The sequence below is a fragment of the Benincasa hispida genome, chromosome 1 (genome assembly GCF_027475165.1).
Source record: "Benincasa hispida cultivar pf3 chromosome 1, pf3_genome.v1.1, whole genome shotgun sequence".
Taxonomy (NCBI): domain Eukaryota; kingdom Viridiplantae; phylum Streptophyta; class Magnoliopsida; order Cucurbitales; family Cucurbitaceae; genus Benincasa; species Benincasa hispida.
In genome coordinates, this window is record NC_143478.1 from 16,953,153 (window position 1) to 17,025,241 (window position 72,089).

The following is a 72,089-nucleotide window of genomic DNA, read 5'->3' on the forward strand; positions in this document are numbered from 1 at the left end:
TAGAAAACATACTTATTACCTTCATACTATAGGAAGCAGAGATAAATCCATCAACAAACTTTAGATAGGAAATAAAGATAGTAGATTTCAGTGATATCCTTCAACATTGATAACGATGTATAAGACTCTCACTTATGTTGTTATCAAATTTTTCTAGTTTGCATGCAATATACTAAATACCAGAAAGCCTAAAATAGCATACTATCAACAAACTACCAACATACTATTATTACAAGGCAGGAACAACATGCATAAAAAATAGTCGTGATTACTTGCAAACTAAATTAGCAAATCAAACACCGTACAAAGAACTTCACATAATCATTTTTTGTTCAGAAAGAAAATCTATCACAATGATCAAAATGTAGAATCAAAACTTGTGAAACACTTGAAACATGAAAAGAATCACCAAATACGATGTAAACTGAAATTGAAGCAGTAAAATCATGGATTGTGATTAAAATTGAAGGTTCGGTAGAAGAAGAATCAGTATTTACTGCATCTCACTAACTAATCGACTTAATACAAAATGAATCTCTAAAAAACCCAAAAAAAGATGGAGAATGCACAATATATAGACAAACATCATTTGAAATCGAAATCAAAACTATTCACACTGATTTTAGGATTTTGGAAGAGATATTGGTAGGAATAGACGACGATCGAAGAATCAAAATCACTACTATCAACGGAAGAGGAACCATGCCCTAAATTAGTGAGACAGTTTCAAATGATGGCTATCAGTGAAGAAGAGACGCAGAATCGAAGAAGAAGAGACAAAGGAAAAGAGTTTAAGAAGAGAAGAGGTGTACCTTTTGAATTTTGGAGCGAAATTGAAGGGAAGAAAATAGTCGCACAGTTTTGATGGCTATGAGTGATTTGGGCATTTATTGATTGCACGAAATGGCTTCTTTTGGAAAATGGGCCAGATCGGTGGATGTCCCTTTTTGGTCTTTTTAGACATTTGGGCCTAAATTTGTACTATATTTGCAATTACTTTTCCCTTGTTTTATAAACTCTAATATTTATAGGTTGATATCTATGCAAGTAACCCTTTAAAATAAGTAGAATTATTAATAAAATACTTTAAATCTATTATCTGATGCTTTGGATGACGGACCACGTACTCTAAACCGAGGATTTCTATTTCAGTTTTTATTTTGGACTTTATTTTGAGCCTATTTTGTTTTAGTTTAAAATAGGTGATATATTGGCATATTTTTTTTCCTTTAGATGTTTTGTTTTTACACATTATTTCATTTTTCAGATTACTTTAAACCATCAATTGCATACATTGAATTTTCTTCTTTCTTTCTTTCTTTCTTTTTTTTTATTTTGCATATTGTTAAAAATCAACATCTATTATAATGCAGACATGAAAGTTATTTTTTGGAATTTTTTTCTTTTTCAGTACTTTTATCACTATTTTTAGAAATAATAAAGATTGCAATATTGGAAGGTTACTAGAGTAATTGATGTATTATATAATAAATTCAAATTATTTCGTGCAGACAAATTAGTAAATATGGAAAGTTTTGAGCATTTGTATAATATTGGGTCTGGTCTATTTATGAAAAAACTTCTATATATGAATCCAATAAATCCTTACCTTAAAATCACTATTTAATGATAATGAAATAATTTTCTAACACATTATTAGAAAACCACGTAAATCTGAGTGTTGATTTCTTATTTCTTTGTTGATCTATTTTGTTTATGTCATAATAATCACTTACTAAACATAAGCTCGACTTCTTTCTTAATGTTGAGTTACATGAGCCTAACCCAAAGCGAATAACATACATATATTTCCTATACGATGCTTTTGTAGGAGGGAGATAGGTTAATTAGGGACGGAATACACACAAGCAAAGATATAAGACATGACTAAAGAAGATATTGGTTGAAGCTTTTTTAAAGTAGGAATTTATAAAGATTGTTGTTGATTGATCTAGTTGTAAATGTCGGTACATATTTAATCATCTATTGCTTTAAGCTTGTTTTTGGTAGAGAAGACATAGAGAAGACATAACCAGAAAGGATGGTAGGAACACCGACTTTATATGTGAGCTGGAAATTAAAAAGGGATTTGCCTTATTCACATAATGCCTTTGGCCTTCCCTCTTTCTTTGTATTGTTATGTAAATGTATACACACTTTAATTTGGCCTTCCCACAAACTCTCCATTCCATTAAACAACATACCTAGCTGTTCTTGTAACATTCAAGTCCCACACATCAATATTCAATTTTTCTTAAAATAAAAAAAAAAAAAAAAAAAATTATAATGGGGTGAAGGACACTGTTGATTGTTGTTCTTGTTCTTGTTCTTGTTTTACTATTTGCATATTCCAACAACACATGCTTTTCTCATCTTTCCATGTGTGTTTTGTCTCTTAAATCTACCTATCCTTATCCCTTTTTACATTTCTTTCCTCCCTTTTTCTTGGGTTTCTTCCTCAATTTTGTACCCTCTTTTCTCTTTTCTTGTAGTGGGTTAATTCTTGATTTTGATGAACTAGGTAATTTGAGCTACTATATTATAATTAAACAGTAATTAATTAAAACACTAGTGTTTGACACATGGAGTTGATAAAAGTCTTAACTTTTTGTTGCTTGGTTCGGAGTTCCATAAAAACTTGAGTTTGTGTGTAAAATAATATATATACAAAGTTAAAAGATGAACTAAGTTGAACCATATTGTACTATATATTTGTTTGTTTGGGTTAAAGAAATAATATATTTTGTATCTAAGTTCATGTAATGTTGACATTTGTGAAAATTATTGTGTGTATATATTGATAGTGTTGGTTGTTAAATTACTTCCTAATCGAAAGTTTAAAGGTTTCTGTTTAATTTAACTTTTCTTGTGTTTAATTTTGAAAAAAAAATGAAGCATTTAACAACTATTCAAAATAGTTTTTGAAACATTTTTAAAGTGTATTTAAATATTTTATTTTATAAAATAAATAAATAAAACTGACTTTAAAAAAATATATTTTTTCTTTCATCAATCCAAACAGGCTCTAAATTACGTTGTGTTACTAAAAATTTAATTTAATTTATACTTTCACAAAATGATCATTAACATACCAAATATGACCTCCTACTCTGATATTATGTACAATCATTGTTGAACTCAAAAATTTAAGATGATGACACAACTCCTCACGACTATGCTAGTTTTTAATTAATTCATACAAGAAAATCTTATACCAATAAAGATATTATTAACCATTACTTATATATCTATAATTACGTTATTATCTAACTTAAGACTTTCCTTGCATATTGATTTCAATAATATTTGCACCAATCCAAAGGTAGATTCTAATCCATTACACACATTTGTTGACTTGAATAATAATTTAACCAGTTAAAATATATATTATCAACTAAAAGATTTATAATTTAAATCTTCACTAGACATTTGAACTAAATAAACCGATTAAAACCCTTGATTTCTCCTTCAAAATTATTCCAAAATTCTTATATTGTACACAAGAAACATAAAATATCTCTAAAAAATATAGATTATAGACAAAATATTATTTGCAGTTACACCATTGAAAGCTTCCTCAAACATTTCAAACCATTCAATTCAAGATTCATAAACCTAGGAAGATATTATATTTATGAAATAATCTCAACCTATTATAAGATGTGAAATATCAAAATTATGGATCACTAGGTACATAAATTTGAGTACATCCAAAGTGATGGATCAAGGAAAGTCTGCCCAAACCTAACTAGCAAACCCTAAATAATGACAAGTCAAATCAATTCCAACCTTCAAAAATTGACCAAAATCTAATTCATAATTAGGATCTTCTGTTTTGAGGAAGTGCCAAGCTTTTGGCTCAGCTTCCACACAGGTGTAAAGGTATAAAATTAAATTTGATGGTTGCTCTTCATTCTTGCTTTGCCACAAAATTTTTCTTTCTTTTTCTTTTCTCCTTTTCTCAAGTCTCTCAAAGAAACTAATGACAGATCTGCCCTTACCCAACAATGGTGAAACAGCTTAGAGATTTGTAAATAAGTTTGTTTGATTTATTAATGGCAAAAACCTGCCCCAATTCCATTTGTAATAAAGCTGTGTCTTTTCATTCCCTTTGTTTCCCCTTTTTTAAAGCAAAGAGAAAAAGAAGGAAATTAAAGGGTTAAAAAAAAAGGTTCATCTAAAAGAAAAAGGAACAAATAATATTATAAAAAAAATTAACCTTTTTTTTTCCTCCTTTAATGTATAACAGTATTTGAAAAGTAATTAAACTGTGTATTTTTTTTTTTTAATTATATAAGCTTAAAATTATATTGATCATGAACAATGATGAGGCCAACAGTAGGTGTAAACTCCAATCTAACTTCAATATCATAATAATCAAATTCCATTTTGTACCCAATCTCTTTCAATTAGATTCTTTATGTCTATTTGGATTGCACAGCATTTTTAAAAAAATAATTGAAAAACAATAATGGCCTTCTAGGATTAGTAGTTGGATTAGCATCTATATCACCTTTAATTTATAATACTTCATTTTAATTTGTTGAGGACTTATTTAATCATCTTTTTTTTTTTTGTTTCTTCAATAAATACTCTTATTCAAACCCTAATTTTTTTTAGTAATCAATATTTTAAGGACCCAGCAAAATTTTAGTTATTTATAGTCAAATTATTGATCAAAACAAAAAACTAATTTGTTTTTCTTAATGAATATATATATAATATATATATAGTTCATCAAGTTTTAGTATAAACTAAAAAGGAATTAGGAAATAGTAAGAAGTGAAAAAGGGGCAATAGGAGGTCGCGGCATGTCGGCCCATTAGGGAAAATGAGATTAAGACAGCCTTTTTCCTTTCCCCTACCACATGCAAAACATTTAATGTAATTACCAGACAACTCGTCAAACCTCAACCTCTATTTTTATTTTTGTTTTTTTTTTAAAAAAAATTATTTTCTTCCTATGAATTCCATAAATAATATCCAAAAAATTTATTGAGATTTTTGTTCATTCAGAATGAGAAGTTTCGCTCTAATTATCCTCTCTTTCTCTGTTCGTGATGCTTCATGGATCATTCCTCATACTCATGTGTTTTCTTTCACGTCCTTTTGTCTAATCAAATATTACTTTATTTCATATGATCCACTATTCAATTTTAATTTTACACACTACTACACTATATTAGTGGCCTCCATCTATATCAACATTCTTTTAAAAATTATCATTTAAAAAATGCAGTTTTTAAATAAAAGAAAATGAACCAATATATAGATGGATAAATAAATGAACCAATGATAAATCGTGAACCAATATAAAGGAAAATGAACCAATATAGTAAAATATCAATGATAAATCGTGATAAATTGCTATCGTATACTAATATTTGTAACACTCAAGTTTAAGATGGATAAATAAATGAACTAAAATCACATTCAAATAAGAAAGATAATCTAAGTATGGGTAAAAGACTTGACATCTACTACTTATACCAATAAGTTGTACTATCATTTTTCATGGTAAAATCATAAAATTTCTAAAATTAAGCATGTTTAGTTTGGATAATTCTAGATTGGATGATCTTATGGGAGCTTTCTTAGGAAGCATGTGAATGAAGATAAAATATGTTTAAATTATTCGTAAGCCACCAAATACCGAATTCAAATTGAATTTCTCCTATCATGTCATGACTCAATTAGATACGTGATTTAGTGAGAGATTTTCCATGTCCACCCCCTTATCAATAGTGCTATATTATTCACTAAAATTCTCCCTTCCCACCTAAAAACTTTCCTCCAAGATTTCTCAAAATTCGAAATAATAATATTTCTCTAGATCAATTTATAAGGATAAAGTGATCATATTGAGAATTATATCTTAAACTAACCCTTTTGGTAAAAAGAAATATTAATAAATAAAAATTAGTAATGAAGTAAAGAAGAAGGAAGGAACCAAATTCCAAAGACCAAAAGTAACTTTAGATACATAAATAATATTGTTTGAATTAAGAAAAAGAATGATAAATGTAAAGAATAGTGTAGTTTTCCAATAAAAGCGACACCTTAAACGTGAATTAAATTAGGAAAAAAGAGAGAGAGTAATTGGTTTAATGGTAGGCAGTAGGAAAGGGGTTGGTGTCCCACATGGAAGTGCATGTGGACCCCATTCACGTGGGGATGCCCTACAATCCAACGCTCCAGATCTCTCCTCACTCATCCAGCTAAACAAATCTGAACCCTCCATTTTCACTTCCCCAATTTCCTTGTGTCCCACTCTTGTCCCCTCTCTTCACAGACACTTTGCCTCAAAGTTGCTGCCGTTGCTACCGACAGCTTCCTTTACCTTTGTCCTCAATTCAAACCCAAAAACTTCTATTTTATTAATTATTTTTTCTATAAATAAAATACCCTTTTGCTTTTATGCCTTGTCTATAAAAATACAACCACTCCCCACCTCCCCTTCCACCAAATCTCATTCCATTCCTTTGAAAGAAAGAAAGGAAGAAAAAAACTCTAACTTTAACTCAAAATTTGGAACCAATGGCGTTTGAAACTGGGTTAAACCTCGATGCGACGGAGCTCCGCCTTGGACCACCCGGCGTCGACGACAGTAAATCACAAGAACAACCTCAATCTCTCAGAAGCATCACCAACAACAACAAAAGATCATTATTATTACCAGAATCCAACCAGAGCTCATCTGGATCAAATATTACCGTTTCCTCTGATTCCACTCTTGAAACCCCACCTCCCTCCAAGTATGTTTTAATAAATATTACATTCTTTTTATTTACTTTTAATTATTAATAATAATTAATTAGATTATTGGTTATTAATTTTATCCTTTTGGGCATGTAATTCTAGGGCTCAAATTGTGGGATGGCCACCGGTTCAGTCATTCAGAAGGAACATTCTTCAAGGGAAGAAGACGGCGGCGGTAACGGCGGCGCCGGAGAGTAGTGGAAATTATGTGAAAGTAAGCATGGATGGAGCTCCTTACTTGAGAAAAATTGATGTCAGTTTATACAAAGGATACCCTGAACTCCTCCAAACTTTAGAAGACATGTTCAAATTCACCGTAGGTATGAATCATATTTTAAATTAATTTTCCAACATAAACCTTTAATCTTTTTTTTTTTTTTTTATCAAATTTTCATTGAGATAATTAAGTAATAACATATATATATATATATATTTTTTTTATTTCTTTAGGTGAATACTCGGAGAGAGAAGGGTATAAAGGATCTGAATATGTTCCAACTTATGAAGATAAAGATGGTGATTGGATGCTGGTCGGAGACGTTCCATGGGAGTAAGTTCTTATTTATTATTATTACTTTTCAAAATTATTGGAAAATTGCTTAAAAATTTTAATTTTGTTTGAAATTGATCTGACATTTTATATGGGTTTTTTATTTACAGAATGTTTATGTCGTCGTGCAAACGTTTGAGAATCATGAAAGGGTCCGAAGCAAAGGGATTAGGATGTGTTGCATGAAGAAGAAATTAAAAAAAGAAAAAAAAAATCAAAAGAATGGAAGGATTCAAAGAAGGAAAATTGGGGCTTGGGTTCTCGATGGAAGAAGAACAAGCTAAGAAGAAAAGAATTGTAGGATTGTTTATTATTAAGATTTTAATATCTTTTTTTTTTTGTGGGGAAGGATATTTCTTCTTCAAAGATGGAATTTTTCTTTTTTCTATGCAACCAAACAAACAGAAAAAGATCAGAAAAGGCAGTTGGGATTTGCAGAGAAAATTGGGTGTTTTTTTGAGGGAATCATTTGATGATATGATTCTTCATGAAGTTTGATCATCTTTGAAGAAGTTAATCGGGAGTGTCTCATGGTGGGAATTTTAATCCCAATTATATATCATTATCTGCAGGGAGCAGATAAATGATTTGTTTTGATTAGTATTATTATTGTTATTCATATTTATGTAATTGGATGCAAAAATTATATTAATTATATATGTTCATTAAATTTTGTTGATTATATATGATATGATTTTTTTGGTATCTAAATCAACCAATGCAATCTCTCTCTTTTATTCCATCCTTCAATAGTTAAAATCTTGATCTTACCACTTGAGTCAATTTTGAAAATTCAAATTCATAGTCCATTAATCCGCTTTTAGATATGTGCTAATATTCAAATAGAAATATCCACGGATAGGGATGGGATGAGATGACTTCCCAGAACTATCTTTATGAAATTTTCATTTAATTTTGTAGGGATAAGAGCAAGATTTCTTAAGGAAATTGATAATTGATTCCGTTCAATTTTCTTTTTAGAAGAAAAAAATCCCAATGAAATGATTTTTTGAAAAAATAATTAATTTTTTCTTACCTCTTACTAAACCTTCATTTAAAGGGTTAATTCTTTGTTAAAAATATTTTAAATTTTTTAATGAAACAAAATAAAACTTCATCTCAAGTTATTTAACTATCCATAAATAAAAGTTTAAACTGTTCATCATAGGTAAACATGTTTGAATCATTACAAACTCTATAATCTCTTACCTATGATCAACCAATTTTAACTTCTATTTATGAATAGGTAAATTTGCATATACATATCTTTGTTTATATATAATGATTTAATAATGACAAAAATAAATAAAACGAAGAACACTAAACAAAGATAAAGAATATACCTCATTTTCAATCTATATAATGATTTATTCATAATGACAAAAATAAATAAAACGAAGAACACTAAACAAAGATAAAGAATATACCTCATTTTCAATCTCATTTAATTCAAAGTGACTTTTTTTTCCATTCACTCTCCCATTTTTCGTCTAAACAAAGATTCTCCACTAATTAAGTTTGAGCCATGAAATTTGGGAAAGAATGAAGATCTCTTTGCCTAAGCAAAGCGCATAAGATTCAAGGTTTTTTTTTTTTTTTTTGACAAAAACTTTTTCACTTTTTCACTTTTTTTTTTCATTTTTAGTGCAACTTTTTCGTCTTTTATGTGGTTAGTTGTCTTGTAGTTTCTTTCCGTCATTAATTAATTTCTATTTTCTTATCACAAATTTTTTTGTTCTTAATTGAAGACTATGTTTGAGCTGAAAATTTTGAATAGAAGTCAATTGTTTTTAATATGTAAATTTATAAGCTTAATTGAGAATTATTAAATAGAAAAGGAAAAGAATAAAAGAATCTTCACATGTGTTTGCTTGAAAATAATTTATGCACCACACTATAAACTACTAAGTGGACTTAATTTATTAAATTGGATTAATAATTGACACGTCGGCTAATTTCTTTTGTGTGGTGCACTTGAAATTTTCACTTACCTTTGTCTCATTACCATTCTTATTTCTTTTTCGTTAAGAAAAAACTTTAATACAATAAATTTATATATATTATAAATATTATAAAAATAAATATATACTCATTGTTTAGTGTCGTAAAAGTTATGTGTCAATCTTCATGTTGTTCATGTGCCTTGTAGTTATGCATGTTTAGTGTCCATATAAGACCACATCCTACTTTGCCTATAAATAATGGCATTTGATGATCTTAACATCACACACATTAGTGAGAAATCCACTTCAAATTTTCACTAAATTTTCATATTCTTGACTTTTTCATAATTTTGGTTATTTTATTTATTATTATATTTATATACTATTATATTATATTTTCTTCGTATTCGTCGTACTACGTTGTGCTCCTCAATTTCACAACAATATATTTGTTTTTATCTTTTAAAAAACTAAAATGGTAATATAATGATTTTATTTTTATTTTTTATTTTTTTATTTTTTTTATTTTTTGAAAAAAGATCTAGTTAAATTTAGATAAAACAAACAAGTCTTCTAGACTATCGTTTAATAAACAATTTATCTTTTAAAATTTTGTTTATGATTTTTTTTAAAACAAGAGACTAAAGGAGAGTTGGATGATAGAGTGCACTTAAGTTGACACCTCGGTAGTATTCTCCTTGATAGCAATCCCATTTTTTTAATTTGTGTTTATGATTTTAAAATTGTTTACAAACATTATTAAAATTTGTCAATAAGCATGCTCACCATTTTTTTAGAGAAAGGTGCTTACCATCACAAGCAACAACAAAAGACTAGATTACAAGTCTAATCTTGATAGCTTTTAAGGAATTTGTATTTAAAATACTTTTAAACTTTTAATTTTGTGTCTAATAAGCTTCTATACTTTACCCCATCATGACAGATGGAAGAAATTGTGAAAGTAGCCTCATTATCCACGCCTCTGATTGGATGAATGGAGGACCAACCGACCCGAGTTTTTATGAGCGTTGGTGAGTCCTAGAGGGTGGGAGTATAACGTGGGTAAGGTAAAGAGACCGTCAAAGAGGAAGCCAAACTGGGTTATCAAGTGCAACTAAGATGAATGTGAGTGAGGGATAAGCTTTCCCCGTTGACTTACTCAGTAGTTTTAACTTATTGATTGACATTAACCCTAGATAGTTTTCAATTAATTTTGTTAGGTACTGGGGCTTTTCTTCTAATATTTAAAGCTCTTTAATTTGGGAGAGCATATGAGAGCAAGCAGCTACAGACTGTGAAGTTGAATGCTTGAAGTCATTTTAGATATGACAAGACAACTTAAATAACCTGAAGGCTTAGCCCAGTCTAAATGAAGATTGAGTCCTCCTTTCTCCTCGATCCATAGAGACAAAATGGTGCAAGTGTAGTAGTTCCAGGCAGGCAGGTAAGGGGGCTTCGCAAACAAAGCACCTACCTCGGACAAAGTTTTGTAAGTCAGTATCAGTAGCTAGGAATCGTCTCATGGGATGAAGGAGAGTGTTAGGGAGACTTTGTTAACATGCGCATGCTTTGTCATGTTAGTGTGGAAACCTTAAATAAACTCATGATAAAAATAAAAAAATAAAAAAAAAACCTAATAAGTTCTTGAATTGTCAATTTTTTTTGTCTACGAACGATTTTACGTACCGTTTGGTTCATTTAATTATATAATTATTGAGATGTTTTAAATTTGAAATCATTTTTAAAATTTTTAAAATTACTTTTTTTGTATGAAAAAGATCACTCATGTTTTTAATTACTCAACTTGAGTTCTCTTTGTTCAGATGTCAAGAACAATCTTAATCTTTAAGATAATACAATGTAATAGCTTCTCTATTCATATCGAATAAAACGATTTATCTTATTGATATATATTGAGCAAAGCTAGAAGTAATTTCTTTCTTAAAAAAAAATTGACATTTGTGAAATATATATTTCAATATGCTATTGGTCATAATTTCAAAAAAAAAAAAAAAAAATGGAGCTATTAAGTTGAATGGTATATATATATACACACACACTACATACATACAAATCCATACACACACATATATATTGAAAAGAAACTTCATCATAACACAAAGAAAAGCCCTCTCAAGAGAGTACCAAAAACAAAAAAAAAAAAAAAAATCACTATTAATGACATAACAAATTCAAGAAGGGAAATTAGAAAGTCAACTTGTCTCATAATCTTTCGTATTGGAAGAAACAAAAGAAAAAAAAATCGAAAAACCAACGACATATCGAGTAATACTTATAACTCATATTTACCTTAATTATATTTCTTATTAAGAATTAGGGTTTGCTAAAAGAAAAGATGAACTTTGGTTTGAAGTGAATGGGTGTCAATAAAACAGCCACAGCTCACACACATGATTTAATGATTGTAATGAAAAAGCATCCAACACATTGTGTTTAGGTTAAAACAGTTCTTTTTCTTTTCTTTTCCTTTTCTCTCTCTCTCTCTCTCTCATTTCTTTATACAAGCACAAAAGGAAATAAAAAAAGAGGCAGATATAGTGTTATTAAAATTCAAAGTTCTGTAAATATTACCAAAAAGAGACAAAGCAACCAATTTTAATAAGTTTGAGTAACCTTAGAGAACAAATGCTTTTTCATAATTAGATTACAATATTTTCACCAACCAAATATTACCCAAAATTAACCAATTATAACATTAGAAGGTTTAGTAATGATTTTTTTCTTTTTTCTTTTTTCTTTTTTTTTTGTAAGTTTTCTGTTTTTGAATTTTAGGAAGGTTTAAACTTATAGTCCAATCATAAAAAGTAAATAACTTTTAAAAATATTCTTTTTTTCCCCCAAGTTTTCAAAACTTGAATTAACATTGCGTGATGTCGATAAAAAACGAATAACAAAATAATAGAATAATTTTTCGTAGAATTAGTGTTTATAAGGTGAAATTTCAAAAATTAAAAAATGAAAAGTCAAAAATCATTATAAATAGGGCATGTATAGAAAATAAAGCTATACAGAAATGTACTCAAACCCTAGAAGTAAATAATTAGGTAAACTAAAATCTCGTTTGGTAACTATTTCGTTTTTTTTTTTTTTTTTAAGATTAAGCCTATTTCTTCCTATTTTTTATAACGATTTGCATCTTTCTTAAGTATAGTAGTTGGATACTTAGTCAAATTTCGAAAACAAAAACAAATTTTTAAAAGCTTTTTTTCTTAGTTTTTAATTTGACTTGGTTTTTTAAAACTATTGATAAAAAGTAGATAACAAAAAAAAAAAAAAATTTAGAGGTAGAAGTAAGGTCTATAGACTTAATTTTAAAAAACAAAAACAAATACTAAGGCCTCATTTGGTAACTATTTTGTTTTTTATTTTTTGTTTTTGAAAATTAAACGTATAGATACTAGTTCTACCTCCAAATTTGTTCTTTTATTATCTAGTTTTTACCGATGGCTTAGAAAACCAAGCCAATTTTTTTTAAAACTAAAAAAAGTCTTTAAAAACTTACTTTTGTTTTTTACATTTAGCTAAGAATTCAACCATTGTACTAAAGAAAAAATGTAATCATTGTAAGAAATAGAGAGAATAAATAAACTTAATTTTCAAAAACAAAAAACAAAAAATGAAATAGTTACTAAACAGGACTTAAATTGTTATTAAATGGGGCCTAAACGTCCAAATTTACTTATTTAATATCCCAATTAGGCTAAACTAAAATCCATCCAACCGTCCTATAAAAAAATAATTAAAAAAAAATAAAAAATCTAACATGAACATAAAGATTTAAAGTCCTCACAAAAACAGACTTTATCTATGTAACCACAATTTTTTATAAGAAGAAAGTAGGAAAGAAACTGTATGATGAGGAGAGAGTTATAGGCTATGAAACACAGATACTTCATGTGAAGTAAAGAATTCGTATCAAACACGTATCAAATATCGATACTTTTAGATACTTCCCAAATACGTATCTGACACGCGATTTGACGTATCTATTTCTACGCATATTTTTAAAAAAAAAAATAAAAAAGACAAACAACTCATATAATCTTTCCCAATCTAAAACTAGACACCTATTTAAAAAACTCACTACTTGAGTCCAAAACTAAAGGAAAACAAAAAAAATAACAGACCAAACCCTAAACTAGAATCATCTAATCTCTATCTTCACATTTGAATCCCCACAAGATCCACTAAAATATAAACTATTTGAATATTTTCAACAATTCGATGAAGAAGTTCTTCGTTTATCTTCATACTTCTCTATCTAATCTTCTTCTTCTTCTTTTTCTTCTTATAAATATATGGGAAAAAAAAAAGGATTGAAAAAGTAAAAAGATGATACCCTCAGCACGGAAATCCTAAAATCCATATTTCAGGAGGGCATATAAAACTCTCGAGATTCCCTCAAAATATCCGAGAATCTTTAGATGCCTGGACCTCTTACATTACCACAAAACAAATGCAGTAATCTAGATGTCGACTCCATGAAAAAATTAGATTCTTACAAAACAAACGACCCCTAAGGATTGTAATTTAGAGCTTTTGATCATCATTTTGGATATATAACTTTGTTTTTGGAGAGTGTTCTTCAACTCTAAGAGATGAATTTTTCTTGTTTGGTCGTGAATCTAACCTAATATCTTTTTACCCGCTACATCACTTAACCTAATTGAGGACACTAATTTAATAGGTGTAGGATTTAATTTGATGAAATAATGAAAAATTTTAAGTCAAATCATCAACTTTAAAAATTGCAGTACATATTAGTTATCGTTAAGTTTTGTCATAACAAAGAAGATTTTTTTTTTCTCTCTGTTTTTTTCTCTTTTTTACGATATAGGTGAGTCGAAATTTACATCTCAAAATTGATATTATATATTCTGTCCGTGATCAAATGAGTTTTATATTCATGTTGTGCATCAATTACCGTTATTATTATATAAATAATAGGGTGAGAATTCAAGCTATTATATTTCACTTAATTTTGAAGGTGTTGCGTTTTGCATTTATTTTTTAAAATTGTTTCTGGACTTTGACTTTTAAGTTAGATTTGGGTGTTACAATTAATATGTGGTTGGGTTTGGAGTCTTGTCATCATCTTATTCTCACACATATTTAGAAGATTGAAGTGCATGTAATAATCATTTCTAATATTCTTTTAAAAATTCAGACGTTTTATCAAACTTTTTAAATTATAATTTTTATTTTGTTTAAAGAAACATTTAAATTCATTAATTAATCGAATTCTAAAAAAAAACAAGTTTTTTGAAAATTATTTTTATGTATTTTTAAAGTAGACAGATTTTTTTTAAATAAAAAAAAAACAAAAAATATAACAAATACATATAAATTTATAGGTAAAATTAATGTTTATAAGCTTAATCTTTATAAACTAAAAAAAATAAAATTGTTATCGAATTAGACCTTGATTTTAAAAAATATTAAGTTTTATTTTTCTTGTTGAATTTTTATTTTATTATCTAAATTTTAGGGGTTTTTTCAACATTAAAGCAAATGTTTGAAAACCTTTTCTTTATAAAAGTGGTTATAATTATTTTTTTTAATTAGACTAAGAATTCAAATGATTCCTTATTAAAATGTAAATCTTTATAAAGAAATGGTGAAAAAATAAATACATAATATTCAAAAACTAAAAATTAAATAATTATCGAACAGGTCTAACCGTAAAATTCAATTAAAATTAAAAATAAGTCAAAGTGAAAACCCATTCATAAATCTAATATCATAGATTAAAAAAATAAAAAGGAAAAAGAAACAATTCTTTTTTCCCCAAGTTCAAACGTAGGACACAAGAATTTGAACTCTAGATTCTTAATTAATTTTCTATTGCATATTGTTAAAACTGAAAGTAAGACTTTTTAGAAACCTTTTTGGCCTCTGCCTACTGACAATTTCTCCATTTTTAAAATCGCATTTTTTATGTATAATATATTAGTTTAAAATCAACCATCAAAGTATTTACATCGATATATTCGTTGATACATCTACAAAAATTAGAGTGTTGGACAATGATATTAAGAATTTGTAAATATCTTCAATAGCTTTTATAAATATCCATAAAACATAAAAAATATATATATATATATATATATATATCATCTATTAATCTCAATAGGAAGATATACACTAATAATAGGTTTGTTTTCAAATATAGGAACATGAGCCAACTTATTTACAAATATAGCAAAATAATACTATCTATCAGTGTCTAGTTTAATCAATAATAGATAATGATAGACATCTATAAGTGTATATGATTGATAGACAGTGACATTTTGTTATATTTGAAAATATTTTAGAAACTTTGTCAATTAAAACAATTATCTCTCATTATGAGATATTAAAAGTAAAATAAGGATAATTTTTTTTATATGATTGATTTATTAATAGAAATATCCATTGGTATTATATATTGATCAATATATCTCTACAATTGAAAATACCAAATTAATATCTACCTTAATATTTTAATCTTTATATGGAACTAAACAAATCCCACCATTTATTGTCAAAAATTGAGCCATTCCTAAAGTTGAAAGTGTATGTTATTAATAAATATATTTATTTTTTCAGCAAATCCTATCGAGCAACGAGCATATATTTTGAAGTTTGTAAAAAATTTATCTCTTTCAAATATAATATTCCTGTGATGAATTTGGAGACCAAAAGACACACCTAAATTGCACTCTCTACTTTTTACTTTTTTGTTTCATGGAATTATTCATTTTTTAATTTATCCTTTTTTTTTCCTACTGAAATTGCAGAATGCACTGAATGTGATTCTGATTCCTAAGCTAATTAATATAAAAGATGATATTTACGAGGTTATTTTTATGTAGGAATCTTAGAAAAATATGTTCGGTTTTTATTGTAATAATGTGTTGTGTGTCTGTAGATTAAATTAATTAATCCAAGAGCACAATCCGACATCATTAATTAAAAATCCTAATTCAAAGTAATGTTGGGTTCAGTTAATTAGATGTTCAGATTCATTTGGGTAAACAGAATAAAACAATTTCTGTCCTTTGAAATGATAAAAAGTAAGGACTCCCACCATTCATTGTATTAAGATTACAGATTTTTTTTTTCTAGTTAAATTAGATATTTTGTTCTAAAACTTCCATAGATAGGTTATATTATTAAAAAGTTCAATTAAAAAAAGGAGAAGTACCATTGAATTTGATTATTTGTTTAACCTATTCTAAGTTATAATATTACTTTTTAACCTTTTATAGACATTTTAAAATAGTCAAACTTTAGTTAGAATGTTAGATGAAAATTAGAATCTGAAGTGGTGTGCAAATGACTAGAAATGAAAATTTGGACTCGCACGTCACCACTCCGTAACGAATCATCCCCTTTCAAATCTCAATTTTTATCTAACATTGCAGAGGATTTTTTTTTATTTAAATGATAATTTTGAAACATTTATGAAAAGTTAACGATAATATTGTCATTTGTGAAAAAAATGAATAGATATATTTTTTTAAGCAAATAATAATTTCAACAACATTTTTTTGCAATTTAGCCCAATTTAATTAAAAGATGACATGACTTGATTAGTGAATAAATTTTGATTAATTTGAGATGATATGATAGACAAACTAGACAACGGAAAAAAAGTGAGTAGTAATTGACAAGATGTGTGAAAAGAATTTAAATGTTATATTAAGGAAATGGTATGTCATACTTGCTAATTTATTTTAAACAACTATCCACCATTTGTTTGTCACTTCGTGTTAAATCAATTCTAACATAAAATATGTCACAACAGATACTACATAGTTTAACAATTCATATTCCAATCATGTAACAAACCGAATAAAAAGCAATCAAAATTTGGTGACATTTATTATTTAACCTAATTGCATCTTCTTTTTTCCTTTTTTTTTTTCTTTTTTCTTTACATTTTTCAGAATAAATTTTGTTAAAAGATATTAAGATAAAAATTGAAAATCACATTGTGTTAAAATCTAATACCTTAAACTGATTAATAAATTCAATGAAAAAGGTTTTGAAAGTACTTATTTTTCGAGTTTTCAAAAGAAAGATTACTTCCTTTTTCATACTTAATCCATTATTTTTAATTCTTTATACATAGGAAATTCGCCTCTTAAATTGTATAACACTAATTCATAATAAAATCTCCTCCAAACGGAAATATATATACATACGTATATACAAATATAGCTGGACGAATTCTATGCATAATTAAGCAATCGATGAGAGATATCGAATAGTTAACTTTTGGCTCCTACCAGTTCAAGTAGTTAACGAAGAAATAAAATTATTCTGATTACTACAATGTGAACAAATATCATCCCCTGAATCTATAATCAAATTTAAAAAGGAAAAAAAAAAAATTATACTACAACGCAGTAATTTTATGTTACAATGGCCAAAATGTTTAAAATGTTAAGTTTGTAAAAGCCTCAATCAGCAGAATCTGCACGAACTCAACCTTAATCTGGAAAACAATGAAAACTTGTTTGCGTGTCGGTTTTTGGCTACCAGGCTCTCGTTTCACCCCATCAATGACAGAATAAACCTCCACGGTTGCGGTAGTAAGTTCCACCAACAGTCAAAATCTTTCATGCACCCAGAGAAGTTTAGCAGGGAGGATCTATGAAGAAGCAGATGGCAGACGCCATCAGATCTTAAGTCATTCTGAAAGTATCAAAAAGATGGCTTCTTTAAATGGGATGGAGGTCATTCAGTGTGTCGCCCCCTCCAGGCTCTTGAGAATTATCATGGCTTATTTCGTCAGATTGCGAATGCCCAGAATTTTGATCGGTTTCAACTACCGTTGAATGTTTCTGGACAGTTTCTCTTTCATTAACGGGCTCGTCATCTGTCATTGTTGACCCAGTATAGGTAATACCAAACTTCTGTCCATGAGTCAGTCCTGGACAGACCCCCTGTGTGACATAAAAATAAGAATCCATTTGGTAAAAGATCAACCTAATTCGATTTGGCCATGGACTGCCATTTTGAATTGCATTAATTTCTGATGCCACTTCCCTCTCGGTATTTCTTAAACATATTGAACTAATTCTCTTTCATTATCGAGTATACATAACCAATAAACGCCTCTAATAACTGTTAAATATTCGTTAATGGCACATCGATCCCACAGAAGATGCCAATATGTTTTCTTCAAAATATTCTAACCCAATCTACCTAAGTGAGAAAAAGGGCTGTGGTATGAGTAAATTAAGAGAGCAATATGAATCGAGCTTAAACCAATTTAAACTATTACCCTGATCAACCCAGTTGTTGATGTCAATTCAGAAAAAGCAGAGCTTGATGGAATTTCTGTGGAAGTTGTTCCCTCGGAGAATGAATGTTTAGCTTCTTCGACATCAGTTGCATTATTTATCATACCAGATTCCGGCTCCATTTTACTTTTACAAAAAGCCCCAAGATAAGAGCAATGTTCCCTAACTAGGGATATTTGAGGGGTTGCAGGCAACAAGTGGCCCTCTGTGCTAAAAACATACCTATAAAAGGAATTCAAGCAAAATTGCTTTTAAATATATAGCATCTCGAGGTAGAGAAAGGGTGTTCCATTAACACATAAAACTCGAAAAGAACCTATAGCTTACTTGTATGGACCATTTTCCACAAGGTTGTCAGGTCCCGCAGCCAAGTCAAAAAGAAGCCACAAATATTTTACCTAACCCAACAAACATGGACCAAAAAGTAACAATGTAAGGTAATAGTTTCTTTTTCCTTCTTTGATTTGGTAATGGGGGAAGAGTTTCCTCACCGTTTCAGCAAGAAAGAAGCTTTCCATGTGATCTTCTTGCTTGTGAAACTCAACATCTGATATAAGACAATATCCACATGGGCATCGGGCTCCATATTGCAAACTAGCGACCATGTCCCGTCCAGCATCGAGATATCTATTAAGAAAGATTTCAGACATAGAACAATTTCTAGGAATATAAAATGACTATATACACCAAGTAAAGAAAAATATTATAACCATTTAACAAACGACTGGGCTCTAAACCAAATCGTAGTGATTTTACTCTACACATCTCGAAGGGGTAATCCAGGAACAACATGAATACAGTTTACTCCCCAGGCACCCAATCGAGGAAAAAAAATTGGTGCCATAGAACAACAAGGCACATTAACATCTTGACATATCCTAAAAGTAAATGTTCTAGATTTCATGCATTCACATTCAATATCAAAAACTAATCATTTTCTGCCTGAATACTTGTTTCAAAAGCAAAGAAATTATATTAATCAATTTTAACGGCCCGCTAGAAATGAAAGATGATATTAAAGAAGGCTAGTAGGGCCAGAACTTTATGAACATTAGGTAAATCCTACGCTCCTTATACTAAACTCTAAAGTATAACAAGACGCTTTACACTAGCTCACCTGGAATTTCTGGTGGCTTTGTAGAGCCAATAAGTGCTCTCTATTAACTCTGGGCGTAGTGGATAACTTTTCTGCCCATGCTGCAAGGTACATAATGAATCGGAAAAAAGTTCATTCAGAGGAAATAAAAAATTAAAAGTTGAAATACAAGTTCATTTAATTTAAGTTTCTATCCATTTGGTCATTGAACTTTCAAAAGTGTCTAATAGGTCCATGAACTTTCCTTTTTATGTCCAACAGGTTCCAAAACTTTAAAAGGTATCTAAAAGTCTTTAAACTTTCAATTATGTGTCTAATAGGTCCCTAAATTGTATGAATCCTTGACCTATTTGATATTTTTTAAAATTCATGGATCTACTAAACACAATTGAAATTTTAGGATTCCATTACACACAAAATTCAAAGTTATTTCTAATAGATCAATTAATTCTTAAAAGAATTTGATTATGACAAGAATATGTTAGACACAAAATTGAAAATTTAGGCACCGTACATATAGAAACTTGAGAGTTTAGGGATTAAATTGTAATTTAACTGAAATTAAATATAAGTACACAGGTATTTAGAGGAGCCTACAGGAACAGGACAAGGTAAAATATTAGTTGCAGTCGTTATCTTAGATTTTTCTGATAATAGGTTTCTGATGTTTGTCAGTAGCTCAAGGAAAACATATATATACAAATGTATGCACATAAATAGGTGGGTAGATGCAGGCTTAAGAAGCTGATACAAGAAGCAAAGGTACAGATATTTGATATGGATGCGACATTTACTAGGATATACTGATGGATAAACTCAATTAAGACATGTTCGTCCTCACATATGTGAACTCAATCCAGACAACATTCGTGAGAGTAAAAGATTAGTTCAGTAGATGACTTTCCCATCTGAAAGTGATTCCAAGTTAAGGTACAAATACAAATAGAAGTAACTATCTACATTTCTTATCAAATTAATTAACCAAAGAAATTAAAAAATCAGCAGCAAGAATATCATGAACAGGAAGAGGGAGGATACAAATAAAAATTACTCAATGGTTCTGGCGTTTCCATCTTTGAGTTTAACTCCATTTGGTGGAAGTTTATAAGGAGTAAATATGGGCCTCTCCCTTTCGAATGGATTGGAGGAAGGATATAGGCACTTCCAGAACCCTTTGGAAAGGTATAGCTGGTTCTTTTCTCAATTTGTCCAGTGTTCGGTGGATGGCGGGAGGAATAGTTTTTCCAAGAAGGATAGGTGATTAGTAGATAGACCCATCTAGGCTTGCTTCCCTCCTTTGTATCTTTTTTCATCAAGGAGAAACCACTTGGTGGCAAATGAGTTGTGTCCTTTCAAACCTTTTTTTGCCGCCTATGCTGGGTCTTGATGTTCCTTGTCTGGTAGGGAAACTTGGATGTTATCGCTCTTCTCTCACAGAGGGGATTTATGTTGTGGTCTGGGAAGCAAGGATGTTCATCTTTGGAGCCTTTGTCCTTCTGGGGTGTGTTTGGTGGCCCATAATGGGATGGGATTGTAATGTAATGTAATAAAAAAAATCTATGTTTGGATTGAGCGTTTTGAGTCCGATTTGTAATACAAAACTCATTCTGTTCCAATAGTTTTCAATCCAACCCTCTTTCTCATCGTTTTCATACTTCACGATCTCATTTTCGTTCCGTCTTTGATTACTCACGCTTTCCAACACTCCTCTGATTCCCAGTAATCCTGATTACATTCTAGTTCCCCAAACACTCCTCTTTCTTTTGTGGGTTTTCTATTGAATGCCCTTGTTTCCTTTCATTTTTTTTTCAATAAAAGTTCCATCATTCAGAAAATATAATTAAAAAAAAGAGAGAGAATCAAGCAGTCGCAATAATAATGAAGATAGCAGAAATTAAAACACATTAGCTGACTCATGTCCAGTATTGAGAATTAAGATACCTGAACACTGAGTGTAGCAAGATTGAAACCCTCAGGTGTAAATCCATATCTCTTCCAGACACTAAAAAATGCAGCATGTGTCCGAATTGCAGGGTCAATATCCCCTGCCAAAACCTTTCAAGACAATAGAAGAACTTATATAACTCTTTTTTCTTTTTATTCTTTTTTTTCTTCTTTTTTTCTTTTTTTCTTTTTTTCTTTTTTTCTTTTTTCCTTTTTTTTTTTTTTTTTTTTTTTTTTTTTTTTTTTTTTTTTTTTTTTTGTGGAACTAGAATTTGGATAACTACAGAAAACATGATCAACAACAATTAACGGTGTAAATATGTAAGAGAGACTAAAACCTGAAGCCCTGGCCAGAATGCTTGCAAACTGTTGAATAATGGCCAGACAAGCGCTGCTGAATCCATATTTACCTCAACATACCTACATATATGGATTAAAACCAGTCTCAGTACTAAATGTAAGACACACCCATTGATCATTTTAAAGTTAAGATAGGAGAGGAGGGAAAATAAAATATCTTCCCAATCCTCACAATTAGACAGAGAATGCATAACCTTACCAAGGGTCATTGAATAGATAATGCATCGCAGCCCCATATGCTTCTTGAAATATGAATAGGTACTCTTCATCACCAAACAAAAGGTAAGCCTAAAAGCATGTATTACAATTGCAAAAATAAATTAACAGTGGAAAAATTATGGGGCATTAGACTGGGAGGATTAGCCATGCATGAATTGACAATTAGATTGGATAAGTGAGGAGCTAATTATTGAATACTTGCAGTATCAAGCATTTGGCACTATACCATAGGATGATTATCAAATACAATAATGGTAATTGCAGAAAGAAAAGACATCAACTACAATTGCCTAAAGTTTAAAGCCTGCCACGTGTGGTATCGATTTAAAAGGAACCAATTGATATGCAAAGGAAAAATAATAGATTGATAAAACAAAAGCAACAGAAACTTCTCATGAAAGTAGAAGGTAACTGATTCAGGCATGGTGCCACTGCATAAACAAAGGATTGAAGCAAAAATTTTCATCATCCTCACTAAGCAGCAGTGGATACATGTATTAATTATTAGATTGAAAGTGTACAAATATTTGTTGGAAGCATCTTTGGAATGCTGAGAAGTTGCTTAAATAATTCCTAGGAATATCAGACTAAGAGATAAAAACTTAAAATCAAATGCATCTATTAGGTTACCACCTAACAAGACCACTCAAGAACAACAAAAAGCACAAAGAACACTAAAAGATAGAAATATATATTGCAATATAAAAGGAAGTTAAAATATACCATATTCTTTCGATAGGAATACTCTCTGCCAAAATTCCCACATTAGAAATTCTACTAAAATCTTCACACCTTGCTCCCAAGGCCCTTATTTTATTCCGATTGATAGATTGATTGGTAGTGGGCATGAACCAATGCTACTACTTGACCTCTATCCTATAACTATTAAAGTATAGCGCTCATCGAAGGTTGCACCAGTCCTAAAAGAATATAGTGGGGAGGTGCCACCTCCTTTTGCTCCTCAGCGTTTCCGTGTACGCAAGTCAGCAATAAGAAGTGATTAGTCTATCGAGGTTCATTAATCATCTAAGTAATTTCATCAAGTTACATTCATGGAGTGAAGCACCCTCAGGGTGGGGGTGCGAAGGAACGACTCTTTCCTTAATAGAAGTCTAATGCATTGGCCTAACCTTATACCAAGGTTTTCCATTACCCATATATCCATTCCATATACCCTAGATGCCAAGTCACATAACTTTCTCTGCTCCCCATCGAAAGAGACTGCACTAGGAAATAGAATATAGTAGGCTCTGAGGGGTTGGGAGAGAAACGTTCCTTTAGTTGTCAGGCTGAAATCCAATTTAATGGTTGTCTTTCACTCATAGGAAAATGGAGATTCCGAGAATTGAGTATTCCCCTATTGAAATCGGAGGTAAAGGAGTTTTAAGCCTCGCTAGAGGTCTTTTCTTTGACATTGCCCCCTTTTCAGGGGTCCCTGTAACAAACTTCTAAATTACTCCCAATGAACACCCACCGAGACCGAGCACTTTCAGACCCTGAGGGGCAAGGGTTGCCTCTCCTTTGGTTCACCTCCCCTGAAGGGAAAACACCTTCGTTAAAATGTATTTCCCTTGTCAGAAGTCCTTATTTGAGTGAGAGCACCTCACCTCCGAAGGACTCTGACATTCAGGGTATGGAGCCACCGTCGTCGAGCATAGCATGTGGAGCGTATGCTAAGCGTTTAGGGGTCACCACTCCCCGTCTTAACACACCTTCACGTAGGTCCAACCCTTCCAGCCTTCTATTTATAACTAAAAGCCCTAACAAATTTACTAGCTATTCACTCATATGCCCCTACTAATAACAATACTAATGATCCTAATATTTTCCTAACTAGGGGTCTTACAGCATCATGAGCAATATCAATCCCTTCTTCAATGTTTCTCGAACAACATGGATACAATTCCAACCTTAACATGACATGAGCTGCTGAGCATGACCAGAATAAAGTTTGCAGTGAGATAATAACATTGCATACCAGTTTCACAACTATAGCATGTTTATTTCCACGTTAAGTAGTTACTAACCTTCAATAAATACTCATAGAAGGAATCAATGCTCGTACCTATACCTGCATCCTGCGAGACAAGAAATGAAGATAATGTTATTAGGATGACACTTTTATTAGATCCAAAAACAGAAACAAGAAAGAGGGAAGAAATATGCCTCCATAAATAAATACCGAAGGACTTGAATCAAGAAATATGAATATTAAAAGAGCGTTCAACTGCAGACAAAAGAGCATCTTGAAGTTAAGGAACCGCTCAATTTCCTCGTCAATCCAAGACCAATGTTCCAAAGTAAAAGGGTTTCTTTCTAGATACAACACCTAAAACCTAACTTCTATCGTAGCATTGAGATTCACATGCCATTTCAAGAACCTATTATATTCTCATATAGAAGTAATAGAATTCTATGTCGCCATGTGAATGGCTATATTCTTCTTCCTCCATCTCACTCTGAAGCCCTTTCATAATGGCATCAAGAAACCCCTAACATGTTTTGTAGAGACGGGATCATCTAGTCCCACATCCTCCATCTCACTCTCAAACCCTTTCCTCCAAGAATAGCATCAAGAAAATCCCTATATACAAGTCTGGAAGTTTTCTCAAGATGTAAGATCCTCTATGAGAACTTCTCCATACAAATAATAAGCAAGCTTAGCTAGCTTTTCTTAGAAACCGTATACTGAAGGAAAAGAGAAAGAGGTGTCTAAGAGAACTACATAACCAAAAGATTGAAATTTCAGCCTACAACAAGACCCAAACTAACAGATTGGTACTTTCCGAGCTTCAGAACTTAAACTTACTCCCTTTTAATTACTCATAAAAATCCACCTCATAAATTTTTCATCAATGCTACATCCATGAGATTTATAGTCTGGACAGGCCATGAACACAACAACCAGAAAACAGCACAACTAAAATTGGTACTCAAAGAAAGAGACAAGGACGTGAGTGGGAGCAGCTTAGGAGAGCAAGTTCCATAGCGTCGCACACACTCCAGCAAACCATAAAAAAACGACCTCTCTCAAAAAGTCAGATGGAGGAGGAACTCGTGATCATATCCTTAATATACTTATGGAGAGCAAACAAGATGTCAAACTCCTGAAAGAAATGTAACCAAATAGATATAGCGAATTCACAACTCCAAGAAAGGTGATCCAGGTCTTTCTCTCCCTTTCAACAAAGAATATAACACAAAGGCCCAACTAACAAGGGCATCTTTCTTGAGAGTCGATCCATAGTGTTCACACGATTGAGTAAAACTTTCCAGGTAAAGAACTTGACCTTTTTTGGAATTTTAATCCTCCAAAGTACATCAAACACAATCTCTTTACTAGAAAAAAGGTGAAATAAAATATGAAAGAAGGATTTACAAGAGAAATCCTCCAACTGGCTAGGGATCCAAACACACACATCTCTTCTCCAAGCCTAAAGTTAAACTCCCCAATCAAAAACAAGAGAGAGACAACATCCATCGTTTCCTTATCAGACAACGAACGAATATATTAGGGATATGATTATGGAGTTCCTCCTCCATCCTTATATATTAGCTAAAAGAGAAAAATGTCACGATTCTAATACAAGAAGAGGCAAGCATTATGTTCCAACCTTGTGCATAACTAAAATATTGAGATTTCAGCCTACATCAGTAAGATCAGGACATAAATCTTTCCATTTTCATAAACTTTCCTCCCATCTAATCATTTTTTATGTTCATGCCAGGAGAAGAGCTTTGAGAACTGCATAAAGCCCTGTTGTTTGCAACAATAGGGCATTAACAAAATGAACATGTAATACGTCTTGTTGATTTTCATCGGCCTGAATGTTACCTTCTGTGTCCATTCACCTGTAAAGACATTAATATGTGCACCAACTAAATTAAGCTTTGAACGGCGTGCCCATAGTCCACGTACTGCATTCTTTGTTACTCGTTCAAAAACTGCATTCCAATGGCAAATGAAAATGTGTGAAGTCACATGAAACAAGTGGACTGAGTATTTGGAGATCAAATGGCAGTCAACCAACTTTCTAAAGATGTCATACATGATAGATGTCAACAGATACTTACCAAGGACAAAGCAACGAGTATGAGAGAGTAAGAAAGGAAGAAATGAAGTGTTGTTAAAAGCTTTTGTATAGTTCAAGGATACTTATCCACTTTACTATATAGTGAAAAAGTATGACAAATAATTCAAATCATTTCACTTGTTCAGTGGATTCAAATTTTACTAAGGCTATCTGGACTGGTTTCTCTTGGGAAAAAAAATTTGTAGTGAGTCGCAAAATAAATATCAAAGTCATAGCTATCCTTCATTGAATTAGTCATGAACAGTTGAACACAATGTTTAGTGTCCAATCGTAAATGTGTACTCTTGCAGGGGAAAAAAGGGAGTCCGATTTTGGCTGCCCCTGTTGAATTGGTTGGGTGGATTGCATGGTGCTCTTACACCCATTCTGATATTACTATCAGAAATAATACTCTAGACAGGTTCACATAAACATGATGGATATGCGTGGTCCTCGAATTGAGGCCTTTCCTTAGTGACCAAAAGCTCCAAATATCCCAAAAAATAATGAATTAAGAGCATTAAGAACCCATGTCATATTAAGATACCGAAGTATCAATAGAGGAAATGCAGGCACAAATTGGGTTATTTTGGAATCAGTAAAGACAAAAATGAACGTCAAGTTGAGGTCATAACACTCACTTGGATCATTCGTCAAACGGCTTAGAACACCAAATTCCAAAGTTAAGGTCCCACCACCAGCCGTTGATGTTATCTGAGAGAACAAAATATGAGGATTAGAACCACAACTGAGCTTGCAAAAATAATTATTAGTTATGTTACATTAATTGATGGTTATCATATCATACACAGCAATAGTCCTTGGAATTTATACAAGGTAACTGCATGTCATATTTGGTAATCTATTTCTGAAAGTCCTAATGTGTTCAGTAAGGCAGAACGCAGAAGAAACCATCTTCTAGCTATGTGATTTCTTTATCAAAACCTAAATGGGTAGCCTGCTCTTCTAGTTGATCATTAGACATCACATGTATAGAAAAAGACTGAAAAGCGTTACCTTGCTTTCATGTTCATCAACTCCATACAGTAGGTTAACTGATCCAAATGGAATTCCTGCATAATATGATGAAATAGACTGTCACTGAATAGCCACCAACGGCATACAAACTTTGTCTATGGCATCCATTAAAGAGCTTTCCAGCTTAGTTTCATGAAAGTAATGGCTTGGAAAATCTGCTTTGCTTCTTAGTTTCAATAAACTAATAATAAACTTAAGCCTAGGTAAGGGCAGTTGAGCCTCAGAAAATAAAACTGAAGCATGCACTAAGATAGAAATGCTGGTGCCAAAAATGATCATAACCAACTTAAGCAGGACAATTGAGTCTCAGAAAATAAAACTGAAAAGCATGCGCTAAGGTAGAAATGGCATCCAAAATGAAGATCCAATATACATAGATATAGGCAATTGAGTTAGGTCGGATATCCTGTAATCATATGGGTAACTTCTTCCTCTTCAATGAAATCATCTTGTTACAAGGAAAATGGGAGAAAAAGTTATCAAAATTCAGTATGGAAAATTTGCAAAAAGATGCTCTCTTCATGTGAGCATAACTATACAAAGACAGAAATCATTCAGTAACAAAACCTGTAGGAGTGTCAAATGCAGGCAGTAATCTTCGAGCCAGATCTTCTGCCAAGTCAAGCAGTTGATTCTCATAGGATGCAAGTTTCATGCCCTATAGGGAGGGAGGGAGTCAATCCGATACTCATATTTAAGAACTGAACAACTACCCAAGAAACATAGGTATAATGTACTACACACATGGTAACAATGGATAAACTAGCTATAGCTACAAAAAAATACCAGAAGTGGACATCTAATAGGTTGATCTTTAAATGAATATTGCACGATGAGGCATACCATTTTTGAGAATACACTATCACAGCATGATGGGAAAAAATTGACTTGAAATAGAACTTCAAAGTGGTGTGAAATATTCAAATTCATCGTTATCCAATTAGTTAACCTAACAAACGGACGTCAAGTAGAATTGACTTCAGCAAGAGTGGCATGTACAAATTTAGCTACAGACTGTATCTCATCTTTAAAAAAATCCCAACCTTATGGTTGTTACTTGCTAGAAGCTATTTTCAAAAACATATTCTGTTTTTTAGAATAAGATTTGAGTGAAAATATGTTTATTTAAAATTTAAAAAGTCTGCATCCACCCTAAAGCTTAGACTTTGGAGACAACAAGGATTCTTTATTAACACTATTACTCGGAGACCATGAGCCCTAGGCAACAAGGCCATCCCTGGGGGACGTTCGTGTAACTGTTTATTAAAAGTTGTTTACTCCAAGTATCCAAATCTGTTTTCATGGATGACTCGTTCTTTAAGACAAATGGATATGCTCTTCATTTGAAAACCACAGACTGGTGAGTAATCATTTTCCAGTTACAGAATAACCTTAACCTTTACAAACCCCTCCATCATTGAAAAGAAAACAGTTCATATGCATGCCCTCATTCTGTGCTTTCCCTTTATCAAAATGTTTGCCACTTCTCAATCCAAGTATTCAACTTTGTTGAGACATCAGAAATAATTGTTTAATGATATTTCACAACTATAGGTGCAGTATTCATGAAAACAAGTTTCTACATGACTAACTATAGAACATTGATTTTGCGGTGCCATCATAATTTGAAATATTGCAATTGCAAGATAACACAGATGGAAAAAAAAAAAAATCAATACCGTAGTGTGGTCATTTGCAATAAGGTGAGCTGAAAGTAAACCTCCGAGAACTCGAATGGTTGTCTCAAAGACAGATACTGTTTTATTCTGTAATTACAACAGAAAGATTCTAGTTGAAATATAATAAATTCAGATTAACAATGGTACAGAACTGAAACAATCCTAATTTGAGTAACACATGAAAATTTACACATACATGGCATAATACCCCATCTCTGAGCAACTATTAAGTAACCAATGCTATTGTATTCATAAATCATAACATGATAGTGAAAGTTGCCAGTAAATAAAAAAGTGCCAATTTGCAGTGGCTGGTTATCCTCCAACTCTCTTTCTAGAAGCAAAGTCTTTCACCAATGTGACGTTAAATAAAAAGGGATCCCCAGTTTACAAGGACTTCTTTTAGTGATATTTCTCTAAGTCACCAGCCATTGCATCTCTCCCCAATGTTCTGGTTATTATAGCTCCAGGGAGAATCTCTTGGCAAAGCAAACCATCACACTCATTCGGAAATGGAAGCAATAATTTCCTGTTTTAAGTTGGAAAAACCAGGATTTTGACATGGGTAGCTATCTGTTACTAATATGGTATAGTCAGGAAATTATAATGAAAAATCAAACACCCAAGAAAAAACTACTTCAAACACCTAAAATAGAGGTCATAGACTAAGACTCGAGGACCAAAATAGCTTGGTTTTATAAAACCACGTGCTGAAGAAGTTGCTCAATATGTAAATTCATCACACAGCAGAAGGTGAAAGGAAGAGAAATTTGTACCCTAATAGGATAAAAAATCCTTAACCAGATTATGATCCTGTCAAAAATAATTCAATACAAATTTTATCCCTAAATAATTAATCTAGACAGCAACCCCCACAAAAATGTATATTACTCACTATATCGAACCGAAGATTTTTACCAATCCATTCAACAGATGCAGCAAATTGTTCCCGATCACCAAGCAAAGCCAGTGTATCCAATGAATCAATCTGTGGCAACAAAATGGGGGGGAAACAACATAGCAACAATCATCAAGATCCCTATACGATAACTCTCAATCAGCTAGTTAACTGGATGTATAATATTATGTATAATATTAAACAGAAGAAATTAGCTTACCAAAGTCAAGGCATAACCACCAAGTGAATCTTCTCCTTCACACGATAGAGGTCTTAATTCATCGAGGGGAAAAGCATGCTTCATGTATCCATTGAAAGCATGATAAAACATTTCACGAACCTACATGGCGATTATATCTTTCTTAAAACAATCAGAAAATAAATGAACAGTAGCTCAATAGGGACAGATCATAAACAAACGAAACAAAAGCAGACAACATTTATAAGTTATCAATAATAACATGAAAACATTAATTCCAAATCCCTTATTCCTATCCTCCTTCATGAAGACCGTGAAGCTCTAGGTAATGTTATGGTATCATTGTAAACTAAGTTTTAAGAAGAATTTCCGTCTTTCAATGCCAGTTTAACAAGAATGTGTAAACATACAAACTCAATCAAGATCACCGTTGTTAAGAAAAAGTACTGGCAAGTTAAACAAAAATTTAGAGATTTATTATAAGAAAGATTTTCTGTTTCAGAGAACATTCCGTTACTAATCAGGAAAAACGGATTCAATTTGCAAAAGAAAAGTTCACCATTTCAATAACCAGCAATGTAGGCCGCCCGACGAGCTTACGCAATAAAAAATTGAGAATAGCTATGGCTTTAGACGGCAACGAAATTGAGGAAGGATTAATCGATTTGAGTCCTTAGTGGGTTCTGCAACACAATTGAATGGGAAGAGAAAGAGAAAAGAATTAATACCTCATCTTTGAGTTGTTTGGCTTCGTCGGGAGTGACACCATCAGCTAGAGAGTTTTGTATGAAAATGGGTGATGATATTGAGAGTAAAAGAACGAGAAAGAAGAAAGGAAGCTGAACTGAAGGAGCTTCCATTAGAATCTCTCCCTGGTTTTCCCTTTCGATGTGAGAGTTTCTGAAGAACGAAAATCACTGCGGTTCTTCTTCTTCTTCCGCTGCTGCTTCCGTTTTAAAATTTTTAATTTTTGTTTTTTTTTTTCGCTCCATAAATTTAATATCAAGGGTTTTTTTTTTTCTTTTTCCAATTAAGATCGGATTGGAAGAAACCTTCGAGTGAGGTACACATGTATTCTCGACTACATCTAAACTATGTTTAACATTTTTCTTTCTTTCTTTTTTGAACGGGATTTAAATCATAGACCTCATCATTATTATATATCAATATTATGTTATTTAAAAAAAATAAAAAATCTCATTTTGACAAACTATGTTTAACTTCTAATATCAATTGAGGTATTTTACAAAAATAATATAGAGGAAGTGTCAGTATTGAGTTTAAAGTTACTATTTGAAAAATACATTCTTTCAAAAAAGTTACAATTTTATTCTTTTACCTTTCTTAAATATTTCAAAACTATTCTTTAGAGTAAAATCAGTATCAATTATGAAAATTATAACTTAAAAACGAATATGACAATGTTCGGGTTCTAATTTTCATTGTTGACCAACGTCACACTAACGAAATTTATATTCAATGATAGTTATGAAGTTTGGGATGATGGATGGTAATATTGTGTAGAACATGAGTATTAATGAAACATACATCGAAGTTTTCTGTCTTTTTTTTTGTTTGTAGTTTAACCTATAATAAAATTGAAAGGACCTATAACAAAATTGAGAGAAAATAATTACAATAGAAATATATAACACCCAAATATTTATGAGATGAAGATTCAAATCCATACTCTCTTAGTCAGTGTATAATATTTTAGACAGTTAAACTATGTTATTGGTTAGATTAATTTTATTCTTTAGTTACCTAGGTTGTGTAACACTTTTTGGACTAATTAAATGTATAACAAAAAAATTACAAATATAGCAAAATCCAGCAACGATAATCTCCTATCAAGAATATAATCTATCATCAATGGACTCAAGAGATGGATCTAAATTTTGCTATATATTTGCAAATTCTTTTGTATTATATTATATTTACTAATACTTTGGACCTTATTGCTATATTTGCAATATCCCCTTTTTTTCATATTAAAAATTAATAAATTAATGAAAAACAAGAACCAACATCAATTAAAATTCTGTTCCTTTAGGTAAATTATGGTGGACTCAAAAGCATAGAATTAGGAGGATGTAGGTGAATTGGTTTGGGTAATACGACTAAAATTTATGTCAGTTCAATATAACTCTTATATACGGGAACTGCCATCGCATCTCACCAGGGAAACGAGTGGAACTAATATTGAGAAAGGCCACAGAAGAAGCATGGTATATAAGATTCAGGTTCCAATACAAGTTTGAGTATAGGAAAGAAACAACCCAAAACCACAAACCTGTGAAGATTTTCTGATGATCCAAAAGGGAAAACAAGAGAAAAAAGGGCCACAATAAAAGATCATAGATCATTACAGAACTAAAGGAAATGATATCTAAAACCCTTGATATATATAATGCAGCAACCCGCCAAAGGGGTTAACAGCAGATAAGATACTTTCATGGAAGAGTTAAGATTCAGAATCCGCTTCAGAAGTCAGGTTCAGGCTTGTAATGTTACAGCGTGCCGAGGCCAATCTATCATACCTATGAGAAAGGGGACTGGCCAATGAGTACAAAGTACTTCCATAATCACATGGAAATCAATAATTCATGTGTGTATGGTGAGTGAGAGAGGCTTAAAGCAATAACTTAAAAAGAAATATGAGAAGGGGATTGAGACTATGGATACGCATTATATTTGTTCTACTGCTATCATAATCAAGTTATTACAATTAAAATTTTCTATGTACATTGAAATTGCAATTATCATAGGAAAGGAGATTATGAAGTAGAAGACAAATGTTAGCATGGAGTAAGGTTTTCGTACAAGTGGCTTACCTGCTGTTTTTTCTTTTTTGGCCTCCTCTTTCTTCGGGGTTTGTGAGCATCAGAATTGGAACTTATATTACTGCTCTGACCTGTGTGCGAGTTTGAGGATCCCCTGACTTTAAAAGAAGATCCACTTCTACTACCTGATGTATTGCTGGATGTAGAAAACTCAGCCCTGTGATTTGTAGACGATTTTCTCAACGAAGATCCAGCTTTTGACCGAGCTTGAGATGAACTTGAGAATGATTTGGTAGGACGAGGAGGTGGCATCAAGACTCTGGCAGAAATCTGCCTCTACATAAAATGCTAGTCAAATAAAGAGGGGATGGAAAAAGAGGCTGGGGACAAGGGATATGAGATACCAAAGAATAACATCCTATTACAAGACAACAGCAATCATATCTAAACCTGATGATTTCTTTCGTCACTAGACATGCCAGATGCAGCTTTGCCGGAAGTACTGGAAGCTTGTTCCCTGCCAAAGCATAGAATAATCATTCAATATACCCAATTGGCGAAATCCTCGCAAAACATGATCAAACAAGAATAGAAAGAAACTTCAAAGCCTGCATACCTTGTACTTTTGTCTGTCCATTCATCATCTGCATCTGCTTCATCACTTGAGCTGCCACATAAGAAGAAATCATCCTCACTCATGTCAAGCAACCCATCATCCTCACTACCGGTCTCTGTTTGAGTCGATTCCATATCATTAAAAAGAATGTATTATGATCTTAATAAAACAACTATTAAAAACTACAAATACAAAATAATAGGGAAAATGTATCATTTTTATATAGGAAACCAATTTCCATTGAGCTAATGAAAAAAGAGTTCAACAAATGGCTAAAATAGAGATGACAAAAGTTCAACAAGTGGAGTCTAAAATAGCATTCGAACTGTAATTGCTGAACGGTGAGTTTAAAAGAAACAGCCAACGAAACTAAATATAAGAACTGTCACAAGGCATCCTTCCAATATTTCATGGTTAGGACTTCACCCATAAATTTACATTCCATGGAGAAAGAAAAGAAAAAATAAAAAATAAAAAAAACCCCAACTACTTGGCAGAAAAATAGAAATTAGAGCAACAAAAATATGAAAGAAATAGAAAACTAGAAAGTATGGTAAAGAAACCACCTTCTAAATCCTTTCCACTGGCTGCCGCAGCAATCAGATTGGCTTTAATCTGCTCACGCAACTTATTCCTCCTATCAACCATGTCTGAATCATCACCTCCAGTAAATAAAGCTACATATTTTTCTGTTTTGGGAAAGAACTGCATTCAAACGAAAAACTTTCACTCTGCAATATAGAGAATAATGGAAAAAAAAAACAAGTGCCATACTTATTATTACAACTGTTGTAACTATTGTTGATCGTTTTATTCATGGGTAAGTGGGAAAAGAACAAAGCACATGGCCAAAGAAACCTGAATCTACGATTTATACCTCCTCTAAGGTATGGGAGACAAGTCAACCAAGAATTTGGGCTTATCTAAGAATTTGTATTCGCACTAGAAAAATGAAAAATAGTAAATATATGCAATGATGGCATTTTAGAAAACAATGATAATGAAGACTATGATGTAACAACAACCCTAAAAAAAAAGTTAGATGATTTCCTGTGTAACAAAGCATTTATCATATACATACATGCTATGAAGCATAGACATAGATATGATTACACAATACAGATACGATCGGATACGACGATTTGTTAATTTTTAAAAAGCTAAGATACGAATACGTCTAAAGATACGTCAATTTTTATATATTTTTTTAATATATATATTTCTAAAAAAACAAGGATACTGATACATCAAAGATACATTTTCTTTTTTAAAAAAAATTCTAAGATATAAATAAATTTAGCATACAAGTTAATAACAATAACACAAAATAGAATACAAACACTGAAATATAATACAAAAAAAAACAAACATCTAAGATGTTGAAGTACAATAGTTAATAAAATGCAATAGAAAAGTGACTCATATTACAAAGAAGAAGAAGAAGATTAGTGGGAGAAGTATTGAAGATAAACAAAGAACTTCTTCATTGAATTGTTGAAGATATCCAAATGATTTATATTTTGGTAGATTTTGTGGGGGCTCAAATGTGACAATGAAGATTAGATGATTCCAGGGTTCGGTCTTTTATTTATTTTTTTTCTTTTAGTTTTGGATTCAAGTAGTGAGTTTTTTAAATAGGTTGTCTAGTTTTAGATTGGGAAAGATTAGATGAGTTGCTTGTCTTTTTTCTTTAAAAAAAGTACGCGTAGAAATAGATACGTCAAACTAGAAGTATCGGTATCCGATACGTGTCTAATATGGATTCTTTGTTTCACCTGAAGTATCTGTGCTTCATAGCATACATGTATACAAGCATGCATAACATATAAAAAACACACACACCACACACATGTATACATATATGATACATCCAAGGAAAAAAAAATTATTATATACCCTAACATATTCAAGATCCTCTTTCAACTTAGACAATTGATCTGCGACATCTGAATCTTGCAATTGGCCAGATGGAGCACGTTGCAGCTTTTCAAGTCGCCTAATTCTTCTTTCAATTTTTCTCCTCTCTGGATTAAGGGCAAAGTTTTAAAAGAAAATGAACAATAAACAATAAATCAAAAATAAACACATGCTTGAAAAACAAACCCCATCAAATGACAGAAAAACTATTACCGAGTATTACCAAAAAATTTTATCTTCCTATCGCGCAAGAATATTTTGCGCTCAACAGCCAAACGAGAATGAATTTCTTGCTGTTTTCTAAGTCCTTCCAACTTCTTTTCTTGAGCTTCCCTCACTTCAGCAGGTAAATTCTGGAGGTTAATGAAAAGTAATCATTAAGAAGGCAACAAACACGCACAGTAACCTTCGGAGCAAAATAAGGCAACAAAGGTACGCATCTTCCTCATCAAAAGGTAGTTGCTCCGTGTAATAACCAAAATCGTGTTAATATTAAATTCAATACAGACTAAGCAACCTCTCAAGAAACTACACCCACACAGAAACTCACTTTGGCTCTCCTATTTGTCACAAAATTTTGCAGCACGTCCTTTACCTCAATATTTGAGTGCCTTCATATAGTAAGTTTAACTTATCCTAATTGAAGCATTTCAATATTAAACTCCAGTAATTGCAATGAATGGAATACAACATGCAAAAATACCATCTTAAGAATATAGTGAGTGTTAATTGATTGTTTGACCTCGGAAGAGGAAACCCAACAACACGACATCCCTAACAAAACTTACCGAATTCCCTACATAGAGAACTCAAATTAGTTACCAAATCCAAAACCCTAAAACGACCTAGAACAGCTTGAAGAAGAACCACAATGGCCATCCATGATTTCTAAAAGCGAAAGAAGAAAAGAATTGGAGGGGGAACCTTGCGAAGCATGCGCTCGGCAGATCGAATTTGGTTCTTGAGGGAGACGGACTTGGGCTTCTTCTCAACCGCCAAACCCTTCGATCGGCGAGCTGGCGGGTTCACCCTGCGCTTGCCGTAGCCACCGTGGGCCATGGTTGCGGTAGAAGGAGGTTGGGATTGTGCCCTAGAAGGGACGTGGGTTTGGAGCAAGGGTTTTGTCAAGAGGCTCTCAGCACCACACCGGTGGGATTCAGAACATCGGAGGCGGAGAGTGATATCTTCCTTTCTTTCACCCTCCCAACATTTTTCTTTTCTTTTCCATTTTAACCTTTTGGATTTTTCAGACGATCTTCTTAATTTCTCCAAATCCCTATTTACTGCCTTTTTCTCACATTTCCTTATTGCTGCCATAACCTAATTCTTCATTTTCTTTTTCTTTTTCATTTTATACTTTCAAAAAAAAAATTCTTTGAATAATACGTGGCACATTAGAATCCAACTTACCTCGAAGTTGATATTATCGAAATACGCAGTCTTTCAAACTTTGAGTTTATTATTTTTTAATCTAACTTTTTAAAATGGTAAAATTTTCACTAATAGAAAAAATATCAAATTATTTACACAAATAATAAAAAGAAAATATTTATAGAGCGGATAAAAGTTACATAATATCAATAATAGGTTTTTATCAATTTGTATCACTGATAGACTTCTAACCGTCTCTATCAAATAATATTAAATTTTGTTATTTTGTATAAATAGTTTTCATTATTTTTCTATTTTTAAAAATCCCTCTATTAAAATATCTATTTTAATTTTTTTTAATAATCATTTTCATCTTTAATATAACTTTTCAAGTTTTAACGGATGATTATGTAATAAGTATCCTAATCTAGTATTAAATTTTGGTTGATATCACAATGGTAAACATTTTCATTTGAAGAGTTTTCGAAAGATAACAAAATAAGTAATAAAATATCACTAATATAAATATCATATAAATAATAGATACGTTAACTTGTTTTAAAAAAATCTAAAATGTTATTTACTAATTCAAATATATTTTTTTTAATGTTTTTTTTTATAATTTCTTCCATAAATATCTATCGACTTCGACATTTTCATAAAATTAAAACTTTGATATTTTCGTTGACGTCAACATTTAAATCTATGTCAATATAGGTATTTATTTGAGCTGCGTAAAATAATGTTGCAACTATTCAAAGAGATGGACTACCTTCTTTGTTTTTTCCCCTCTTTTCCTTTTGCACTTTACTAATGTACCTAAAAATACTATATTTGTTATATTTGTAGCTTAAAATATCTTTTTAGTCATTTTCTCGTATTTTGTAGTCTCCTTCCATTTTAGACTATGTACCTTTAAAAATCTAAATTTAGTTTTTATAATTACAATAAATCTTAAAATAAGCCCTTATTACTTGTAAGTTATTTTTCTTTTTATTGAAGTTTGTAAGATAATAATACCAATTGATATTTATGGAAAGACGCATGGTAGATATATATTTTCAAAATATATAATGGAAATGTTAATGGAGACTCGATAAACTAAAGTAGACACTAAATTTAATGTATAGTAAGTTCCAAAATAGTGATTAGAATTATTTTTTTAACCTATTTTTTAAGTAACAGATTCAAATAAATATGTTAAAAGATTGGAGTTTTTTTTTTTTTTTTTTTTTTTTTTTTGCTGGTGCCGACTTTGGCTAAAATTGGAGCTAAAATAAAATTTTATTAGGGGCTAAAAAAATCTTAAAAAAAGATATAAGTCTGAGATCTAAGTCATTTTCAAAAAAATATATATATATTAAAAAAAAGTCATTTTTAGAAAATAAATCCAATCTAGCTTCTCACAATAATATTCATCAATTAGCTAGTGATATGAATCATCTCTCTCGAAACCGAGGGATGTTTTTACTCCATTGTCTATTCTTTGATTTTCGTTTTAGGTCAACTAATAAATACAATAAAAAAAATCTATGTGATTGAAAACGATATGGCAATTGTATCAAGAGCACGTCTAATATTATCAAGTAAATATCAAAGTGAACCTAACTTAATTGACATATGAATATATTAACAACCAAAAAATTTGTAATTTAAATCTCTCTATCCCGTATTAAAAAAAAAAAAAAAAAAGTAAATGCCAAATGAACCATCGTGAACGAGAGATCCGGAATGCTAAAAGCAAGAGAAATTTAATAATCTATATATTTGCAGTTTTTCAAAAAATGTTTGACCAAAATGAATTATTGAGAGTACTTGTGTACAAAATTTTTGAAGTATGTTCAATTCATGTAAACTCGTGATTGAAAGTTGTTGTGGGTGTCCAAACTTGTGAGTCCAATTTGGGCTAATTTTTTGGGTTAGCCCATCTCAAAAGCCCTAGGATTTATTGTATGTGATATGAGGATGACCTAAGAAGAAAAAGAGTGAAAAAGAGGCAGAAAATTGGACATAAAAACAATAGTTCGATTTTTCCTTCCACAAAGTTATCGGTTGTTGGTGTTTGAACCGTTGGATCGTGCTGAAATTTTATCAGCCTGTTCGGGATACATAGGGTCTCGTTTTGAATGGTTGGATCGTTGTTTGGAGTTATGGTTTGTCTATAATTGCTGCCAAACAGAACCCATAAAACTAGGTGATTTTCATTATTTTTTATCTCTTCAGTATTGATTTTTTATGTATGATAGTATTGGTGGGTAGTGAATCTTTGTATGACTGATTTGGGTTCTTTTTCTCTCAATTTTATCCTAACATGAAAAGTTAACAAGGGTGGATGCCTCACAAGTCCCTGAAAGAACTCTTAAAGAAGAGCATCCATTAGCGCGTTCGGATTTTTCCGATTTCACTGTGATCAAAATACAACACATACATTCTATCAAACAGTTATGCAATTTACACTAATTAACGGCATGCTTTGAATACTATAATACAAGGAAAAGAGTTCTCATACCAGTTAAAGACCTTTTTCAAGCTTTGAACTCAAATGCAGCGGAAGAACCTCCACCCACACTCTTATCGCCGAGCAAATAAGTCGGCTGCAGTAGCACGATCGTCTACATGAACGGCAGCAATACGAACAATCACGAACAAGTGAATAGCAGCAGGGACGACACAACCAAAATGGAGCCCTTGGTATTCTTGGAGTGAGAATCCAAAGTGTGGTCTTTGGTGAGTTTGATAAAGGTTGGAGAAAGAACAAATTGTGTAGACGACAAGCAAGTGGGAGAGAAAATGAGTTATCATATAGCTAAGTGCTTATCGTTTAGAAGAAGCTACACGATCATGTAGGTTTTACTAAGCGATCGTTTAGTAAATGGTAGACGATCGTTTAGAAAACACAGCACACTATGTGATCGTTTAGGAAAGCTAAGCGATCGTTTAGGGACTAGCGTGCAATCGATTAGACACTGGTGTGCGATCATTTAGGCGATGAGCGACTATTGTATAGGCTCTCAAGTTATGTGATCGTTACATTTTCACACCAATGCGATTTTTTCGAACTTTTGCAAAATGAAACAAATTTTCATTTTATTCTTCGGTTACAATAACCAACTTCGTATTCTCCCACTAACGCACGTCCGAGAGAAGTTTTAGGCCAATTATCATATAATTAACCAATTTAATAATTAATGAATATAATCATATTATATTCTTATCCTATAGTTTGATATCATATATCTACTATATTAATTTCTCCTCTACTTGATCAATCATATTTATATCTAATTTCCTCTAAAATAATGTATCTCATACATTTAGTCAATTATATTATATATAATCAACCAGTTCAATTATATCATATATAATCAAACTCCCTCTTATCAATTTGAACATTTCAAATTAACCCAAACACTGATTCTCAACTTTATCCAAACTACCCAGGGACCTAATGGACCTGTGACTTGAAGCTCCAACGGTACGAGAATAGCTAACTAAACTCTTTAGCCACGAGATCCACCATCCATTAACTATCAGGCATTCCACTAAAGACCAATAGCTGAACTCTTCTTACCACAGATATATTTTTGTGTCCATCGGATATGACCAATCATGAGTATGATGACCCTTCACATACGCTCGTAAGTACAGCTAGGTCAATTTATCGTTTTCCCCCTGTAGTTACATCTTACTTTTTAAGTACCACTGATTCATCTAATGAACAATATAACATAGTCCAACTATGTGTGAACACCTCTCGGGTCAAGAAAAGGTATGTGGGGCCACATCGTTCAAGCCCTGGAATCAGCCCTTGAGGGAGTTATCTATCTACTTACCTCTACTTTGGGGAATGAGTGAATTCCATCTTGTGTAGCTGAGTTCCCAGCTCCCAAATTAGACAAATCCCCAAAATGGTAGGTTTGAATCGGCGACTTGGCCACTCGCACCCATACAAATCAAAGACCGCCTTCAATGGCAGGAGTTCCCAACTCACTTAGGATTAAGGTCATGTTACCTATGGTCATCCTAGTGAAGTGAAGTCTCTATCATGAATGGTGTTATATAACGAGAAGTTAACACTTCGTGGTCAGGTCTTATGCAAACTCTTTGTATAAGACGCCTCTGCTCGCATGTCCCCAACACGAATGATCAGGATCAGACCATCTGTGACAAGTCACAACACTTGTGACCATTCCACAAAGCGGGCCGCATCCGTAGCGTTACCAAGATAAGGTTTCCTTTCTATATCCATATACTACAGATCATTTTGGTTATCACTCAAGACATGATCCACTTGTATGTCACCACATACATGCTTAAGTTACATACAAATAACCAGGGATTTTATGTTTATTGGTTTGTGGTAAAGCAAATAAAACACATAACTGAGCAAAAAATAAGATGTGAAGTAAATATCATATATTATACAACAAAAGCGTTCGTACAAACTGTTTACAAACTACAGAACACGAGACTTTAGGGCATCAATCCCAACAGTCCCGTGGTTTTTACTCTCCATATTGAAGAGGTTTTCCACGTATAGTTCGTCCATGCGCTTTGTTTCTAGCCTTCCATATTTTGTGGTTTATTGTTGTCCATTGTTGGTTGATCACTTAGTAATTATTTGATGATTTATTTGTGGTGTTTTGGAGAACAATTATTTCATCGATTGTCTTGGAAGAGATCTTGTTGTTATATTGTTTGTGTCCTATCAGTTGGCATCAAAGAGGGTTTTTAATTTAATCATTGTTATGGAGTCTACCAGTAATGGTGGAGGTAGTTCAATGATAAAATTGACATCAAACAATTACTCCATCTGGAGACTGATGATGGAAGATTTGTTTGATCCAATTGAAACAACCACAAAAACAGATGACACAATTTCTAAACCTTCAAAACCAGAGAAAATCGAAGAAAAAATTGGGAAAAGTTAAAGAGAAAAAAATTTGGCGACTATTAGGCAGTGGGTTGATATTAGCATTTTAAACATGCATCTAAAGAGTCCAACCCATATGAGTTGTGGAAGAAATTAAAAGGCCTTTATGAAAGGAAGACCACACATAACAAAGCTTCTTTAATCAAACAACTTGTTAATTTGAAATTAAAGGGTGGGAAGTCTGTTTTCGAACATTCGAGTGACTTTCAGGATATTAGTAATAAGCTGACTACTATGAAGATTGATTTTGATGATGAATTGTAGGCTTTGTTCTTGTTGAGTTCTTTGTCAAACAATTGGGAAACCTTGGTTGTGACTATTAATAACTTTGCTCCAAAAGGTGTTTTTTCTTTGGATGTTATCAAACAAAGCATGTTCAATGAAGAGATAAGAAGAAAGGAGATGGGAGTTGATAATTCATATGCTCTTGTTGCTGAGAATCGTGGAAGAAACAAAAGTAAGGGACCTAAAGACCGTGATAACTCAAAAGGTAAGTCTAAGTCTAGAGACAAAGACTAGGACATACCATTACTGTAACAAGTCTGACCATATAAAAAAGTTTTACTGTCGTTGGAAGAAAGAATAAAGTAAGAAGCAAGACTTACAAAAAAAAAAAGATGATAAAAGTATTGTAGCAATTATTTCTCAGAGTGATAATGTTGTCACCTTGATTTGTGCAACTAGTGAGTGTCATCATGTCGAGAGTTCAAACACAAAGTGGGTGGTAGATTCAGGTGCTTCATACCATTGTGTTCCTAGAAGAGAGTATTACATGAACTATTAAGCTTATGATTTTGGTAGTGTGGAGATGGAAAACGAAAGTTCAACTAGCATAGTTGGATTAGGTGATATTCGTATGAAGACAAGTGTTGGGTGTACATTTACATTAAATAATGTGTGCCATATTTTTTATTTACACCTTAACTTATTGTCTGCAAATGTCCTTAATCAAAAAGGATTTCGACATACCTTTTGTAATGGTAAGTGGAAATTGTCTAAGGGTTCAATAATAGTTACTCGAGGTGAGTTATGTTGCTCTTTGTATAAAACAAACTTGAGCATATGTTCTTATGAGTTGAATGTAGTAGAAGAAAAGAATTCTCCAAATTTGTAGGCTAGGGCATATAAGTGATAAGGGGATTGAATTGTTGGCAGGTAAATCTCTTATCCCTATTAATAAAACATTTTCTCTTGACCCTTGTGATAATTGTTTGGTAGGTAAGCAACATAGAATTTCCTTTTTTGGTAAGTCCACTAGAAGGCAAGGAAAATTGGAGTTAATACACTCTGATATTTGTTGGCCTATTGAGGTAGAGTCACTTGGTGACAATAAATATTTTGTCACTTTTATTGATGATGCTACTCAAAGAACTTGGGTGTATATATTGAAGACAAAAAGCCAAGTGTTTGAGATTTTTAGGAAGTTTTATGTCATGGTAGAAAGGGAGATCGAAAGAAAATTGAAGTGTATTCGATCTGACAATGGTGGTGAATATACTTCAAATGAGTTCAAGTATTATTGTTCACAACATGATATTAGACATGAGAAGACAGAGCCTGACACACAACAACACAATGGAGTTGCTGAAAGGATGAATAGAACTATTGTGGAGAAAGTGAGGAGTATGCTTAGAATGTCCGATCTTCCTAAGACATTTTGGGGTGAAGCAGTGTAATGTATCGTGTATTTTATTAATTGATTTCCATCAATTCCTCTTGGTTTAGACAATCTAGAGAGAGCATGGAAGGGACATGATCCCACTTATTTGTATCTCAGAGTCTTTGCCAGCAAGGTTGACTAAGGAACAAAGATCAAAGCTTGACTCGAAGACCAATCCATGTGTTTTTGTAGGATATGGAGATGAAGAGTATGGTTATAGGCTCCACGATCTAGAAAAAAAAATGTAGTAAGAAACAGAGATGTAGTATTCTTTGAGCACGAGAAAGATGCAAATCTTCTTAATGCAATACACTTCTAATTCAAAGTTATGTTTTGATACTACTAACGATTCTACTTCTACTCTTTTTTTGGCCATCCGACAAATGAGAATATTGATGATATACATGATGATGTTGGTGACATACAACCTGATGGTAATGTACCAGATCATGTTGATGATAACAATCTTGATGAGTCTTCGTCTGATGAAGAAATTAATGAGGAGATGCATATGGGGAAGTGATTCATGGAGAAGGTCATGAGGATGAGGAGCAATCTATTCCCCAAGTGGAGGATACTCAGGCTCGAAAGTCCACTAGAGTGCGTAAACCTTCAACAAGGTATCCAAACTTAGAGTTCATTATAGTTAGTGAAGATGGAGTGTCAGGGAACTATCAAGAGGTTTTGTCTCATGATGAAAAAGGCTAGTGGCTCGATGCAATGAAGGAGGAGATAAATTCCCTAAAAAAGAATGGAACCTATGAGCTAGTGAAGCCTCCAAAGGGCAAGAAAGTATTGAAAAACATATGGGTTTTCAAGTACAAGAAGGATGGTGAGAAGATAGTGAGGTACAAAGTCAGATTAGTAGTTAAGGGATGTAACCAGAAAAAAGGCATTAATTTTGATGAGATCTTCTCTCTAGTGGTCAAAATGACATCTATCAGAATGGTGTTGGGATTAGCAGCAAGTCTTGATCTTGAAATAGAGCAACTTGATGTAAAAACTGCTTTTTTACATGATGACTTGCATGAAGAGATCTATATGGAGCAACTGAAGGATTTGAAGAAAAAGGGAAATACAAATTTGTTTGCTAGTTGAAGAAGAGTCTTTATGGGCTCAGACAAGCACCAAGGCAGTGGTACAAGAAATTTGATTTGTTTATGATAAGCAATGATTATAAACGAACTACAACTGATTCTTATGTGTATTTTAGAAAGTTCCCTGCAGGCAACTTCATCATTCTTCTTTTATATATAAATGATATGTTGATAGTTGGACAAGATATAGATATGATTCAAAATTTGAAGAAATACTTGTCCAAGTCATTTCACATAAAAGATTTAGGTCCTACAAAGCAAATCTTAGGTATGGAGATTGTTCGCAATAGGAAAGCTAGAAAATTGTGGTAATTCTAGGAGAAGTATATTGAACGGGGGCTAGAAAGGTTCAATATGAAGCATGCTAAGCCTGTTAATACATCACTAACAACTCACTTTAAACTAAGTAAAAGAGCTTGCCCTACAACAGAGAAAGAGAAAGAAGTTATGTCATCCATTCTTTACTCTTCTACTGTTGGTTCTTTGATGTTGTTATAGTGTGTACTAGACTTGATATTACACATGCAGTCAGTCTAGTGAGTCATTTTCTATCTGATCCAAGTAGGACTCATTGGGAAGCAGTGAAGTGGATCTTCATATACTTGCGAGGTGTCACAATTGCACCTTCATAAGGGTCTTGAGGCGATTGTGTGGCACTTGTTCTCGCCCTTGAACAAGTTGGCCAAACCAAATTCGAATAGCCGATGGCACAATGGGCGTTCCTCACAACCTCCACCCTCATTCTTGAGAAAAGGTTTTAGAAAATGGGTTCAGAGGAAAATATTTTCGCAAATATTTGAAAACATGATTAAGCAATGGTCATTAGTCATATAACTAGAAAGCAATAAGGACCAACACGACTTTATAGCATACAACTCACTGGTACGAGGATATGATTATTATTCTTACCCCCATTATAGTGCATTCTGAACAAAAACACATTTGTCACCCTTGCACATGGAAATGGGCGAGCCGTCGCACACTAAGAAAAGTACATAGAAAGTAAACTACCTAGAAAAAAGAAATACATATGATGAAAGCATAGTAAAAAGAGGTGGAGGTGGACATGCGACCATGGGCAACACACCCTAGATAAGCATGACCGTGACATTCTCCCCACTCAATTGGTTGACATCCCCATCAACCGACTCTGCTTGAACTCAGCAAATTGTTGAGAAATTGCCTTGAGGTCTTCCGCGCGCTCCCTACGAACTTCTCTATCTTGGAGGCTTTTCCATTTCTCCAGGAACTCTTATAAACTTGGTCCTGGTCCTCCAACTCTATTGCTTCTTCCAACAAGTCCCTCATTGACTTCTTCCTCTGTCATTCTCTTCATTGTGGCAGGCGGACAGGTCACCATCCTACATCGCTCATCGGCATGGTCAGGATGATAGAGTTTCAATCTATTTACGTGGATGACAGGATGAATCTCCATCCATGATGGTAATTGCAACTGATAGGAGGTTTTCCCAACCTTTTTTATGACTTCCACCGGTCCTCTATAGCTGCTCACAAGGCGACGTTCTCTTTAGCCTCGCCCTCGATATCGAAACTATCTTAGGCACAATCTAATCTGAACTTTGTCCCCTGGTAAGAACTCTCGGTGTCTAGGCTTACTTCTCCTCCTCTTTAGAGGCAGGGATTTGTGTAAACTGCCCGATTCAACAACGCGATACTTTTCCAAGACACACAAAATGTCTTAAGGGGCTTTCTCTTTCGTGGTTTCAACTGACCCGTGGGTAAGGTCCTTCTCCAACTGGAGGGCCAAGATCATCTTTACCCCATTCAACTATTTAATCCCGCAGTTGGCGTAGACCCTGTGATCACTAAACACTTGGCAAAGGGTATCGGTATTACCTTGTGCTCAAGCAAGAATTCCATCCCCAACTCCATGTCAAATTCATCCATTTTGACGTAGGGCACTCAAATCCCCCAACTTTACGACTGTTCTTTTTACTATTCCTGTAATAGGCAAGGCTGCGGAGTTCACTGCTTTCATTTTACCTGTGCCTCCTTCCCAATGGAGATTCAACCGTTTGGCTTCTATTTCAGACATAAAATTATGGGTGGTTCCCGAGTTGACCATAGTACTTTTGGCCAATCTATGGTTGACCCAAGCATCTACATATATCAGTCCGCCTTTTTGGGGTTCCTTTGTCTCTCTCATACTCTTCTGGAGGGCAGTTAAAAATCTTAGGGCCCCAACTCGTGGAGTTCCATCCTCTGCTTGTATATTCTCGTCCTCTATTTAAACAGCTTTGCCTTTCGAGTCTAAGGCCAATGAGGCTTGAAAGACATTAAAGGTTGCTCGTTTCAGACATTCGCTCGCCTTGTGCTGCCCCTTACATATGTAACAAAATAGGGGCCGATAAAAATTCTACCCCTACCACGTATTTTCAGTCGTCTGCTGAAGTTGTTTGCCATCTCCACTAGTGTCTCTGTCTCCCCCACTATTTCTCAATGGGCTCGAACCGTTGCTTTTTCTCCCTATAGGAGATCTCGAGTGTTGCCTCATCTCTTAAGATTCATTAGTTAAGTCGAACAATCATTCGGCCGCTGCATACGTGGCTGAGAGATCCTATATTCTTTGTTCATACAATTTTATTTTTGTCTAAAATTTCAGACCTTCAACAAAATAGAAAACTTTGTTTTTTTCTAGACACATCTCTTATGTCCAACATCAACCCAAAAAATTGTTTCACATAGTCCCTAATAGTACCAATATGTTTCAATCCTTGAAGCTTATGTCTTACCAAAATCTCACCATTCTCGGGGAAGAACTAAGAACGTAACTCTTGTTTCATTCTCTCCCATGTTCGATGGTGCACCGACTCTCTTAAATGTCCATGAAACAGGACCTCCACCATAACTTGACATCCTCTGTTAGATGCATCGTCGCTAAGGTGATCTTTGACTCCTCAGCCGCTGTGTTCGTAACTCTAAAATACTATTCCATATCAAAGATAAAATTTTCTAGCGCTTTCATTTCACGAACCCCACAGAAGGGCTTAGACTCGAGTACTTTTACCCTGTTGACTATACCATCAGCTGGGGCTTGATTTCCCGCTGCTCTCATGACAAGGTTAACTCTTGCACTGATATTCTCAATCTCTGCTCGGACAACATCGAGGGTGGCTCAAAAGTCTTCAGATAATTCAGTCACCATCTGAATTATTGCTTTCTGCGAGCTGTCTAGTTCTTCGACACACTCCTCCACATGGGCAACAGAGCCTAACGTGCCATCCCCACGCTTGAAACTGTAAGTTCTCATAGCTTTTGCCTATAGGGTCTCAACCCTTGTTAACAATTCCCTGATGGGCATCCCGTCTAAGCAGCCAGCCACTGCGTCGATTTCATCAACCTTGTTAGAGACTTCTTGTAACCGAGTTTCTAAGAACCGAACCTTATCAGGGACTTCTATTAGATAAAGCATTTTCTCTTCTATCTTGACCAACCGATCAACATGGGACTTGCCCAACTGTTTCGTAGCAGACATGATCATAACTTCTCAACTCCACTAGCCGACTTGGCTTTGATACCAACTGTCACAATTGTACCTTCATAAGGGTTTCGAGGCGATTGTTCGACACTTGTTCTCGCCCTCGAACAAGTCCGCCAATCCAAGTCTGAATAGCCGATGGCACAATAGGCATTTCTCACAACCTTCACCCCGTTCTTGAGAAAATGTTTTAGAAAACGGGTTTAAAGGTAAAGGTTTTCGCAAACGTTTGAAAACATGATTAAGCAATGATCATTAGTTGTACAGCTATAAAGCAATAATTAACAACATGGCTTTATAGCCAACTCACTGGTATGAGGATATGATGATTAGTCTTACCCCCATATAGTGCATTATGAACAAAAACACATCCACCACCCTTGCATATGGAAATGGGTGAGCAGTCACACACTAAGAAAAGTACATAGAAAGTAAACTACCTAGCAAAAGGAAATACATAGGATGAAAGCATAGTAAAAAAGAAATGGAGGCAGACATGCGACCATGGGCAACACGCCCTGGACAAGCATGACTGTGACACAGGGCACCTCTAAATTGAGTTTATGTTATGGAGGTGTCAAACCTATGCTTGAAGGCTATATCTTGAAGGCTATACTGATGCAAACATGGCAGTAGGGGTGGTCATTCAAACCGCAAAAATCGAACCATTTCTAAAAACCGAACCGAACTGAAAACTCAGTGAAACCGAAAAATGCGGTTTGATCCGGTTTAAAGAAATTTTGAAACTGAATCAATTCGATTCGGTTCTGTTTCACTTTCGAAAACTGGATTTGAAACCAAACCGAACCGTTTTTAACTAATAAATATATTTATTTATATATATATTAAAACAAAGAGTGAAACCGAATTTAAAACCAAATCACTTTTAGTTTAAAAAACAAAACCGAATTTGAAAACGAACCGAACCGCTTATATGCTGTTCGATTCGGTTTGGTTCGGTTTGACCACCAAATTGAACCCAACCGAACCGTTTCCACCCTACATGGTAGGTGATTTTGATAACAGAAAATCTACCTCAGGTTATGTGTTTACATTTTTCAGGGGAGCCTAGGAAGCACAAATACTTCTAATTATGCAGAGAATCGGTATTAGATACAAATACGTCCAGATACGTAGTAGATACGTGTCTGATATGTGATTTGAGGTATCTGATTTTTTTTTTATTTTTATTTTTCAAATACGTGTAAGCAGATACGTGAAGGGGATACGTGGGTCAATTTTTTTTTTTTCAAATTTAAGCTCAACCATTTAAAAAGCCCAACCCATAACCCATTTTATTTTAGTGCATGTTTAGAAGTGATTTTAAAATAATCAAAAATCACTTTTTTCATTTTTAAAATCAATCGAAAACACCCTTTTAATTACTCAAAATTAATTTAGTTTTCAATTTTACACTTTTAAATGCAATTTTCATATCATCAAAATTAGCTTTGAAGAATTAAACATGTTTCATGGTGATTTTGAAAATGACAAAAGTGATTTCAACCATTTTAAAATCACTTCTAAACATAAAAGTCCACTTAAATTGAACAATCCAAAACGAAATAAATTAAAAATGATAAAACATAAAAAATAAAAATAAAAAAACCCGAAACGTAATTAAATCTTCATTCTTCCATTCTCTCACACTATTTAAATCATGATTCATGCCCCTTTCATCCTCAACTTCATTCTTCAATCTTCATCTTCTACTTTCCTTTCGTCTACTCTAGTCGCTTAACAATCACTCGACGTTACTGGATTTTTTTTTCCAAGTTTTCACTCTCTTCTTAAATCTATTTTAATCTAACTTAAAATAAGTATTATAGCAATTAATTAGACGTATATATATAACGTATCTTCAACGTATTCGTATATTAGTTTTTTAGAAATTAACATATCTTCGTATCGTATCGTATCCGTATCTGTGTTTGTGCTTCTTAGGGGGGAGTCATCTCATGGCAATTCAAGTTACAAAAATGCATGGCATTGTCCACAACTGAGGCAGAATATATTGCAATAGCGGAAGCAAACAATGAGATGTTATGGCTTAAAAGGTTCCTTTAAGAGCTGGATTCGAAGCAATGTGAGTATGTAATATTTTGCGATAGTCAGAGTGCTATGGATTTGAGCAAAAATCAATGTATCATGCTCGTACTAAACACATTAACATTTGCTATCATTAGCTACGAGATGTAATTGAAGATAAAAGATTAAATCTGGAGAAAGTCCACACTGATAAGAATAGTGCAAATATGTTAACTAAGGTAGTTCCTGGAAGCAAGATTGAGCTTTGTAGTAAGCTTGCCGGGATGCGGTTCAAGTGATCGTGGATGTGATTGAGTCTTCCCCGTGTTGGGTTGGAGGGGGAGATTGTTGTGGGTGTCCAGCCTACTTGTTGCACAAGTAAGATTTTACTTAAATTTGTGTTTTGTGAACCTAATTGGGACTAATTTTTTTTGGGTTGGCCCATCTTGAAAGCCCTAGGTTTTCTTTTATGTGATATGAGGATGACCTAAAGGAAAAAAGAGTGAAAAAGAGATAGAAAATTGGAGAGAAAGATAGAAGTTCGATTTTTCAGTGACAACTTATACAAGTTGTCAATTGCCAAAGTTCGAACCATTGGATCGTGCTAAAATTTGGTTAGCCTATCCAGGACACATGGGGTCTCGTTTTGAACGGTTGAATTATTGTTTGGAGCTCTGGTTTGTCAGTAATCGCTGTCAAATAAAACCTGTAAAACTGAGTGATTTTCATTATTTTTTATCTCTCTGAGTGTTGATCTTTTATATACGATAGTATTGGTTGGCCGTGAATCTTTGTATGGCTGATTTGGATTCTTTTTCCCTCAATTTTTATCATAATAAGAGAAGTGACAAGGGTGGACTCCTCACAAGTCTCATGGTTTTTACTCCACATTGAAGAGGTTTTCCACGTATAAATCGTGTGTGCTCTTTGTTTTTAGTCTTCCATAATTTTGTGGTTTGTTACTATCCATTGTTGGTCGATCGCTTGGTGATTATTTGGTGATTTATTTGTGGTATTTTGGAGAATAATTATTTAGTTGATTGTTTTGGTAGAGATCCTAGTGGGTTGTTATATTGTTTGGGTCTTATCAATGAGTTCGTAGTTGTAGTATTAAAAATCACTAAATCAATCAACGAATCAAGTCAAATATTCACTTAAGTAGGCTATAATTTGTCCATCCCCCCCTCTCTCAATGCTCAAATCACTATGCACATATCCATATAGAACAACATTTAAAAGAACACATACATGGATGTAAGAAAACAAGAATATGAGTAATACTAAAGTATTTGAATTATTTGATATTATCTGATACCTTTTATGATTATTACATAAATCATAAGAATAAAAGCTTTAAGAGGTGGAGACAGAGGTCGTAAGATTATAAAAGACAAGGACAAGCAGATTGTAAGCATATTTGTAAAATGAAAAGGGAGTTTCGTAGGAGTAAGAGAGAAGCGATCAACAAGAGAAATAATAACTCCTCTTTTTTCTTTTCTTTTCTTTTTTTTTTTTTCAATAAGAAACAGATACATTTTCTTTTACAACAATACAATTGATATCACATTTGGTAAGCACATTTTATAGAAAATTAATTGGGGGTTCAAGTTCAATAAGGTAGATTTTATAGGAATAAAAATATCCATTGACATATCAATATATCCATAAATCAAAGAATTTGACATCAATATTAAATATATATAGATATCTCCAATATCTTTTATAAATGCTAGTAAAACATTAAAAAAAATGTCATCTATTTAGTCCAATATGAAAATGAATATTATAATTTAGTTTGGGAGTAAAACAACATAATCATTAATATAAATAAATTTAATAAATTTTGGGACTTACAGAAACATCGATATTTTATCGATATATCTGTAAAATTAAAACCTCAATATAAATATTGGCATCAATATTTTAACCTTTGCTAAGCAAGAGAGATTCAGTATCATTAAATATCAATACAACACGCCACCAACTCTAGTTGTGTCTGATTTTGATAGTAACAATAACACAGATAAAAAATTGGGACACATACAAACCAGAACTCTAAAGTCTAATCTATGCTATCTAGTATCTATGATTCAACCTTTCTGAGCATTAGGAGCCGATTTCCTCATCCAAAAAGGAATATATGTTCTTCAAAAGGAATTCTACGCTATGATTTTATCTTTGAAGCATTATGATTCGTCTGTAAAGAGACTATTTACAATATTTTGACAAATTTGTGTGGTACTTTTTGTTCTATACCTTTAGAGGGAGAAAAAAAAGATATGTTTATTGTATATATGAACATAACACCACAAATTGAGATGGAAGAGAACCTTTTTTCCCCCCATCATTCACGCTCTGATATAACGATTAACGAATCTGTCAGTTCAAGAGAAAGCAGTTCAGACTTGGGGATGGGATTGATTACCTGCATTAACCACAAGAATGCATCAGATTTATATCCCACATTTCTCTCCCGAAGATTCCACTAGCATTATTACCTTTCTATTGTTTTTAATATAGCCAATGGCAACTTCTTGCTTCAGATGTGCTCTTTCAGAAAGTTCTGAAAATGAGAGATCCTCCCCTTGTTTCATGTAGCCACTGATATCCTGTGTCAAGCAGATATGGAAATCATGATGCAATTATGTCACACAAGGTTATACAGATATAGCGCCTAAAACTCCGTTACCATAATTTGGGTACTTGACAAAAATGACCCCTCCCACTTTATTTTTGAAAAATGGACACTTTCTAAAAAACTATTTGCATTTACTTATAATTAGTCATGTAATCACATGACCAAAAAAGTTCAATTAGGGCAAGCACAAAAGCTGTACTTTCAATCAGATCGTTTAACTTCAATGTTCACAGCTATCGAAAGGTAATGTGGATGAAGAAATAGATATGTACCTTCACATAAATTTCATCGCCCTCAGCATTTAAAATATCTTTCCATACTTCATTCAATTCACTATCCTCTGCCACTGTGTCATAAAAATATATATTTGAATCATGACGTCACTTGCATAGAAAATATTAAAGAGGTTAGATGCATTTTCAGACCTTGAGCTGTGACAAGACTCATTATTTCCTCTGCTGCAATGTATGTCAGGGAAGGTTTTATTCGGGTTATCTGCATACATTGTAAAATCTACATCAATATTTTAAATATACTCAAAAAGCTGCACATGAAAATTGCAAAACGAACCACTTACTTGTTTTCCCAATTTGGAGTCAACAATCTCCGCAACAAGATTTTGTACCTGAGATAAATTATCATATTATACGCCCTACTTTCTCCAGAAAATACACACAGGCAGCTATGATATAATATGATCGAACTTTTCATAAATGCATACATGTCAAAGGATTGATGTATAGTATTTATAAGAAGGTTGTGTTATTGATGATATTGCTTTGTTATATACAACAAATACCTTAACTCCATGCTTTTTACAGATACTTTCAGCAAGGAGAAGAGTATAAACTGAATGTTTGTCCGCCCTAGATGGATCTGAAAAGTTGCAAGTTAATGCAATCCATCTTCAGGTAATTTACACATAGAAACATTATAATACAAGCATAAAAAGACATAAGATAGTTTTAATATTCATACCCCCAAGAAGCCATTCTCTGTCGGATATCACCGCAATGGATAATGGAACGTCTTCATTTTTATTGAAAGAACTCTTAATATTTATTAAAGTTTCCTCTAAGGTATCATAATCCATGGGATTTCCTATCTACATCATACAAAACAGAGGTACAAAATTATGTTAAGTGGCTTAAAGAACGAATTAAAATGCTTAATAAGGCCACACTCTTATCTTCATTCAATTAAGACAATAGTCAATACCCTGTGAGAAACTCTAACATTTTTTAACTTCTTGTGGTCTGCAGCTTTATTAGCCCTCTTTCTTTCTTCAAATGATGCATCTGATAAAATTTCCTGCATATACACGAGAGCTAACAATTATGGTCCAACAACCACATTCATGTGACATATAACCGAATTATAGATGTATAAAACTAGTTTTTCGAGCCCAAAGACGGTAATCAAAAGTTGAATGAATCACATCACGACGGAAAAACTTCACATTCAAAAGAACCCAGGCGTTGCCACTTTCAATAGAGATCTGACTTTCATTAAGTGACCTCCATTTAAGGGAGATGAGAAGCTAAATGGGGAGATAGTTTAATGAATCTACACTCTAATCAAGTTTTAATCAACCATATGACCATGCATCTTTATTTCATAAGATTAAGACAATTGTTTATAATGCAGGCAGTGTTGTAATGCAGAGCACATCAGATTCTCATCCAAAAGTGATGTCAGCAGAGTCAGATCAAGTACAAAAATTGTAGTCTAGCAAACATGAAAAATATTCATACAGAGAAGAGGTTTACCAATACACTACCAGGTCCAAGATAATTATCATATTCTTCTATCATATCTACAACATCTGGGCGCCAACCAAGCAAAAGTATGCATTCTTTCGGTCCCAGAGTCCACTGCGAGGCCTGCAAGCAATGTAAAAGTTAGCTACCATGCTTAGTGACTGGTTGAAAATACAAACAGAACACTTAAATATTACCTTGAAAGAAGGTTTTGTTGGATGTTTGATGATATTCTCAAATCCCTTTCTATCTGTTTCCAGAGATTCATGTAAATCTACATTGTTGTTTTTAATACTTTCCAGCTTTTTAATGGTATTACTTCCTTCTTTGGTCACATTTGCATGACCACCCGTTCCCTTATGTCCTCCAAGGAGAGGTGCAATGAGCAGAATCTACATCAGAAAATGATAAAGTAACGAGAGATGCACAAATTCAACTGAGAAAAGGAATTGAGCAAAGCTGTTTCCTTCAAAGCAAACTACTTGAGAACTTATCAGATCACCATATATAACGCCATTAGTCCATAGCATTACATTTTTGTTTTTTTGTCCACGTTGAACAGTTAACATATAATCAATGTTGTGAGTCTAAAGAAGGGCGTGTATCAAGATTTTTGCCTTCAGGGCCACCCACCCTGTCCCTATCTATCTATCAGAGAAAATGAAGCCTATCATTTCTTGAAAAATATACAAGCATTTGAAACCATTAGTTTTTGTTCTTCGGATGGCTGGCATGAGTCTAAAAGAACTCAATGCAAAAACTTCAGCAAAACAAAAAGATCAGAGTGAGAAGTCTAACATAATATACTTTTTAAAGCAATTTTGCGCAGATACTGATTTATTTATAACAAATTAAAATCAAAATCTTATCGCAGCACTGAAACGTGAATAAAAAAAGTTCGTGCTAGAGTTACTATGCCTGAAAGTTCAACACAGTAATATGACAAATTAGATTAGGACCATCAAAATTCTCTGCTGCTTTTTTTTTTCCTTTAAAAAACGAAAGAGAAAAAGGAAAGAGTGAGGGTGAGGGTGAGAGAGAGAGAGAGATGAATCCGCGATTGGAGATTATTATTCATACCTTGTCATTTTGCTGCAGAATCTCATCATCATTTGGATGGAAGTGTATCTTCCCATTTCTATAGATACCACACACAACTGCCTGTAGAAATACCCATTCAGCAAAAAGGAAAGGGAATGGGGAGAAAAATCTTAGCTGATGAATAAGTACCTCATGAAATCCTTGGCGTAATTCTTTATAATTTAGACCAACAAAATTGGGGGAACTGAATAGATTAAATACATTTTCTGCAATTGCACAACATTACAAATTTGAGAAACTGGAAACTGAAAGGGCAAGAAATTAAAGAATAAGTTTTTAAATATTATGAGCATCTAGTCTTTTACTCCCTTCATCGTGATTCATTTAGTCATCCTTCGTGACAACACTCGAATGAGAAGACAAAAGTTTCTTTTTTCAATATTTCTTTCAGTTGTTCAAGGAAATAAGTTTCTCCCTGTACTTTCCTATGCAATTAGGATAACTATAAATTTTGTACGTACTCCGATAGTTCAACAAATGTCTGTAAATTTTTATGAGCCCCTTTTGCCGAGAACATTGGACAAATAATTTAGAGGCAACATTCTCCACTGGCTCTACTTTCAGTCCTGTGACTGACTTCAAGAGCTCACATGTATTGGAACTAGAAACCTGATTCATAAAGAAAAGGTTCAACAAATTCAGCTATTCATAGTTGAATTTGACAAACTGATCAACTTGTTATTTATTGGTGGCATACCTCAACAATAGTTGGGATGGAGTCCATATTTGCAATGGGTTGAAGAGCAAGAACAGAGAGAAATGCATCCGTATCAACCTCATACCTAATAAACTTGTGTGCAATACGCTTTAGTTAATCAATAATTCCAAGATTGATGTCTCCTATTCCAAATTAAAATAAGTAATCCTACATCCTATACTGGACAATATCTCAATTTCAACTGCATTTTAGTTAACTGAATGAGTATCAAAAGCACTAGTTAGCAGGAATCACTGTCACTACATATCCAAGACTCCTTTATCTTCAATTGGTCATAAAATAACTTTCTTTTTAGAAGTCTCCAGGATAACTACTCAATAAAGGTTTCTTATAACAATGATTACTTCCTTTATCACCACAAATGTACGGAAAATTTAAGGATGGCTGAGAAACATACACAAGGGGAAAATTCATCTCGATATCCAATGGAGAACAGTGGAAGGAACAAAGAGAAGTAATCATATTTGTCTATTAACATAAATAGAATAAAGGAACCATGAAATACTGGAAGGAATTAAAATATTAAAAGCACTATGAAAATAAGCCACCTATCTTTTTGAAAGGACAAGTTAACTCAGCTTTGGAAATGCTAAGATATGAATCTTTTATCACTTTCAAAAATTAATAATAATAACCGTTGTACAAACTTAAACTTCTAAAAGGAGTGACATTCTTGAAATTTGATGAAACTATTATATAAAGTTCATAACCAATTACCTACATTTGATTACAATTTATGAAAAACAGAATAGTCATCCCCACTCCATAATATTATTAATCTAGATCAACATTTCATACAGATTGGATCGACTAAGGAGCCAGCCAACAACTAAATTTCAGTAGCATTTGGACAGAATCGTTAATTTTAAGAAACAAAGACAGGTTCAAAACGGCCAGAGAAAAAAGGGATAATGAGAGGCACGAAAACCATTCAATGAAACAACAGGACGTGAAAATAAAAAAAATATACTTATAACTGACGATTTCTTACCGGTCTCCTTTTGTTGGCAGTATAATTACCGCTCGTGCCATACTGGCAGCAGCTCTTTCAAATGATTTTGTTAAGCTAAGACTACAACTGTGAAACCAAAGACTCGACGGTGTTAGATGAGACCAAAATTAAATCATACCAATAGAGAATAATCTAGTAACTTCGCTTCTTTTGGGAAAATCAAATAAGGTAACTCCAAATGCAGATCTAAAAGACAGCAAAGATTTCCTGTCTCCTATTAACATTAAAAAAGAAAATAGCTTCATCATAGTTACCTCTTCGTAAGAACATCAATGTGGTAAAGATCTTTCGCGATATTATCAGCTAACTTGTCCATTTGTTTCCTTGGAAGATCAGACATGAGAAGAATTCTCTGTCTCCTGAAATACAGACCATAAAGAAAATGTGCTTGCCAATCCTTATAACACATGATGTTGACAGACTCATCAATGAAAGGAGGAGCAACAGTTACCTAGCAGTTGCAGTGCCTAAGCGAACAGCAAATTCATGGTATTTGTTTAGCTGCTTCAGTATAAAAGTCAAATGACTATTGACACCACAAATGATGATGTGATCGGATTCCAGAACTTGAACTTGTGCACCTTCCCTCAGCCTTTGCATGTTATGCTACCCAAAAAACAAGCATAAGTACTAAGTGTATGGAAATTAGCTTCAGTAAACACCTACTTTTTCTTCTGTTTTTTTGTCATTAAGCTTACCCTAAACTGTTCTGTCATTGTGCTGAGTAGACGAGAGTAAAATAATATGCCCCATATGGCAAGAATGAAGCCTATAACACGTTCAACTCGTGTTGTTTGCTGTTGGTTCAAAAATATAAATGTTTCTAAGTCAGATTAATAGTTTTTAGATACTTAAATGATTTTAAGAAAATATTTGACGTCCATCATTAATAACATAGATCTAAAGGATTTTAAAATGCAAATGTAGCATACTTTCAAGTGAGTGGATGATGAACATAGACATGCCCATGCTTCCCATAAGCAGTCCTCCAGAGACTGAGTGCTACCTCTGTACAAAACGCTCCCAGATTGGCAAATAAGAATGTGCATTGCATGAAGAAAGGATCGATGAACTAACAGATGAGAATCAAACTAACAATTGATTGCAAAAATTTTAACGTGTGACATATTAGAAGTTTAAGCAATGCAAATCAACTGACAAAAATTATAACATAAAACTAGATTGTCAATTATCTTATTATTAAGAATTTTTTTAAAAAAATAAACACAAATAAATTGTTAGAAAAACGTATTTATTATTTTAAAATAGAAAACTAAAGACAAAATCATAACAAAACAGGCCTTTGCTAATCCCACCATATCTTAGTATAACTGTTGCATAAATCAATGCAGTTCTTTTTTCTCCAAAAATTGTCAAGTGAAAGTGAATGAAGGGGACAGGAGGAGATAGTTATACCCCAGAAAATCCAAAATCCTCCCACTTGAACTCTCCACTTTTGAACATAGGTAACATTTAACAAAACAGAATATTTCACTTTTTCAAGGCTTGCAATGGGAAGGGTTAAATATGCTATCGATCAGATCTTACCATCTACACCATGAAGTCTATTTGAAGCTGCAGTTTAATACTTAGCAGAAAGGAAAAAAAGTAGAGTACCTGAGCTTGAAGAACAGGAAACCACCGATCAAAATAAATGAGATGCATGCCACAAGGAGCACCACTAAGAACCTTAAAATTCGGAGGGGAAAAAAGACAAAAAAAGAAAAGGAAACCCAAATGATTTCTCAAACTTATAACGGGAATTTCTACTGGAAAAATAAAGAAGGAGAGTAATGCAATACATTCATGTAATACAGCGTTCTAGCAGTTTATCTATTTCTTCCATTACATTTGAAGTCTATTACATCATCAGTTCAGATGAGTGACAATTATTCCCCAAAATATGAACAAGGGTAACAAATATGCACCTCACTTACGTGCCAACATTTCTCTCAAGTTGAATGTTGAATAGGTATATCAGTCGTGCGAAACTCCATCTGATATCTTGAAAAGCAGGCATGTACACATCTAATTGAAGGGGTGTTGGTTTATTCAAGGTATTAGATACACATGCAAATGGCAAGCTAAATGCTCCAAAATTTTGAACGATAAAGGGGAATATCTCTACGACAGTTTTGGCTATAGATTTAACAGAGGTAACTTGTGTCAAGCTGAAAAGGCAACATGCAAATACAATTTTGACCGCAACTTTAGCTTGGACAGCCTGATACAATTCCAGTGCATCATGATCAGAGATCAGCAATTTTTTAGTGAACTAAAAGCATAGTTATACAATAAGCAAGTTCTCTATATGGAAAGAGATCAAAAGGGCAAAAAATAATGTTTTTTAGTTTACCCTTTTGGAAGGCAATAACAACCCAAAGGAAAAACACATTCAAAACTTACAAGAAAATAAATTAAGCATTTAAACATGACCCCAAGAACAAAATTAAAAAGCAAATCTGCACAGAAAAGACAATTAATATTAGAAACAGACAGACGGTTGTAAATAGGCAATGTGTGTTTTCTCTGTTTACCTCAAAGAACTTCAACGGGAATACCCTACTCGCCTTACAGCATGATGGTAAAAGATTAAAATAGCTTTGTTGTCTAATAATGTCAGGCCTCTTTGGAATGACTTTCCAACTACTTAAAAACACCTCTTGCACAAGCACCTTTTAAAGCATTTAGAAAGTCATTCCACAGAGGCCCATCATCCCTAATTATTAAAATTTTTAGGAATTTATCATCGTTTTTGGCCCTTTTTGCCATATATAGTATCCATTGCTTACCATTCAAATATCAAAGCTCCTAATGTATCAGAACTCATGAACTGCTCTTCCAGCAATGTTTCAACTCAATAGTTCCAGACATACAGATGCTTGTATATAATGAACAGTAATGTATGGTTGAAAGGGAAGATCTAACTGTAGATCACGCAAATACTGGCTATTATTTCCCAAAGTTAATTCATCGAGTTACAAAACAGCAGAGTACAGATGTATAGGGGAATATTACAATAAATTGTTGCATCTCAGTTATTTTATAAGACCAAGCAAGTTGGCAATAGTACACTTAATGCACGAACCAAAAAATAAAACAGCTTTTCAACCTACATTCAACACTCACCTGAGACAGAATATTTGGGTTAACTCTATATACACTGGCATTATGATCATTTGAGCTGCTTGTACAGATTGAAGTCTGTACCCCGTCATGTTTCCTTTGAGAACTGCCCTCCCATATCCCTGCCATAGAATCACCATCATCGGTAGAATAAAAGCAACAGATCTACATGATGGATTGAATGCCGAAGAAGCAATACAAGAGATCAATGCTGGTCTGTACACAAATCTACACAACATACATTAAAGTGGTTGTTGTATAGTAGCTCGACAAATTAATTCAAAGGCATCCATGTAGTACATGGAAAGAAACGATGAAAAGCCAAAACCATAACCATTTTGATTAACCTGGGACCCGGAAATAAACCAGACTGTCTTGAAAACTCGAAGCATTCAAGGTTCCAATAGATAATAATGTACTCGTAAAGGCAACTCCACTGTTCATTGATATGCATTTCATAATATACATCTACAACAGACTCACCTCCACTAAACATGAGAGGATAAGCATTAAAATCCGAGTGGTCGGTCCATGAAAAGTGACATGGCAAGGTTCTGCTGGAAAAATGATGTGAAACAGTTAAACATACGTCTAATCATGAAATTAATTAGACCAAAGGGAAGGGAAAAAAAAAAGTCTCCGTTAGAAAAGTTTGACGAACACTTCAGTCAAAAACATCTGATTAAGATTGTACTAGAAATGGCAGAGTTTCCAATATACAAAAAAATTCAATCTAATGAAATGGTAGTAGTTCAAGCGGTAGAGAAATTACGCGCGAAAATCAAAGGATTAAGTGTGAATGACATTTGTTGAAGTCGGAGATAGGAGGTGGTAAAGGAAGTTGGAATAATGGAGAGAAAGAAGGAAGCAAAGATCGGATATGAAGTACCTGGAAGCCGAAAACGGAATGTTCCGATGGAATCGAGGAAGTGGCAGCGGGGAAAGGCGTAAGAGCGAGCATTGATGTTGACTCAGAAACATGTGGCTCTGCATCTGGCTCTGGTTCTGGCTGTTGCGCGATGCTTTGGAATAGCAGAGATGGTGGTGGAGGGAGGAGGAGGAGGAGGTGGATGTTGGAGAACGGTGGAATTGGAGGAAGACGACTGAGCAATAGAAAATGCCCGGTGGATTCCCATATTAAATTTAGAGAATCTCATCGCTGCTTTACCGTGCGTTTTTCTTTTTCCTTTTCTTTTTTTCTTTTGGATTGTTTAACCGTGAGAAAAATTTAATGGATGATTGGGGTAAATAGTATAAAAACACTCGTTTATTATAGTAAATACTATTTTAAAATTTTCTATTAATTATCATTAATTTTTTTTAGGTATTGTAATTAAAGTATGGAGTGGGAAAATCAAATCTCAGCTATATTTTTATTGGATTAAACTATTTACATAAAAAAAAAGTAATCATAAATTGGAACATTGCATCAAAATTATTTTTAAGACTTTCATTTGCTATAATATTTATTGTTTGTTACTGTTTTTACTATTTTACATTCATCATTTTTTTTTATTCTTTGCTGCAATATTTATTATTTTCTTCTCAAACTAAAATAATTTACACCTCAAACACATACTATTATAATTCAAGCTAAAATAAAGTACCCCAAACAAAAATTATGATAACCCAACATAATACTCTAGAAATATAATAACTCATTTTTTGCCCCAAATGTCTCCTGAGTGGGTTATAATAAATCTCCATTTAACGCAAATTGGGACGGCAAATATTAAATAGCATCTACCCATTTGGTTCAACAACTCTCAAAATTGTAAATTCAAATTTAATTTTTTTTGTTTGAAAGTAATTTGTTTTTTAAATACATATTATATGTTTGTTTTTTCCAAAATTTTCAACTATGATTTTTACATTTTTGAAGAAATGCGCCAACTTTTAGTGAAATTCTAAAACCAAAAGTACTTTTTAAAAGCAATTGTTTTACTTTTCAAATTTTGGATTAATCTTCAAAAATATTTTTTAAAAAATGAATGACTAAATATAGAAACTTGTATTAAAAAAAAAATAGTTATCCAATGTAGTCTAAATTTATAAAAAAAAATTAAAAATCTAAAGGAAAAAAAAGGCCTACGAGTGAAAATATTAATTTATTCCCTGCAAAAGTGAATTTTATGGAAAAAGATGTATTTGATATTAAATAGAAAATAGGTTACTGATTTGATAAAAGAAAAATGAACGTTGATAAATTCATTAAAATTTAGATTTTTTTATATATTAGAAAAAAAACAGAAGAATAAGTTGGAAAGTGATGATTGAAGTAGTAAATTGTATTCCATAGACATGCCCATTGAAAAGGCGCGATGGCGATGGTTCGCGCGGTAGGTAGAACAGCGTGGGTGGATATTTTTCTGGGGTTGGGATTTAAAAATTTCCACTTGTTTTTTTCTTTTCCTTTTTTTTTTGTTTTTTCCCTTAAATAAGAACACAAGAGAGTCTTCTAAAAAACTTGCACTCAAAAGCATAAAATTTGATATGAAATTAATTTTCAACTATTAAAAACATATTTTAAAGTATTTTTAAACATGATAAAAATAATTTCGACAATTTTAAAATTACCTTCGAACATATAGTTATCAACAATAATATTATAGTAACCAATATAAATCTTAGATGATATATGATCAAATTTACCTTTTTAACCCATTAGATTAAATTTTGGAGTTAATCGATGATTTAAGAATAAATAAGGGATACTAAGTTATAGTAGTTAGTCGAGGTGAATTAATATAATGGGTAACTTAAGAGAATTATTGGCCCTCCAATTAAAATATTATAAGTTAATTTGAATATTCATAACAAATCATGTTATTATTATTTTTTTATCTGTTGGTTTTTTAAAAAATAATTAACGTGCTCCATTATTTGATTCTCAGACGAGGCATGATCATTGTCATTGTAAGCAATAATGAGAACTCTAGTCTTAAGTTGCAATTGCCAGAAAATTTATAACTTATAATAATAACAAGAACAGTAATAATAAATAATTAATTAAAATAGCTGTAATGTACTATAAAGTTAAGGGTTGTGCATAAAAGTGATATTAATTTTTCCATCATTTTAAATATAAAAAAATGAATTAAAATATTTAAAAATATAGTAAAATATCATTTATAGGTCTAAAATGTTGTCTAAAAATATAATATTTTGTTATATTAAAAAGTATTTTCGACAGTTTTATCATTTAAAACAATTTTCATTAATGTGTTCCATTAAAAACGTTCCAATGAGTGATGTATAGGATTTTTGGAAAGTAATGCCAGATGAGTTTAACTAGGTGAGCTTACACAACCCTATTGAGGAAGGGATATTATATTTATAGCATTGAGGCTTTTTTAATTTTTTATACAGCATTGAGGCAATAATTAAAACATATAAAGTGTTGCACGTGTATATGTTGCTTATTTTGGATCTTTTTTTTCTTCCAAATTTGGCCTCTTGAAAATTAAGGTTGGACTTATTTGGTTCATAATAATTTTTTTTCCATTTTATATTAAATAAATTTGTCTACTATATCAATTCATTTAATACTTGCATGACACTTTGTCGACAGATTTAGCTCAATTATTATTCTTTTTTTTTTTTGAGTAAAATATAGTAATATTTAGCTCAATTACGTAGGGAAATATATATTAGCTTCTAGAGTAGCCCGGGCAAGGAATATGATATACTTTTTTTTCAGTACAACGAATATAATATTTATTTCATAATTTAAATACTATTTTTTCTATAATTTCAATTTTATTAATTTTTGTTTATATGCCATATGAAAATCCTAGAAATTTGTAAATTATGAACCATTTGATGAACCCTTGATAACAAATTTCAAAGACCCCAAGTCAATTGATGTCAATTCAAGGGAAAGAATTACGATTAGATTACCTTTTGATCAAGGACCAAGAGAGAAGGAGAACTAATTCCTCAATCCAAGTTCGACTACAAGCAAGATTATCAGACTTACCTAAATGTTCTTGGCATGCAACCTTGTTTCAAGAATTGTAAAAGGGTGATGATGAGGCTCTATTATCTACTGGAGAATTTTCATTCATCAAAATTACGTACTGTGTTCACTTTCCCCCTTGGAATTCGTCCTACTTAACCAAAGGGATTTAAAAAGTCCATTCTGCCCCTAACTCAAAATACTAAAACCACAAAATAAAACATATACGAATCTATTTAATTACAAAACAAAAAAATAAGGTATGTTTGCAAATTAAAAAAATGTATTAAAATTTACAAAGTTCAATCGATTCCAACTTGTAGCATAACTGAAATCACTTATAGAGCTTTTGATAAGATGTTATTGCTTGAATCCCCTCACTTGGGTTCATCTCTATTTGTATGTGAGAATTCAACGCTAACGTTCTGGTTCATATCAATAGGTTTAAAATTTTCCTACTTTAGTTAGGATTTAGTTTAGTATTTGTACTTCTAAAATATTCATTATAATTTATGTACCTAAAAAAATGAACTATTTTGATTTCTACCTTCACTACAAGAAATTTTGCCTCTACTGACAGCAAACATGTTGACGTCATTAAAATTCGTTGGTAAAAATGGTCTTTGCCGACGAGTCATTACCTCGTCGGCAATAAATATCTCTGCTGACAACATATGTATTACGCATTGTCAACATATGTATAATTAAAGCACATGCAATTCTAAAATTTTAGCCCTAAAATTTCCCCTTCCCTCTTACCACATTTTTTTTGTCCAAATTCCTCCCCCAAATCCTCAAAACCGTGTGCCACCTCTCCCTCCCTCCTCTCAAACTCTCTCTCCATTATTTAAGATTTGTTGCTATCCTACAGTTATGGTAGCAACTGAGATGTTCTTTGTATTAAATATTATGTGAGATATTCGACTGTATATAAGTTTAGATCTATGATATTCATTTGTCTTAAATATGGGTCGAAAGTTGGGATGGTATATTTTATGGTTTATTTTATAAGTTTAAATCTATAAGTTGTTAATTTGTCTTAGATGTGGGGTAGTAAATGTAGGTTGGGATGCATTACTTATCTAAGAAATGGGGAACGATGTTCATTGCAAATTTAGATATATGTTGTATCTTTGTCTTAAATGTGAGACGAAATCTGAGTCGAGAGGTTGTTTTTCTTAAATTTAAGGTGATAAATGTAGGTTGAGATAACTTTGAACATTAGGATGAGAGAATGACTTTGAATGTTTAGATTTATTGTTTCTATGTGGGTTGATTTGTTATTCGTGTAAATAGTTGGGGTAGGATGTTTTATAGATTTACATGCATGTTATTATAAATCTCTAATTGTATTCGTTTAGTTTAGTTTTGTAAGTTGTTATTATTTTAATTGTAGGGAAGAGTTCATGATTATAAGTTTAGATGATTATTGATAGAGTAAATTAACACGCAACGAAAAAAATTAGAATCAATAAGCACTCTAATTACATTTAATTTGAGTTTAAAAACATGTAATGAAACAAAATTTTAGTGAAAGGGTTTCAAGAACTACAATCTTTGATGAATCTCTTCACATACAACTTCTCTCCACGAATTATGACTTCAAATCTGAAAAATTAATTTTTTTTAGAAATTTTCAGAATTGATTTTGCATGCATCAATAATCTGAAAAATTGAACATTTTATATGTTCAATTCATACAAGCACTTAGTATTAATACAATTTGACATTTCAAATTGCATTAATGTTATTGCTTAGGTGTTCAAATTAGTGGATTAATACAACAACCACTATCTAATTTTTAATTAATTGAAAAAAAAACATTTTCAAAACAATAAATTAAAATTGATTTTCATAAAATCAGTTTTAATTAAATTCAATTCTGAATTTCCAATTTTGAAAAATGATTTATTTAAATAATTAATTAAACAAATTTAAATAATAATAATAATTTAATATCAAATACTAAATCAATTAAACACATAAATAATACATGAATCTCATTCATGTAATTTAATATTTAAATATCTTAATTTCTCTAATTTCGTTTAACTTCAACTAAATTAAACGTTTTAGTTGTATTGAATACAGTTAATGAAAACGCTAATTGAATTTGCACACTTCAAATTCAAAACTCTAATTTTGAATCTGAACATTTCAAATCCACTCAATTCACTAATCAAAGATAATTTTACGAGCTAGTAGAGGGACCTTTGGACCTATAGATCATGAAGTTCAAGATTTGAGATTAATTGACTAAACTCTTTAGACCAAATTAATCAATATTCGTTAACTATCGAGACATACCACTATAGCTCGATAGTTGCACTCTCCTCACTGTAGATATATTTTTGTTAATTTTAACCATAATCGGTAAGTCAATCCTTCACAGGTTGTTCGTATTTACAGGTAGGTCAAAATTACCATTTTACCCATGTAAATACATCTTGTTCCTTAAGCTCCCACTGATCATCTTTTGAACAATTTGATTTATAGTCCAACTAATAAACCATAACTCTCTCGATCATGAGAGGGTAGGGCCCCGTTGTTCAAGACCAGAAATCAGCACTTAAGAGAACAACCTATCTGCTAACCCTAAGTCGAGTAGGAGTGAATTCCATCTTGCAGAACTATGTCACACTACAAGAAATCTGACTTCTCCCGACATTACAATTCGTCGGAAAAGTGTGGAAAACACGTCAGAAGAGCCTCTCCCGACGAATAAGGGTCGTCGGGAGTTTGGTCGGGAGAAACTCATCGAGAGAGGAACTCCCGACGCACATATAGGGCATCGAGAGTTCCAGGAATTGCTAATGCCTAATATATGACATCAGCAGTTCTAGAACTCCCGACGCCCTATGTGTGCATTATGTGTGTTTGGAGTTCCCTGACTAACTCCCGACGTCGTTTTAAAGTGCATCAGGAGTTCCCGAACTCCCGGTGATTGTTCTATGCGTCCGGAGTTTCGGAACTCCCGACAGTTTTATTTAATTCATTAGTTGAAAATTGTCTATCGAATATTTTTAATCTATCGTTTGTAATTTTTTAAAATTTGATCTGAATAACCTGTAAAATATAATAAACCAAATAAAAATGCACATAATTAAACAACGAAAATGAATTCCATATTATAACAAGTAAATAAAAAATTACAATATCCAAACGAAGTCGATACTAGAAGTTCATAAACATTTATATCACAAATACATAAAAGAAATAAAATGAAAACAACATCTTCAACAATTGTCCCAGCTCATCTCCGAACAACATTCTATAATAAAACAAAAACATTCAAATGTCATATCGATAAACATCCACAACACGTTCAAACTTCAATACGGGTGTAATGAAACTCTACCCACCCCCCATGACAAACATGGAACCTCCCGAACATAAAAAACACACAACGAGTAAACAAGGACCAACACACATAAAACTCAAACTTTGTCCCCAAAATGGTAACCCAATCTCAACCCGCCCCCCAACAACACATTAGAACTTCGTAAACATTCATAAACACATAAGATCTCCAAGTTCAAGGACAAGACGAGTGTAATGAAACTCTACCAACCCCCCACGACAAACATGGAACCTCCCGAACATAAGAAACACACAAAACAAGTAAACAAGGACCAACACACATAAAACTCAAACTTTCTCCCCAAAATGGTTTAACCCAATCTAACCCCTCCCCTTCCCCCACCACAACATATTACACTTCATAAAACATTTCAAGGACAAAACAATGAAACTCTCTCCAAAATGGTGGTTGAAACTCTATCCACCCCCTACGACAAACATGGAACCTCCCAAACATAAAAAACACATAAAACGAGTAAACAAGCCCAATCTCACCCCCTCCCCCATCCCCCACCACCACAACATATTAAATTTCGTAAACATTCATAAATACACAAGAACTCAAGTTCAATAACAAGAATCATGTGTAATGAAACTCTACCCACACACACACACACGACAAAACAACAAAAAACATATCAAAATCCAGTTGTTTGGCTACCATGCTACTTAAGACATAACTACTTTGCTACCATAACTGCAGGATAGCAACATATTAGACAACTAAATAATGTAGTAATCATACCTAATTCGATAGGTCTCCTCTCTATGATTGTATCATGTCTTCAATCATTTTTTTCATTTTTTCCATTTGTCTTGCATGATCCTCTTTCATTTGTTTCTGAATGTCTTCAAGTTCCTTAATCCTCGACTGAGACTGTTGAAAATTGGCTCTCAATTCCTCAATTCTCGTCTCCATTCCTTAAGTAGATGACGAGCTTGATGAGATGCTACTTCTTCTTGACTTAGGCTTAGGGCCCCAAACTAGGCCTTTTGAATATTCGGGTCATCTACCCAAAACTGTCCCACAGATTTCATCCTCTGTTAGTAGTTGAGAACTTTCTAGAGTGGGGTTGGATTATAATTCCAACATTTGATGCTAGACATATTAATTAAATGGGTAAGAACGAGTGACTAAAGTTAAAAATGAAAAACAACACGATAGTAAAGCAAAAAATGTTACATGTGCATTTTCAGCTGTCTCATTCACAAACTTTCTACCTTTAGAGTGTGTTTCCCTAAATAGGTCAACACGTCCTATTTCTCAACCTTCCTTTTCCTGCAACTCTGCCTGAATTTGCAAGAATGACTTCAATCTACCTACGTGGTCGAACGGTAATTTCTCTCTATTCTTCTTGTTCGTCACAAACATTTCCTACATTTCAACACAAAAAAAAATATGTCAATAGTGTGATGTATTAGTAAATGCAGCAAATGATACACGCCCTAAATATTCTACCTGAAACGCTTCACTCTCGAAACGGTCACACAAAAAGTACCAATCTTCTGACCTATTTTTAAGCCAGCTAGGCAAGTTGGCACATGCTTGCTGAGGATCTTCACATTTTCTGTAATGTTTATACAAATATGCTCTAAATTCTTTCAAGGAGTTTTGCATTTAATGTTCTATAAAATGGTTAAGTCGTTAACTGGGCAGATCAAGTTCGAAATGAGGCTACAAAAGAATGAAGGAAGAATTAGCATAGATGATGTTCATGACTATAAAAGAATAAACTTATAATTAATTACCAATAATTGACTTTTAGCCAATTCTATAAACTCGTTTGGAACCTCAGCAAAAGTACGACATTGTACTGGAAATGCAGATCTCACGGTGACGTCGATCACATTACTAAATCGTACCAAATGTTGAGATATCGGTTTCATCTCCACCTCATTTATCACGATTGTAATTCTGCCATGTTTTTGGACGTATTTTTCCAACTCGATGTTCCACGAATGCTCGCGTTTCCTCTGAGTGGATGCTAAACTACTATCTGAGGAATAAAAAATTTAAAACGGTTTATGATGTATTTAAGTTAACAGAATATATTTCAAAATATACTAACCTGAAGTATCACCCACAGAAGATACCGTATTGCCTAGATATATCTCTTGGAATTCTTCATTAGCTTCCTGTTGCCTATTAGGGGTTGACATCATATCTATACAAACACAAAAAAGACAAAACAATATTAATTTAACAATAAATACGTGTAACCTAGAGAAAAAGAGAATTGAGTAGATACATCATTACTCATCATCGTAATCTAATTCAAATTATTTATCAGCACTTGACCTGTTATTGGGAGACAATTGTTCTTCATCATCATTGTTTATGAAGTCATGATCGCTGTGTACAATGATTGGTCTTTCCATAACTGTAGGATCAATGTCAACTCTACATAAAGTAACCTCCTCAATGGTGACTCCACCAACAATTTCTAGTAAATTTAGTTGTGCGTTTCAACGTCACCCACTTCTGGTACATCCCATATTCGTTTATTTTGGACTACTTGAACACTTTCCAATTGCTACCATATTTGATGTCATCAATGTAAAAGACTTTGTTGTGCTTGGATAGCAAAGATGAAAGGCTCATCGACATACAAAAAGTGTGATGTATTGATCAATTTGTATCCTAAATCCACATGTGTCCTATTACTTTTGTTGTTATCTTTGTCAAACCATTTACACTTCAATAAGAAAACACGTCTTCTGTTCGCATATTGGAAATCTAATACTTTGTTTACAATACAGTAGAAATTGTTGTCCACACTTGCGTTCTCACTGATCTCCCGGCCACTAGGACTCCACTATTTTGTGTAGCTCGACGATTATCACGTTCCACAGTGTGAAACCGTACCCCAGTAATAATGCATCCATTGTAAGAGGGCATCTTAGACAAATGTCTCATTGCAAGTGAAAAGAAATCATCGGAGATATCTTCTCTCTCGAGCCGTTGTAGAACCTGATAATTAATTATATATTAAAAATGACTACAAAAAATGAATCATCACTCAACAATTGCCTACAAAATGACTATGTATACCTGAGATTTGAACCAATTGGGAAATTTATATTGATGTTTTATATATAAGTCAGAGGTGCTTTAAGCTTCACGGCGAATTAACCTCAAATGTTCCCTACAAAATTGATCATTTAAATGTTATATCAAAAGAGTTACCCTTGAATTTAGAAAAGGAAAAAGTTTGAAACGTACTTGTGATAGTCTATTATTTCTTTATAATTGTTGAGAATGTACCAATGTGCAATACGTTTTTCCTCCGCTGATAGCATCCGTAAAGTTGACGCCCCTAATACCCTCTGCCTAAATAATTCAAATTCACCAAATATCTCATGATCGGGAATGTTATCATCATTTCATTCATCTCTATTGAATCTCGTTTCAATCCCACTTAGATATCGCGAGCAAAAGTTCCATGATTCATTCATTGCATATGCTTTTGCTATAGACCCCTCGGGACGTGCTTTGTTCCGTACAAATTGTTTTAATGTTCGTAAACTTCTTTCAATAGGATACATCCAACTGTAACTTACTGGACCCACCACTTTAGTTTCATATGGTAGATGAACTGCAAGGTGTACCATTACATCAAAAAAGGTAGGTGGGAATATTTTCTCCAACTTACAAAGTATGATTATGATGTCTACTTATAGTCTGTTCAAATCACTTACACATATTGTCTTTGCACATAAGTCGCGAAAGAATGTACACAACTCAACAATAGCAGTGGATACGTTCTTCGGTAGATATGCTCGAATACCAATAGGGAGTAGTCTATGAAGCAACACATGATAGTCGTGTGTTTTCAGCCCCAATATTTTTCCATCTTTGTCATTCACACATCGTGATATGTTAGATACGAATCCATTAGGAAATTTCACTGATTTCAAATACTTACAAAACGAAATCCATTCACCATTTGTTAATGTATATGTTGCGTGTGGTTTTACAAATCTGTTATCGACCTGTATCAAGTGTAGGTCCTTTCTTATATTCAAATCTTGTAAGCCTAATCGAGCGTTTGTTGTATCCTTTGTCTTTCCTTCAATATTTAACAATGTGCCTACTAAATTATCGCATATGTTTTTTTCAATATGCATTACATCTAATTTATATCGTAACAATAGTTTGGACCAATATGGAAGTTGGAAAAAAAATACTTTTCTTAGTCCAGTTTAGAATTCGTTTTCTTTTTTTTTTTATCTTGTTTCAATGGATGTTTACTAAGCACAAAAAAGTTTAGTGTATTTATTTGTTGTAAGATCTCTTCTCCATTCATTACGACTGGTGGAGGTTTACATTCAATTTTTCCATCATGTTGTCTACTTCGACGTCAACTATGATTCTCTGAAAGATAACGTCGATGTCCCATAAATGATATTTTTCCTCTTATCCCGAAGGACAAATTA

General features: G+C 32.8%; 4 protein-coding genes and 1 long non-coding RNA gene across 7 annotated transcripts in view; 1 reads left to right on the top strand and 4 right to left on the bottom strand.

The window, feature by feature from the left end:
• LOC150038286 (uncharacterized) overlaps positions 1-844 on the bottom strand; it is a 3,307-nt gene extending 2,463 nt beyond the window's left edge. Inside the window, exon 1 of the long non-coding RNA XR_016525302.1 lies at positions 1-844. This exon is cut by the window's left edge and continues 1,635 nt beyond it. This is a non-coding gene — a long non-coding RNA (uncharacterized LOC150038286).
• A 5,536-nt stretch (positions 845-6,380) lies between these two features.
• On the top strand, positions 6,381-8,020 carry LOC120069420 (auxin-responsive protein IAA4-like). The gene is made up of 4 exons (XM_039021159.2): positions 6,381-6,755; positions 6,862-7,079; positions 7,210-7,309; positions 7,420-8,020. The coding sequence occupies exons 1-4, from the start codon at positions 6,538-6,540 to the stop codon at positions 7,493-7,495; spliced, it is 612 nt and encodes a 203-aa protein (XP_038877087.1). The 5' UTR covers positions 6,381-6,537; the 3' UTR covers positions 7,496-8,020.
• A 9,508-nt stretch (positions 8,021-17,528) lies between these two features.
• Positions 17,529-31,178, bottom strand: LOC120069425 (Glycosyl hydrolase family 47 protein). Its single transcript, XM_039021165.2, has 17 exons — positions 30,804-31,178; positions 30,097-30,216; positions 29,874-29,966; positions 28,979-29,065; positions 27,867-27,957; positions 27,279-27,334; positions 26,903-26,975; positions 26,024-26,133; positions 24,216-24,266; positions 22,169-22,257; positions 21,948-22,029; positions 21,607-21,720; positions 19,687-19,766; positions 19,061-19,196; positions 18,897-18,967; positions 18,551-18,791; positions 17,529-18,209 (listed from the first exon to the last, which is right to left on the bottom strand). The coding sequence occupies exons 1-17, from the start codon at positions 30,933-30,935 to the stop codon at positions 17,985-17,987; spliced, it is 1,851 nt and encodes a 616-aa protein (XP_038877093.2). The 5' UTR covers positions 30,936-31,178; the 3' UTR covers positions 17,529-17,984.
• A 1,099-nt stretch (positions 31,179-32,277) lies between these two features.
• On the bottom strand, positions 32,278-36,744 carry LOC120069429 (rRNA-processing EFG1-like protein (DUF2361)). Of its 2 annotated transcripts, none has more exons than XM_039021177.2 (8): positions 36,316-36,744; positions 35,615-35,744; positions 35,371-35,498; positions 34,041-34,179; positions 33,475-33,589; positions 33,309-33,375; positions 32,910-33,188; positions 32,278-32,615 (listed from the first exon to the last, which is right to left on the bottom strand). In XM_039021177.2, the coding sequence occupies exons 1-8, from the start codon at positions 36,706-36,708 to the stop codon at positions 32,610-32,612; spliced, it is 1,257 nt and encodes a 418-aa protein (XP_038877105.2). In that variant the 5' UTR covers positions 36,709-36,744; the 3' UTR covers positions 32,278-32,609. The 2 variants fall into 2 exon arrangements, with proteins under 2 accessions (XP_038877105.2, XP_038877104.2); XM_039021176.2 differs by having other exon boundaries at positions 32,910-33,194; positions 36,316-36,713.
• A 15,102-nt stretch (positions 36,745-51,846) lies between these two features.
• Positions 51,847-61,553, bottom strand: LOC120069427 (ion channel POLLUX-like protein, putative (DUF1012)). 2 transcript variants are annotated; one of them, XM_039021167.2, is made up of 24 exons: positions 61,224-61,553; positions 60,818-60,891; positions 60,338-60,456; positions 59,146-59,432; positions 58,826-58,897; positions 58,141-58,216; positions 57,907-58,005; positions 57,660-57,814; positions 57,463-57,567; positions 57,188-57,274; positions 56,176-56,260; positions 55,940-56,087; positions 55,608-55,684; positions 55,458-55,538; positions 54,575-54,769; positions 54,387-54,500; positions 53,836-53,928; positions 53,596-53,722; positions 53,417-53,493; positions 53,195-53,242; positions 53,043-53,112; positions 52,890-52,963; positions 52,478-52,588; positions 51,847-52,404 (listed from the first exon to the last, which is right to left on the bottom strand). In XM_039021167.2, exons 1-24 carry the CDS (start codon positions 61,325-61,327, stop codon positions 52,324-52,326), a joined length of 2,559 nt encoding a protein of 852 aa, XP_038877095.1. In that variant the 5' UTR covers positions 61,328-61,553; the 3' UTR covers positions 51,847-52,323. The 2 variants fall into 2 exon arrangements, with proteins under 2 accessions (XP_038877095.1, XP_038877096.1); XM_039021168.2 differs by having other exon boundaries at positions 60,818-60,888; positions 61,224-61,505.
• Positions 61,554-72,089: the final 10,536 nt, after the last annotated feature.

Excerpts from the sequence above, each read along its gene's own strand:
- LOC120069420 (XM_039021159.2), top strand. The coding sequence starts at position 6,538 with ATGGCGTTTGAAACTGGGTTAAACCTCGATGCGACGGAGCTCCGCCTT. Across the intron at positions 6,756-6,861 it reads GAAACCCCACCTCCCTCCAA|GGCTCAAATTGTGGGATGGC; the intron begins GTATGTTTTAAT and ends ATGTAATTCTAG. Across the intron at positions 7,080-7,209 it reads CATGTTCAAATTCACCGTAG|GTGAATACTCGGAGAGAGAA; the intron begins GTATGAATCATA and ends TTATTTCTTTAG.
- LOC120069425 (XM_039021165.2), bottom strand. The coding sequence starts at position 30,935 with ATGGAAGCTCCTTCAGTTCAGCTTCCTTTCTTCTTTCTCGTTCTTTTA. Across the intron at positions 29,066-29,873 it reads AAAATCTTCGGTTCGATATA|AATAAAACAGTATCTGTCTT; the intron begins GTGAGTAATATA and ends TTGTAATTACAG. Across the intron at positions 27,958-28,978 it reads TTGCAAATGACCACACTACG|GGCATGAAACTTGCATCCTA; the intron begins GTATTGATTTTT and ends CCCTCCCTATAG.
- LOC120069429 (XM_039021176.2), bottom strand. The coding sequence starts at position 36,708 with ATGGCAGCAATAAGGAAATGTGAGAAAAAGGCAGTAAATAGGGATTTG. Across the intron at positions 33,590-34,040 it reads CAGTGGAAAGGATTTAGAAG|AGACCGGTAGTGAGGATGAT; the intron begins GTGGTTTCTTTA and ends CGACTCAAACAG. Across the intron at positions 33,376-33,474 it reads TGGACAGACAAAAGTACAAG|GGAACAAGCTTCCAGTACTT; the intron begins GTATGCAGGCTT and ends ATGCTTTGGCAG.
- LOC120069427 (XM_039021167.2), bottom strand. The coding sequence starts at position 61,327 with ATGCAGAGCCACATGTTTCTGAGTCAACATCAATGCTCGCTCTTACGC. Across the intron at positions 58,217-58,825 it reads TTCCTGTTCTTCAAGCTCAG|AGGTAGCACTCAGTCTCTGG; the intron begins GTACTCTACTTT and ends CGTTTTGTACAG. Across the intron at positions 56,261-57,187 it reads CTGCCAACAAAAGGAGACCG|GTATGAGGTTGATACGGATG; the intron begins GTAAGAAATCGT and ends CAAGTTTATTAG.